At 46.7% G+C, this 67206-nt stretch overlaps 1 protein-coding gene and 2 long non-coding RNA genes across 3 annotated transcripts in view; all 3 read right to left on the bottom strand.

The window, feature by feature from the left end:
- Nucleotides 1-13226: 13226 nt before the first annotated feature.
- LOC132390538 (uncharacterized) lies at nt 13227-22309 on the bottom strand. Its single transcript, XR_009510933.1, has 3 exons — nt 22174-22309; nt 21184-21256; nt 13227-13443 (listed from the first exon to the last, which is right to left on the bottom strand). It is a non-coding gene; the product is annotated as an uncharacterized LOC132390538 (long non-coding RNA).
- Nucleotides 22310-28247: 5938 nt separating this feature from the next.
- Nucleotides 28248-37310, bottom strand: LOC132390540 (C-type lectin domain family 12 member A-like). The gene is made up of 5 exons (XM_059963153.1): nt 37154-37310; nt 32291-32506; nt 30028-30170; nt 29407-29471; nt 28248-28449 (listed from the first exon to the last, which is right to left on the bottom strand). The coding sequence occupies exons 1-5, from the start codon at nt 37308-37310 to the stop codon at nt 28248-28250; spliced, it is 783 nt and encodes a 260-aa protein (XP_059819136.1).
- Nucleotides 37311-67071: 29761 nt separating this feature from the next.
- The window catches only part of LOC132390542 (uncharacterized), a 3169-nt gene continuing 3034 nt past the window's right edge, over nt 67072-67206 (bottom strand). The window contains exon 3 of the long non-coding RNA XR_009510934.1: nt 67072-67206. This exon is cut by the window's right edge and continues 1348 nt beyond it. This is a non-coding gene — a long non-coding RNA (uncharacterized LOC132390542).

Here is a 67206-nt window from a genome sequence, read left to right as displayed (position 1 = left end):
CAAAGCCATTTTTCCCATGGTTGGAATGGTTGCCACAAGAGGACACTGTTTAAGTAGCTGGGGTGCAACTACAGAGGAGATGTCAGAGGTATATTTTAATTCAGAGAGTGGTGAGTGTGTGGAATGGGCTGCCGGCAACGTTGGTGGAGGCAGATACAATAGGGTCTTTTAAGAGACTTTCAGATGGGTACATGGAGCTTAGTGAAGGGCTATAGGTAATGTCTAAAATTACCAAGTAATTTCTAAAAGAGGGACATGTTCGTCACGACTTTGTGGGCCGGAGAGCCTGTATTGTGCTGTAGGTTTTCTATGTTTCTATGAAAACTGCGCAAACTCAGAACATGGGTCCCAGCAAGATACCATCCAGGACTCGCGCTCACTTATGGCAGCCTCCGTTTGTTACCCATATGAACGAATCCCCTGTCACGACAGCTCGCCTCTGCTGCCCCTCATATTCCCTTCTGAGCCACAGAACATTAAACAGAGCCGCCAAGCTGCTGTCAGTAATTACCACACACACGCACAAACACACCAGTATCCGAGGTGTGTGGTTGTGTATGTTCGTAGGGGGCGGTGTGGGGAGCTTGAGGCCGGATTGGGAATATATGGGTGGTAATATATTGGGTCCTACAGGTTGTGGTGTCCACGCAGACATGAGGACACTGCTGTAAATTTGCTCCGGCACCATTGCAGCACACTCTAATGGAATCAGAAAATCTGCGCAACGCTCTCCCTCCTCCATTCTCCCCACTCACCAATATCCAGCATTTATGCTTTCGAGTGTCAAATTGAGTGTGCCTCGCCAAGATGGAATGTGTGTGTTTGACTGGGTAATGTGCGCCGAGAAGACCAAGGAAGGGGCGGAGTGAAGAGGCCAGGAAAGGGTGTTAACTTTGCAGAAACTGAAGCAAGTGGTGTGGAACCACACGACCGGCCTGTGCATACAGAGCTGCTGAGAAGCTCAGATCCTGTTGGTAGATATCCAGTGGAAGGGCGATGTGTGATACTAGGCGTCATCTCTCCCTTATACTGACCAGAATTGCCTGACACACAGAGAGGACCGGGGAGTGAGCGGAGTCGACGTAGATGGGATCGTTTAGCAAACGGAATGTATCTCGGATACGGAGCTGGGCGTAGGGAACGTACAGTATGTGGAGAGCGGGTAGAGAGAGTGTGTCAAATAGAGAGAAGAGAGTCAGCGCAGAAAGAGAGACAGGGAGAGGGAAGTAGAGACATAGAGATTTGGATGTGGCAGAGAGTGTGTGTGTGGGCGTAGAGTGAAGCAGGAAGAGAGAGAGGGAGGGAGGAGAGATAGAGAGAGATATAGATCTATAACCCATGGAATGTCCGTACAGACAGGACCGGGGTCAGACAGAGTGAAGCACCCACAATTCCGTCCCATCAATCATACCCGGAGTTAGACACAGAGTGATGATCACTCCACACCGTCTCATCACAGTAATCTTGCGTCAGACACCGACCCTTTCGTTCTCCGGCTATCTGTAGCTATCTGTTTGTCTGTCTGTCTGTCTGTCCTGTCTGTCTGTCTGTCTGTCTGTCTGTCTCTCTCTCTCTCTCTCTCTCTCTCTCTCTCTCTCTCTCTCTCTCTCTCTCTCTCCCACATACTCTATCCTTAAGGTTAGGGGCGTGGGAGGGTGTTTTACCTCACCTATCCTGCTGTCAACAGTTGGCAGAATTTGCTTTCGGGTACAGAGAGATTCTTGTTGAATGTGTAACAACGCTTGCGACAGTTGGTCTGGCCGAGGACCAGAAGTTAATTCGGGGTTATCCTCGATTCAACGTGTGAATGCATCTCATGGACATTTAGACGATATCGGCACCGGTTTCTGTTCAACTTGTCCCCAAAGGTTTCTTGTCTCGGTCGGAAGTGATCGAGAGAGACGAATATCTGTCAAAAAGAAAAGTAAAGCTTACAAAAGGGGTTCGTAAAGTTGGTAATTTTAGAGATCTCGAAGATTATAAGGCTACTAGGAAGGTGCTTAAGAAGGAAATTAGGAGAGCCGGAGGGGGCCATGTGAAGGTGTTGGCGGCAGGATGAAGGAAGACCCCAAGACATTCTACAAGTGCGTGAAGAGCAAGAGGGTAAGTCGTGTTAGAATTGGACCCATCAGGTGTGACAGTGGGAAAGTGTGTACGGAACCAGAGGAAATAAGAAAGGTACTTAATGTATACTTTGCTTCTTATTCCTATGGAATAGGATCTTGGTGATAGTAGTGATAACTTGCAACAGACTTAAAAGCTTGAGCATGTGGAAAAGTCACTCGGACCGGGTGAGATTTAAACTAGTCTACCATGAGAGGCGAGGAGGAGATTACTGAGCCTCTGGCGATGATATTTGAATCATCAGTGGGGACGGGAGAGTTCCTGGAGGATTGGAAGGTTGCGGATGTTGTTCCTTTATTCAAGGAAGGGAGAAGAGATAGCCCAGGAACTTATAGACTAGTGGGTCTTACACCACAGGTTGGTAAGTTGATGGAGAAGATCCTGAGAGGCAGTGTTTATCAACTTTTTGTGTTGAGTGATATGATTAGGAATAGTCAGAATGGCTTTGTCAAGGGCAAGTTGTGCAGATTTCAGCAAATCAATGTTAAGTTTCCCCATGCATGCTTATTGAGGAAGGAAAGAGGCATGGGATACAAGGCGACATTGCATTTTGGATCCAGAACTGGCTTGCCCACAGAAGACAATGTGTGGGTGTGGACGGTTCATTTTGGGCTTGTAGGTCGGTGACCAGTGGAGTACCTCAGGATCTGTTCTGGGACCCTTACTGTCCGTGTTTTTTTTTTAAATCACCTGGGATTAGGAAGTGGAGCGATGGGCTAGTAAGTGGAATTGATAATGCAGTGGTGGTTGGAGTGTGGAGGTGTGGTGACATCTTGAGGTCCGAGTCCATAGAACGCTCAAAGCAGCTGCGCAGGTTGACGCTGTGGTTGTGAAGGCGTATGGTGTATTTTCCTTCATCAATCGTGGAATTCGATTTAGAGCCGACAGGTAATGTTGCAGCTATATATGACCCTGCCCAGATCCCACTTGGAGTACTGTGTTCAGTTCTCGTGGCCACAATACATAAGTAATTTGGAAGCCATAGAAAGGGTGCAGAGGAGATTTACATGGATGTTCCTTCTATTGGGGAGCTTGCCTTCTGATAATTGGTTGAGGTATTCTCCTTGGAACGACGGAGGATGAGAGGTGACCTGACAGACATGGACAATATGATGAGAGGCTTTATCGTATGGCTAGACAAAGATTTATTTTTTTCCCTAGGGCTGAAGTGGTTGCCACAAGAAGGCACAGTTTAAGTAGCTGTGGTGTAAGTACACGACATGTCAGGGGTATATTTTACTCAGAGAGTGATGAGTCTGTGGAAATGGCTGCCGGTAACGGTGGTGGATGGGGATAGGATAGGGTCATTTGGGAGACTTTCAGATGGGTACATGGAGATGAGTGAAGGCTATAGGTAAGCCAAGTATTTTCTAAAAGAGGGACATGTTCGGCACGACTTTGTGGGCCGGAGAGCCTGTATTGTGCTGTAGGTTTTCTATGTTTCTATGAAAACTGCGCAACTCAGAACATGTGTCTAAGCAACATACCATCCAGGACTCTCATTCTCTCCACAGAGTGTCCGTCTGTTACCCATCACAGGACGCTGAAAGCAGCTGCGCAGGTTGACCCTGTGGTAAGCAGGCGTACGCTGTATTTGCCCTCATCAATCGTGGAATTCAAATTAGAGCCGAGAGGTAATGTTACAGCTACGTAGGACCCTGGTCAGTCCCCCTTGGAGGACTGTGCTCACTTGCCGTCTCCACACTACGGAAAGGATTTGGAAGCCTAGAAAGGGTGCAGAGAGATTTACAGGGATGTTTCCTCGAGTGGGGATCATGCCTTATGATAATACGTTGAGCTTTTCTCCTTGGGGCCAAGGAGAATTAGAAATGAGACAAGCAGGTGGAAAATATGATGAGAGGCATTAATCGTATGGATAGACAAAGCCATTTTTCCCATGGTTGGAATGGTTGCCACAAGAGGACACTGTTTAAGTAGCTGGGGTGCAACTACAGAGGAGATGTCAGAGTATATTTTAATTCAGAGAGTGGTGAGTGTGTGGAATGGGCTGCCGGCAACGTTGGTGGAGGCAGATACAATAGGTCTTTTAAGAGACTTTCAGATGGGTACATGGAGCTTAGTGAAGGGCTATAGGTAATGTCTAAAATTACCAAGTAATTTCTAAAAGAGGGACATGTTCGTCACGACTTGTGGGCCGGAGAGCCTGTATTGTGCTGTAGGTTTTCTATGTTTCTATGAAAACTGCGCAACTCAGAAACATGGGTCCCAGCAAGATACCATCCAGGACTCGCGCTCACTTATGGCAGCCTCCGTTTGTTACCCATATGAAACGAATCCCCTGTCACGACAGCTCGCCTCTGCTGCCCCTCATATTCCCTTCTGAGCCACAGAACATTAAACAGAGCCGCCAAGCTGCTGTCAGTAATTACCACACACACGCACAAACACACCAGTATCCGAGGTGTGTGGTTGTGTATGTTCGTAGGGGGCGGTGTGGGGAGCTTGAGGCCGGATTGGGAATATATGGGTGGTAATATATTGGGTCCCTACAGGTTGTGGTGTCCACGCAGACATGAGGACACTGCTGTAATTTGCTCCGGCACCATTGCAGCACACTCTAATGGAATCAGAAAATCTGCGCAACGCTCTCCCTCCTCCATTCTCCCCACTCACCAATATCCAGCATTTATGCTTTCGAGTGTCAAATGAGTGTGCCTCGCCAAGATGGAATGTGTGTGTTTGACTGGGTAATGTGCGCCGAGAAGACCAAGGAAGGGGCGGAGTGAAGAGGCCAGGGAAAGGGTGTTAACTTTGCAGAAACTGAAGCAAGTGGTGTGGAACCACACGACCGGCCTGTGCATACAGAGCTGCTGGGAAGCTCAGATCCTGTTGGTAGATATCCAGTGGAAGGGCGATGTGTGATACTAGGCGTCATCTCTCCCTTATACTGACCAGAATTGCCTGACACACAGAGAGGGACCGGGGAGTGAGCGGAGTCGACGTAGATGGGGATCGTTTAGCAAACGGAATGTATCTCGGATACGGAGATGGCGTAGGGAACGTACAGTATGTGAGAGCGGGTAGAGAGAGTGTGTCAATAGAGAGAGAAGAGAGTCAGCGCAGAAAGAGAGACAGGGAGAGGGAAGTAGAGACATAGAGATTTGGATGTGGGCAGAGAGTGTGTGTGTGGCGTAGAGTGAAGCAGGAAGAGAGAGAGGGAGGGAGAGAGAGATAGAGAGAGATATAGATCTATAACCCATGGAATGTCCGTACAGACAAGACCGGGGTCAGACAGAGTGAAGCACCCACAATTCCGTCCCATCAATCATACCCGGAGTTAGACACAGAGTGATGATCACTCCACACCGTCTCATCACAGTAATCTTGCGTCAGACACCGACCCTTTCGTTCTCCGGCTATCTGTAGCTATCTGTTTGTCTGTCTGTCTGTCTGTCTGTCTGTCTGTCTGTCTGTCTGTCTGTCTCTCTCTCTCTCTCTCTCTCTCTCTCTCTCTCTCTCTCTCTCTCTCTCTCTCTCTCTCTCTCTCTCTCCCACATACTCTATCTTAAGGTTAGGGGCGTGGGAGGGGTGTTTTACCTCACCTATCCTGCTGGTCAACAGTTGGCAGAATTTGCTTTCGGGTACAGAGAGATTCTTGTTGAATGTGTAACCACGCTTGCGACAGTTGGTCTGGCCGAGGACCAGAAGTTAAATTCGGGTTATCCTCGATTCAACGTGTGAATGCATCTCATGGACATTTAGACGATATCGCACCGGTTTCTGTTCAACTTGTCCCCAAAGGTTCTTGTCTCGTCGAAGTTTCTATCGTCAAGAATAGACGAATATCTTTCAAAACGAAAAGTAAAGCTTAAGAGATCTCGAAGATTATAAGGCTACTAGGAAGGTGCTTATGAAGGAAATTCCCATATTCTCAGAGCGTCGCGCGCGGAAGGTGTTGGCGGCAGGATGAAGGAAGACCCCAAGACATTCTACAAGTGCGTGAAGAGCAAGAGGGTAAGTCGTGTTAGAATGGACCCATCAGGTGTGACAGTGGATATTGTGGATCGGAACCAGAGGAAATAAAGTAAGTGTAACTTATGCAACAGAATCTTAATCACATAGTGATAACATTGTAAATAGTAAAACTTCACAGACTTAAAAGCTATCTCATGATTCCCGTACCTTTATATCTAAACTACTACCATGAGAGACTGAATTACTGAGCCTCTGCGATGATATTGAATCATCAGTGGGACGGAGAGTTCCTGGAGGATTGGAAGGTTCGATGTTTCCTTATTCAAGGCAAGGAGAAAGATAGCCCAGGAACTTAAGACAGTGGGTCTTACACCACAGGTTGGTAAGTTGATTGAGAAGATCCTGAGAGCAGTGTTTATCAACTTTTTGTGTTGAAGTGATTGATTAGGAATAGTCAGAATGGCTTTGTCAAGGGCAAGTTGTGCAGATTCAGCAAATCAATGTTAAGTTTCCCCATGCATGGCTTATGAGGAAGGAAAGAGGCATGGGATACAAGGCGACATTGCATTTTGGATCCAGAACTGGCTTGCCCACAGAAGACAAAGTGTGGGTGTGGACGGTTCATTTTGGGCTTGTAGGTCGGTGACCAGTGGAGTACCTCAGGGATCTGTTCTGGGACCCTTACTGTCCGTGTTTTTTTTTTAAATCACCTGGATTAGGAAGTGGAGCGATGGGCTAGTAAGTGGAATTGATAATGCAGTGGTGGTTGGGAGTGTGGAGGTGTGGTGACATCTTGAGGTCCGAGTCCATAGAACGCTCAAAGCAGCTGCGCAGGTTGACGCTGTGGTTGTGAAGGCGTATGGTGTATTTTCCTTCATCAATCGTGGAATTCGATTTAGAGCCGACAGGTAATGTTGCAGCTATATATGACCCTGCCCAGATCCCACTTGGAGTACTGTGTTCAGTTCTCGTGGCACAATACATAAGTAATTTGGAAGCCATAGAAAGGGTGCAGAGGAGATTTACATGGATGTTCCTTCTATTGGGGAGCTTGCCTTCTGATAATTGGTTGAGGTATTCTCCTTGGAACGACGGAGGATGAGAGGTGACCTGACAGACATGGACAATATGATGAGAGGCTTTAATCGTATGGCTAGACAAAGATTTATTTTTTTCCCTAGGGCTGAAGTGGTTGCCACAAGAAGGTCACAGTTTAAGTAGCTGTGGTGTAAGTACACGGACATGTCAGGGGTATATTTTTACTCAGAGAGTGATGAGTCTGTGGAAATGGCTGCCGGTAACGGTGGTGGATGGGGATAGGATAGGGTCATTTGGAGACTTTCAGATGGGTACATGGAGATGAGTGAGGGCTATAGGTAAGCCAAGTATTTTCTAAAAGAGGGACATGTTCGGCACGACATTGTGGGCCGAAGAGCCTGTATTGTGCTGTAGGTTTTCTATGTTTCTATGAAAACTGCGCAACTCAGAACATGTGTCTAAGGCAACATACCATCCAGACTCCCATTCTCTCCACAGAGCCCCCGTTGTTACCCATCACAGGGCGCTGAAAGCAGCTGCGCAGGTTGACCCTGTGGTTAAGCAGGCGTACGCTGTATTTGCCTTCATCAATCGTGGAATTCAAATTAGAGCCGAGAGGTAATGTTACAGCTACGTAGGACCCTGGTCAGTCCCCCCTTGGAGGACTGTGTCACTTGCCGTCTCCACACTACGGAAAGGATTTGGAAGCCTAGAAGGGTGCAGAGAAGATTTACAGGGATGTTTCCTCGAGTGGGGATCATGCCCTTATGATAATACGTTGAGCTTTTCTCCTTGAGCCAAGGAGAATTAGAAATGAGACAAGCAGGTGGAAAATATGATGAGAGCATTAATCGTATGGATAGACAAAGCCATTTTTCCCCATGGTTGGAATGGTTGCCACAAGAGGACCTGTTTAAGTAGCTGGGGTGCAACTACAGAGAGATGTCAAAGTATATTTTAATTCAGAGAGTGTGAGTGTGTGGAATGGCTGCCGCAACGTTGGTGGAGGCATGTTACAAGGTTAAGACTTTCAGATGGGTACATGGAGCTTAGTGAAGGGCTGATAGGTAATGTCTAAAATTACCAAGAATTCTAAAAGAGGGACATGTTCGTCACGACTTTGTGGGCCGAGAGCCTGTATTGTGCTGTAGGTTTTCTATGTTTCTATGAAAACTACTCAACTCAGAACATGGGTCCCAGCAAGATACCATCCAGGACTCGCGCTCAACTTATGGCAGCCTCCGTTTGTTACCCATTATGAACGAATCCCTGTCACGACAGCTCGCCTCTGCTGCCCTCATATTCCCTTCTGAGCCACAGAACATTAAACAGAGCGCCAAGCTGCTGTCAGTAATTACCACACACACGCACAAACACACCAGTATCCGAGGTGTGTGGTTTTGTATGTTCGTAGGGGCGGTGTGGGGAGCTTGAGGCCGGATTGGGAATATATGGGTGGACTATATTGGTCCTACAGGTTGTGGTGTCCACGCAGACATGAGGACACTGATGTAAATTTGCTCCGGCACCATTTGCAGCACACTCTAATGGAATCAGAAAATCTGCGCAACGCTCTCCCTCCTCCGTTCTCCCCACTCACCAATATCCAGCCTTTATGCTTTCGCGTGTCAAAATTGAGTGTGCTCGCTAAGATGGAATGTGTGTGTTTGACTGGTTAATGTGCGCCGAGAAGACCAAGGAAGGGGCGGAGTGAAGAGGCCAGGGAAAGGGTGTTAACTTTGGCAGAAACTGAAGCAAGTGGGTGTGGAACCACACGACCGGCCTGTGCATACAGAGCTGCTGAGAAGCTCAGATCCTGTTGGTAGATATCCAGTGGAAGGGCGATGTGTGATACTAGGCGTCATCTCTCCCTTATACTCACCAGAATTGAATGTCACACATAGAGGGACGGGGGAGTGAGCGGAGTCGACGTAGATGGGGATCGTTTAGCAAACGGAATGTATCTCGGATAAGGAGATGGGCGTAGGGACCGTACAGTATGTGAGAGGGGGTGGAGAGTGTGTGTCAAATAAAGGCAGTACAGCATAAGAGAAGAGAGTCAGCGCAGATAGAAGAGAGAGGGAGAGGGAAGCAGAGACATAAAGATTTGGGTCTGGACAGTGAGTGTGTGTTGGCGTAGAATGAAGCAGAAGTAGAGATGGAGGAGGAGAGACAGAGAGAGAGAAAGAGAGAGAGACAGAGAGTGTCAGAGAGACAGAGAGAGAGAGAGAGTGAGATAGAGAGAGAGATACAGAACAATAACCCATGCAATGACCGAACCAACATGACCGGGGGTCAGACACAGAGTGAAGCTCCCATGAACCGTCCCATCAATCACACCCGAGTTATACACAGCGAAGATCCCTTCACACCGTCCCTTCACAGTATCCGTGGGGTCAGACACCGACTCTCTAGTTCTCTGATTCTCTCTCTCTCTCTCTCTCTCTCTCTCTCTCTCTCTCTCTCCTCTCTCTCTCTCTCTCCTCTCTCTCTCTCTCTCTCTCTCTCTCTCTCTCTCTCTCTCTCTCTCTCTCTGTCTCTCTCTTTCTCTCTCTCTGTCTCTCTCTCTCTCTCTCTCTCTGTCCTCTCTCTTCTCTCTCTCTCTCTCTCTCTCTCGCTCTCACTCTCTCTCTCACTCTCTCACACACACTCTATCCTAAGGTTAGGGGCGTGGAGGGGTGTTTTACCTCTCCTATCCTCTGGTCAACAGTTGGCAGAATTTGCTTTCGGGTACAGAGAGATTCTTGTTGAATGTTGTAACCACGCTTGAGACAGTTGGTCTGGCCGAGGACCAGAAGTTAATTCGGGGTTATCCTCGATTCAACGTGTGAATGCAACTCATGGACATTTAGACGATATCGGCACCGGTTCCTGTTCCACTTGTTCCCAAAGGTCTTCTAGTCTCGGTCGGAAGTGATCGGAGAGAGACGAATATCTGTCAGAAAGAAAAGAAATACTCACAAAAGGAGTTCATAGAGTTGTTAATGTTAGAGATCTCGAAGATTCTAAAGCTAATAGGAAGGAGCTACGAAGAAATTAGGAGAACCAGAAGGGGCCATGTGAAGGCCTTGGCGTGCAGGATTAAGGATGACCCCTATGTGAAGAGCAAGAGGGGAAGACGGAAAAGAATTGGACCCATTAAGTGTGAGTGGGAAAGTGTGTATGGGACCTGATGAAATAGCAGAGATACTCAATGTATACTTGCTTCAGTATTCACTATGAAAGAGGATCTTGGTGATAGTGGTGATAACTTGCAACAGACTGAAAAGATTGAGCATGTGGAAAAGTCACTGGGACCGGATGAGATGTAACCCAGGCTACCATGAGCGGCGAGGGAGGATATTACTGACCCTCTGGCGATGATCTTTGAATCATCAGTGGGGACGGGAGAGTTCCTAGAGGATTGGAGGGTTGTGGATATTGTTCCTTTATTCAAGAAATGGAGAAGAGTTAGCCCAGTAAATTATAGACCAGTGAGTCCTACACCAAAGGTTGGTAAGTTGATGGAGAAGATCCTGAGAGGCGGTAGTTATGAACTATTTGAGAGGTCTGATATGATTAGGAATAGTCAGAATGGCTTCGTCAAGGGCAATTTGTGCCGTGCGAGACTGATTGATTCTTCTGAGCATGTGACTGAACACGTTGATGAAGGAAGAGCAATAGATGTAAACATATAACCATATAACATATAACAATCACAGCACGGAAACAGGCCATCTCGGTCCTCCTAGTCCGTGCCGAACTCTTAATCTCACTTAGTCCCAGCTACCCGCACTCAGCCCATAAACCCCCACTCCTTTCCTATCAATATACCTATCCAATTTTACCTAAAGGACACCACTGAACTGGCCTCCACTACTTCTACAGGAAGCTCATTCCACACAGAAATGTAGAGCATATGGATTCAGCAAATCATTTGTTAAGGTTCTCCATGGCTTATTGAGGAAGAAAAGAGGCATGGGATACAAGGAGACGTTGCATTTTGGATCCAGAACTGGCTTGCCCACAGAAGAAAAAGTGTGGGTGTGAACGTTTCATTTTGTGCTTGTATGTCGGTGACCAGTGGTGTACATCAGGGATCTGTTCTGGGACCCTTACTGTCCGTGTTTTTTTTAAATCACCTGGATTAGGAAGTGGAGCGATGGGCTAGTAAGTGGAATTGATAATGCAGTGGTGGTTGGGAGTGTGGAGGTGTGGTGACATCTTGGGGTCCGAGTCCATAGAACGCTCAAAGCAGCTGCGCAGATTGACGCTGTGGTTGTGAAGGCGTCCGGTGTATTTTCCTTCATCAATCGTGGAATTCGATTTAGAGCCGAGAGGTAATGTTGCAGCTATATATGACCCTGGCCAGACCCCACTTGGAGTACTCTGCTCACTTCTCGCCGTACTACGGAAAGGATTTGGAAGCCATAGAAAGGGTGCAGAGATTTACAGGGATATTTCCTCGATTGGGGATTATGACTTATGATAATACTTTGCGTTTTTCTCCTTGCAGTCAAGGAGGATTAGAAATGAGCCAAGGTGGTGTAAATATGATGAGAGGCATTAATCGTGTTGATAGTCAAAGGCATTTTTTCCCCATAGCTGGAATGGTTGCCACAAGAGGACACACTTTAAGTAGCTGTGGTGCAACTACAGAGGAGATGTCAGGGGTATATTTTTACTCAGAGAAAGGATCTGCGTTGAAATAGCAGCCGGCAACGTTGTTGAGGCAGATACGATAGGGTCTTTTAAAAGAATTCGAGATAGGTACATGGAGCCTAGTGAAGGGCGACAGGTAAGCCAAGTAATTTCTAAAGCTGGACATGTTCGGCCCGACTTTGCGGGCAGATGAGCCTGGATTGTGCTGTAGGTTTTCTATGTTTCTATGAAAACTGCGCAACTCAGAACATGGGTCCCAGCAACATACCATCGAGGACTCTCGCTCTCTAAATAGATTTTCCGTTTGTTACCCATATTAACGAATCTCCTGATACGACAGATCGCCTCTGCTTTCCCTCACATTCCCTTCTGAGCCACAGAACATTAAAAAGAGCTACCAATCTGCTGTCAGCAACTGCCCCGCACACACAAACACACACACACACACACACACACACACACACACACACACACACACACACACACCTGTATCCGAAGTCTCCAATTAAGTGTGCCTCTCCAAGTTGATATGTGAGCGTGTGTGCTGCGAGAAGACCAAGGAGGGGGAGGGGGAGGGCAGAAGAGGCGATGGAAAGGGTGTTAAGATTGCAGATACTGAAGCAAGTGGTGTGGAACCCAACGACGGCCTGTGCATGCAGAGCTGCTGAGAAGCTCAGATCCTGTTGATAGATATCAAGTGGAAGGGCGAGGTGTGATACAAGGCGTCATCTGTCCCTTATACTCACCACAATTGCCTGTGACACAGGGAGGGAGGAAGGAGGGAGCGGAGTCGACGTAGATGGGAGCGTTTAGCAAATGGAATGGATCTCGAATACGGAGATGGGCGTAGGGAGCGGACAGTATGTGAGAAGGGGTAGGGAGAGTCTGTCAAATAGAGGCGGTACAGCAAAAGAAAGAGTCAGCGCAGAAAGAGAGACAGGGAGAAGGAGGTAGAAACAGAGATTTGTGTCTGGACAGAGAGTGTGTGTGGGCGTAGAGTGAAATAGGAACTGAGAGATGGTGGGAGGGAGAGAGAGGGAGAGGGGGAGCGAGAGAGAGAGAGATACAGAAAAATTACCCATGGAATGCCCGAAACAACACGACCAGGGCCATACACAGAGTGAAACTCACACGACTCCATCCCATCAATCACACCCAGAGTTGGACACAGAGTGATGATCACACCGTCCCATCACAGAATTCCTGCATCAGACACCGACTCTTTCGCTCTCTCTCTCTCTCTCTCTCTCTCTCTCTCTCTCTCTCTCTCTCTCTCTCTCTCTCTCTCTCTCTCTCTCTCTCTCTCTCTCTCTCTCTCTGTCTCTCTCTCTCTCTCTCTCTCTCTCTCTCTCTCTCTCTCTCTCTCTCTCTCTCTCTCTCTCTCTCTCTCTCTCTCTCTCTCTCTCTATTTCTTAAGATTAGGAGCGGGGATGGAGAATTTTACCTCACGATTCCTGCTGGTCAACAGTTGGCAGAAGAATTTGATTTTGTAAATAGAAAGGATTTTGTTGAGGGTGTCAGCATTCTCGAGACAGTTTGTCTGGCAGAGGAACAGAATGGAATTCGCAGTTATCCCGTATTGAATGTTCGAATGCAACTCATAGACATTTAGACGGCATTTGCACCGGTTGCTGTTCATCTGTTGATATTGTTCCCAAAGAGCATTCTGGGTTCGGTCGGAAGAGATCGGAGAGTGACGAATCTCTGTTAAGAAGAAAAGAATAGCTTACTAAAGGTTATTAGAGCTAGGTAATATTAGAGATCTAGAAGATTATAAGGCGAATAGGAAGGAGTTTAACAGGGACATTAGGAGAGCAGAAGTGGCCATGTGAATGCCGTCGCGACCAAGATTAAGGAAAGCCCCAGGGCATTCTACAAGTATGTGAAGAACAGAGGATAAGAGGTGAAAGCATTGGACACATCAGGAGTGGCAGTGGGAAAGTGTGTACAAAACCGGATAAAATAGCAGAGATACTTAAAGAATACTTTTCTTCAGCGGAAAAGGATCTTGGTGATAGTAGTGATAACTTCAGCTGACTGAAGAGATTGAGCATGTAGATATTAACAAAGAGGTTGTGCTGAAGCTTTTGAGAAGTTCCAGTTGGATAAGTCCCCGGGACCGGATGAGATGCACCCCAGCTACAATGGGAGGCGAGGGAGGAGACTGCTGTGCCTCTGACAATGATATTTGAATCATCCGTTGGGACGGGAGAGGATCTGCAGTATTGCGGGGTAGTGTATGTTGTTTCTATATTCAAGGAAGGGAGTAGAGATAGCCCAGGATTTATAGACCAGTGAGTCTTACCTCACTGTTTAGTAAGTTGATGGAGAAACTCCTGAGAGGCAGAATTTATGAACTTTTTGAGAAGTATGATATGATTAGGAACAGTCAAAATTGGTTTGTCAAGGCATGTTGTGCCGTACGAGCCTGATTGAATTTTATGAGGGTATGACAAAACAAGTTGCTGAAGGAAGAGCAGTAGGTGTAGTGCATGTGGATTTCAGCAAGGCATTTGATTAGGTACCCATGCATGGCCTGTTGAGGAGGTCAAGAGGCATGGGATACAAGGGGAGATTCCCATATTGATACAGAACTGGCTTGCCCACAAAAGGCAATGAGTGGGTGTGGACGGGTCATATTCTGCATGGGTTCGTTGACCAGTGCGGTGCCTGAGGGATCTGTTCTGGGACCCTTACTGTTCGTGATCTTTATAAATGACCTGGATAAGGAAGTGGACGAATGGGCTCATAGGTTTGATGATGACACAAAGGTTGGTGGTGTGTGGATAGTGTAGAGGGCTATCACACGTTGCAGCGGGACATTGATTGGATGTAAAACTGGTCTGAGAAGTAGCAGATGGTGTTCAACCCAGACACTTGTGAAGTGGTTCTGTTTGGTAGCTCAATAATCTGTCAGTACTACTGGTAATACTGTTGGCACTGTGCTGGATCAGAGAGACTTTGGGGTCCGAGTCCAGAGGACGCTCAAATGAGCTGCGCAGATTGACTCTGTGGTTAATAAGGCGTATGGTGTATTAACCTTCACCAATCGTGGAATACAAATTAGAGCCAAGAGGTAATGTGGCAGCTATATATGACCCTGACCAGGCCCCACCTGGAGTACTGTTCTCAGTTATGGTCGCCTCACTACGGGAAGGATGTGGAAGCCATAGAAAGGGTGCAGAGAAGATTTACAGGATGTTGCCTGGATTGGGGAGCATGCCTTATGATAATATGTCAAGTGAACTCGGTTTTTTCTCCTTGGAGTGACAGAGGGTGAGAGGTGACATGACAGAGGTGGAAAACATGCTGAGAGGCATTAATCTTGTGGATAGTCATGGACTTTTCTCCCCCAGGGCTGGAATGGCTGCCACAAGAGGACACAGGTTGACGGAGCTGGAAAGTAGGTAAAGATGAGATGTCAGGGGTATGCTTTTTACTCAGAGAGTGCTGAGTGCGTGGAAGTGGCGACTGGCAGCCGTGGTGGAGGCGGATACAACAGGTTATTTTAAAAGACTTTTAGATGGGCACATGGAGCTTATTGAAGGGCTATAGGTAAGCCTAGTAATTTCTGAGGCAGGGACATGTTCGGCTGACACCTGTGGGCCAAACAGCCTGTATTGTGCTGTAAGTATTCTATGATTCTATGAAAACTACGCAACACAGAACATGGGTCCCAGGAACATACCATCCAGGACTCTCGTTCTCTCCACAGAGACCTCCGTTTGTTAACCTAATTACCGATTCTCCTGTCAGGACGGTTCGTCTCTGCTCTCCCGCACATTCCCTTCTGAGCCACAGAACATTAAACAGAGCCACCAAACTGCTGTCAGCAGCTACCACCACACAAACACACACACACACACACACACACACACACACACACACACACACACACACTAAGGGGGGTGGGGGTGGGCAGAGGCCGGAATGGGAATATATTGCTGGTGATATAGCGGACACTAGAGGGAGTGGTATCCAAGCAGAGCTGTGGAAATATTCAGAACCCAGAGGTCAATATCCGTTGGAATGGAGGAGGTGTGACAACTGGCACCAATATTCCCCTTCCTCATCACACATCCCTCTGATCACAGAGAGAGTGTGGTGTTGCGTAGTGAGGTGCAGATATACTGGGGGGCGTAGTGGAGGTATGGGAAGACGGAAATGGGGAGGTGTATAGGGGAGGACGGGGTGACGCATGCGAATAAGTGTATGGGGGAGGGAATTCGGTTCGGAGACATGGAGGTTTTTAAGGGAGGGAAGAGTGAAGGGGACGGGAGGGGTCCCTCTCTTCACATTGTGTATTGCCCAGCCTTGTACCGCAAAATCCATCTCTCCTTCAACACTCCTCACTATTCTTCTTCTCCCAGGGAGTTGTAGGGGTCTGGAATGCAGTGCCTCAGCAGGTAGTGGCCAATACTCTGGATGCTTTCAAGAAAGAGCTAGATCAGGATCTTATGGATAGGGGAATCAAGGGATATGGGGACAAGGCAGGAACCGGGTATTGATAGGAATTGATCAGCCATGATCTCAAAATGGCGGTGCAGGTTCGAAGGGCCTAATGGTCTACTTCTGCACCTATTGTCTATTCACAGTATAGGTCTTTCCCGGCTACAACGAAGTAAGCACCGCTTGTGCTCTAAGTTACCAAGAGCCCATTTGCCAGAAAACATCTCCAAATCCACACATTCCAGATACTTTCTGATCCAAGATACTTTCTGATCCAATGTAAACTTCTCCTTGTTCCAATTTAGAATCTAAAACCATAGGAACGTCCTATGGTTTCCGATAATTATTTGAAACTGATGACTTTCTGATCAGTAGATTACAATGTGTACCCTGGCATAAAACTCTGACACCTGCCTTGTCTCATGCCGCAATTAGCAGATCAGGTATGTCTCAGGTATGTGTTGGGGAAAGTGTGGCGGGGCTGTCAGACGTTACAGCGGGACATTCATATGATGCCAAACTGGGCTGAGAAGTGACAAATGAAGTTCATCCGAGATAAGTGTAAGGTGGTTCATTTTGGTCGGTCAAATATGATGACGGAATAAAGTCTTAATGGTCAGACACTGGCAGTGTGGAGGATGATAGAGATCGTGGGGTCCGAGTCCATAGGAAGCTCAATGCAACTACGCTGGTTGACACTGTGGTTAAGAAGGCAGACGATGTATTGGCCTTCATCAATCCTGGCATTGAATTTAGGAGCAGAGAGGTAATGCTGCAGTCTTATGGGACCCTTGTCAGACCCCACTTGGAGGACTGTGCTCAGTTCTGGTCGCCTCACTATTCGAAAGTATATAGGAGGTTTCCTGGACTGTGGAAATTGTCTTATGAAAGCAGATTGAGGGAACTTGGCCTTTTCTCCCTTGGAGCAAGGGGATGACCAGATGTCACCTGATTGGAGTGTAATAAGATGATGAGAGGCATTGATAGTGTGGATATTCATAGGCTTTTTTCCCAGGGCTGAAATGGTTGTCACCAGAGGACACAGGGTTAAGGTGCTGGGGACTAAGTACCCAGAAGTTGTCAGGGGTAAGTGTTATACGCAGAGAGTGGTGAGTGTGTGGAATGGGCTGCCGGCAACGGTAGTGGAGACGGATACATTTGGCTCTTTTACGAGACTTCTGTACAGGTACATGGAGCTTAGGAAAATAAAATAGCTATTTGTAAGCCCAGTGATTTCTACGGTAGGGACATGCTGAGCGCAACTTTGTGGGCCGAAGGGCCTGCATTGTGCTGTAAATTTTCTATGTTTCTTATATATCCACCCACAGGTGGATGTAGAGTCAGTATGAATAGAACTGAAAAATTATAAGGGTAGAAACACCCTAATACAATTTATCTACAGGCCCGAATATGGTAGTCTAGATGTAGTGTGTAAGTTGAACGAAAAGTTAAAATTGGCATGTCACAAAGGTAATGATACATTTGTCATGGGTGATGTCAACATGCAGGTAGAATGGGAAAATCAGGATGGTACTGGATCCCAAGAAATAAAGTTTGTGGAGTGCCTCCGACATGGGTTCTTAGAGCAGCTTGTACTGGAGCCTACCAGGGTGATTTAGTGTGTTGCAATGAACCGGATTTGATCAGAGGTAAAGGATCCATTAGGAGGTAGAGACCATAATACGATGTGTTTTAACCTACAATTTGAGATTGAGAAGGAAGAATCGGATGTGTCGGCATTACAGATCAACAAAGTGAATTAGGCAGCTATGAGGGAGGCGCTGGCCAAAGTTCAATGGAACAATACCCTAGCAGGGAAAACAGTGGAACGACAATGGCAGGTATTTCTGGGAATAATGCAGAAGGTGCAGGATCGGTTCATTCCAAAGAGGAAGAAAGTTCCTAAGGGGAGTAAGGAGCAGCCGTGGCTGACGAGGGAAGTAAAGGGCAGTATAAAAATTAGAAGAGAAGAGTATAACATAACAATGATGAGCGGGAAGCCGGAGGACTGGGAAGCTTTTAAAGAGCAACAGAACATAACAAAACATACAATGTGCGGAGAAAAAAATGAGGTACGAAGGCAAACTAGCCCAGAATATGAAGGAAGATAGTACAAGCTTCTTTACGTATGTGAAAAGAAAAAAAAAAGTTAAGACCAAAATTGGGCCATTGAAGACAGAAATGGGTGAATTTATTATGGGTAACAAGGAAATGGCAGATGAGTTGAACAGGTACTTTGGATCTGTCTCCATTAGGGAAGACACAAACAATCTCCCAGATATATTAGTGACCAAAGAAACTACGGTAATGGATGAACTGAAGGAAATTTATATTAGGCAAGAAACGGTGTTTGATAGACTGTTGGTTCTGAAGGCTGATAAGACCCCGAGACCTGATAGTCCTCATCCCAGGGTACATAAGGAGCTGGCTCTAGAAATCGTGGACGCATTGTTAATCATTTTCTAATGTTCTATAGATTCAGTATCAGTTCCTGTGGATTGGTGGCTAAAGTTGTCCCACTTTTCAAGAAGGGAGGGGAGAGAAAACAGGGAATTATAGAGAGGTTAGACTGACGTCAGTGGTGGGAAAGATGTTGCAGTCAAGTATAAAAGAGGAAATTACGACACATTTGGATAGCAGTAGAAGGATCAATGCGAGTCAGCATGGATTTGAGAAGGGAAAATCATGCTGGACTAATCTTCTGGAGCTTTTGAGGATGTAACTATGAAAATGGACAAGGGAAAGCCTGTGGATGTAATGTACCTGGACTTTCAGAAAACCTTTGATTAAGTCCCACATATGAGGTAACTTGGCAAAATTAAACACATGGTATTGGGGGCAGAGTACTGACATGGATTGAAAATTGGCTGGCTGACAGGAAACAAGGAGTAGCGATTAATGGCTCCCTTTCGGAATTGCAGGCTGTGACTAGTGGGATACCGCAATGTTCGGTGCTGGGACCGCCGCTGTTTACAATATACATTAATAATTTAGATGAAGGTATTGAAAGTAAAATTAGCAAATTTGCCGACGACACAAAGCTAGGTGGTAGTGTGAAATGTCAGAAGGATGTTATGAGAATGCAGGGTGACTTGGACAGTCTAGGTGAGTGGGCGAATGTATGGCAGATGCAGTTTAATGTGGATAAATGTGAGGATATCCACTTAGGTGGCCAGAACAGGAAGGCTTATTACTATCAAAATGGAGTCAAGTCAGGAAAAGGGGAAGTTCAACGAGATCTAGAAGTTCTTGTACATCAGACAATGAAAACAAGCATACAGGTAGAGCAGGCTGTGAAGAAAGATAATGACATGCTGGCCTTTATAACAAGAAAAATTGTGTATAGGAGTAAAGAGGTCCTTCTGCAGATGTACGGAGCCCTGGTGAGACCCCATCTGGAGTATTGTGTTCAGTTTTGGTCTCCATATTTGAGGAAGGACATTCTTGCTATTGAGGGAGTGTAGCGTAGGTTCACGAGGTTAATTTCCGGAATGGTGGGACTGTCATATGTTAAAAGATTTGTGCGACTTGGCTTGTATACACTGGAATTTAGAATGATGAGAGGGTATCTGATTGAAACGTATAAGATTTTTAAGGGTTGGACAGGCTGGAGGCAGGAATCATGCTCTCGCTGATGGTGTGAGTCCAGAACTACAGGCCACAGTTTAAGAATAGGGGTAGGCCATTTCTAACAGAGATGCGGAAAAACATTTTCACACAGAGAGTGGTGGATTTGTGGAATGCTCTGCCCCAGAAGGCAGTGGAGGAGAAGTTTTCTGATGCTTTCAAGAGAGGTTAGATAGAGCTTACAGATAGCTGGGTGAAGGTATATGGGGACAGGGCATTAAAGGGGTACTGATTGTGCATGATCAGCCATGATATCAGTATATGGCGGTGCTGGCTAGTAGGGCCGAATGGCCTACTCCTGCACCTGCTGTCTATTGTCTATATGTGCAAATACTAAATGAGTCTATACTGTCTTCCATCTCTTCAGTAGACATCCCCAGTTCCTTGGAATAAACACAATGGATTTTGAAGCCCTCCCATCTGCACCGTAGCTTGAGCCACGTGCTAAACTGCATGGTCTTCCTGTGTCTGGACACACTGGGACGGGTGGTGGTCCTGTCCTTTAAGTTAATAGCTAAATCCCTGACCTCACTGTGCAGAAACCTTCCATACATACCGATTTCGTTGGTACATATATGGACCAAGACGTCGAGCTGCTCACTCACCCACTTAAGTATCATAGAATCTTTCTGCAATAGCCGTTGAGCCTCTTTCTATTGCAGTTAAGTCAACTACATTATTTCAAGGTGTTAGGAGTAGGATCAAAGAACATTCCCATTGAAATCCTTTCAATTCACATCTGACCCTGCCAGGTTATCAACCCTCAAAATATTTAATCAATTTCGCTGCCACTGTACGTTCACGTCAGATCAGTTTTAAGTCCCATTCGTAGAAACCATCTATTTTCTCCCTCCACACTCGATTCAGTTTTTAGAGAATGGGGTTTGAAAGGCCTTATGCACATTAAGGATTTGTGCACTGAAAATATATTTAATAGTTTTGATAACCTGTGCAGGAAATATGGATTTCCGCATAAACATTTTTTTCAATACCTGCATATTCTCCACTTTGTCAAGGAAAATTCCCTCTTTTCCTGTTCTACCACCTGCTATGTTGTAAACTCACTCTTAGCTTTAATAATAAAGGGCTGATCTCTGTACTATTCTCTCAGCTGATGTCTTTGGAAGTTCGAGATCTCAACAAAACTACGACCAGCTGCGAGGATGACCTTGGTGTGGATCTGGCTGAGGAATATTGGGCAAAAGCACTGAATGGGGCTCATTCCTCGTCATCATGTGCTAGACTCGGACTCATACAATTTAAAGTTTTGGGGGTGACACTGCGACCTTGCCCGCTTACAGCTGTATTTGTTGAGGCAGTTGAAGTTTTGGATTTAAATGCAAACAAGTGGGATATCATTTCACTTACATCGCTGAATCTTGCTGGTCTGTAAATCTGCCACTCACCAATCTGCTGCTGCTTGGTTAGAGGACGCATTGTTCTGCAATTAGAAAAGATTAAATTCACTCTGTGAGAAAGTTCTATTTGAAATGGGGTCTCTCTTGTCATATTTTGGGAGTCTTAAGGAATTACTAAATAGCTGAGGGCATTTGATTGTACTTCGGAAGTTGCTTTTGTTTTAACACGCATATGGTTTACCTCACAGGGTGGTTGATGAATTGTAATATGAGTGTATTCTGAATCATCTGAGATGTTGTAGATTTGTGTGGGACTTCGTCTTGATGTAGTGTGGGGGTGTGGCTGTGAAATGTCCGTACCTGTATTTGTGAAGGTTTGTATTGTAAATACATTAGCTGTCATTGTATGATCGGGGAGTGCCGGTGAGGGGAGGTTTGTTTAAGGGTAAGATACAAAAGCAAAATGGAGGAAATTGTAATCCATTATTATTCTGTACAGTGTCCTTGCCTCAATAAAAAAAAAAAATTACAAATAAAAAAGAATCATAGAGACGGAATGGTGTGCTGTGAAAAGAGGAAGGAAGGGGATGAGAGTGGGGCCACAGAAAGGGTGTTCAGTTTGCAGCCGTTGGAGCAGAACGTGTCAGGCACCATTTTCTTGCTCACTATCTCTGAATGGAAATCCACTGACCCATGGCCAGGAGTCACAGACGGAGTGAGAATCCTTCTATACAATCCCATCACACCCTCCTGGATACATACACTGAGTAACGCTCCCTCCGCAACGATCCATTACACACCCCCGGGATCATACACAGAGTGCAACTCCCTCCATATTGTTTCAACACACACGCCGGGGACACACACCGAGTTAAGCTCCGTCCACAACGTCCAAACACGCAGTCCCTGGTTCGGATAACCATAGAAGGTCTCTAAATATTATCCCATCACACTCCCGGGGTCAGACATGCACATCCCGCACCGTCGCTGCACAACCTACCGGAGTCAGCTTAAGTGCGGAGCCCTCTCCCTCCTCCGGTCTCCCCGCTCACCAATACCCAGACTTTCGGCTTTCCAGTAGTCTTGAATTGTGTGTGTCTCTCGTAGATGGTGTGTGTGTGTGAGCGGATTGTGTGCTGCCGTTAGAGGAAGGAAGGGGGAGGAGTTTGCAGGCACTGATGCAAGTGGTATGGAATCACATGACCGGCCTGTGCATGCAGAGTTGTGGAGAGGCTCAGATCCTGTTGATTGATATCCTGTGGAACGGGAGGAGGTGTAATACAGAGACAGAGAAAAAAAACTAAGTGTATCAGAGATGGGGTAAGAAGGGGAGAGGCATTAGCGGAAGTTAGAGAAGTCAATGTTCATGCCATCAGTTTGGAAGCCGGTATATACCGGCTGGGTAGCCTCCAAACTGATGGCATGAACATTGCATTGTCTAACTTCCGTTAATGGCCCTCCTCCCCTTCTTACCCCATCCCTGACATATTTAATTGTTGGTGTTTTTCTCTCCGCCCATCATTCTTTGCCTGTTCTCCTTCTTCCTCTGGTGCTCCCCAACCTCTTTCTTTCTCACTAGGCTTCCCGTCCCATGATCCTTTCCCTTCTCCAGCTCTGTATCACTTTCGCCAATCACCTTTCCAGCTCTTAGATATGTTCCACCCCGTCTGGTCTCTTATCATTTCGCATTTCTCCTTCCTCCCCCACCCACTACTTTCAAATCTCTTCCTATCTTCTCTTTCAGTTAGTCCTGACGAAGGATCTCGGCCCGAAACGTTGACAGACCTTCTCCTTATAGACGCTGCCTGGCCTGTTCTGTTCCACCAGCACTTTGTGTGAGTTGTGCAGGGGAGGATGTGGGTCACGAAACGGGGTTACATGTAGGCGAGGGATGGTTGACGGAGACGGAAGTGGTGTAACGCAATTTGTGTGACGGTGACGGGGAATCGTGTAGGAGGAGGCCGACGGAGTCGGGGTGTGGTTTTGGAGAGAGAAGATGTTATGCATACGGGGAAGACTGTATTCGAGTTACAGCGCAGGGCTTGACTCTGTGTTGATATCGTTGAGTGCTCAAATCCTGCTGTGTCCTCCGTGTCACAGTGAGGGTTGTATGTCTGGTTCATAGCTGATGCAAACGCTACTCTCCCACTTGCAATCTGGTCTCACTAATATCTGTCGTGTTAGGCATAGACGCGTTGACCTCCGACCTGAGCGCATCTGCTCTTCAAACAATACTTCCTGCATTGAAACGTACGCAGCTCAGAACATGAGTCCCAGCGGGCTCAACCTTTTGCTTCTTGAATTTTTCAGAAGTCTTAGCAACATCTGTCCCAACAATCACTCATTTATCTGTAATGGTGCTCTTGTTTACATGTCCCTGCAACTCTAGTTTATACTACCACTCTCCCCTTTTAATGGCAAACCTTACAGCTGGGATGTTAGCTCGATTGCAGTCCAGGTGTAAATTCAGAGAGTTGCTCATGGGAGAGGAAATGAAGGAGCTGAGCAAGGTGAGCGAGGTGGGGGCGGTGTGGCGCGTCCTCCAGGCAGGAGTCTGTGCAGCCCCCCAGTGTTCGCTCGGCAGAAGACACACTCTGCTCTGAACAATTGTAGATTACCGTGGCATTCAAAATGCCCAGGGGCCTCAAGCTGCATAAATCTGTGTGTGTGTGTGTGTGTGTGTGTGTGTGTGTGTGTGTGTGTGTGTGTGTGTGTGTGTGTGTGTGTGTGTGTGTGTGTGTGTGTTTGTGTGTGTGTGTGTGTGTGTGTGTGTGTACATAATGCGTGAATGTATTGACTGATATCCTGCATAAGCTTGCTAGCTTGATATTTTATACATATTATCAACGCTCCAACCATAACTCTTCAGCCACATTTTAAACTGAATGCATTTTTTTCTAATTTTGTCCACACCTGCACATCGGCTCCCTTTTTCTACGTATATTGTGGTGACGGTAACGACCGCATACCATCGAGGAATCTCATTATCGCCCACAGTACCGCTTTTCAGTTCCCCTAACAAAGACAATCCCATCGATACCGCTCTTCAGATTTCACCCGCCTCCCTGCTGAGCCACAGAACCCTAGTCACTGCCAGAGACCTGACCGGTGAGACTTTCCCCACTTGATCATTTGCACCTCTCTCCTCCCATCCAGAAGCAACCAAACTGGTCTACCTGTTATTCAGCGGGTTGGCCTCAAGGGGTCTCTGCACTCGTTCTGTTTAACCCGTTCCTGTCCGTCACCCAATTTCCCCTACCTGACACGCCCTCCCTATCACTCCGGCAGCTTCCCGAATGATCCCGAGTTCATCCAGTTCCAGTTCCAACGCTGTTCCGCAGAGTGTTCACAGCAGGATGCGTGTGGGTGTCACGGTATGGGGTCGCTTAGCGTCCGGTCGGGGTTGTGTCCATGTCATGGTGAGGGGTGAGTAGGTGTTAGAGTGACAGCTGTGTGACTCGCTCACTGCCTCTGCTGTCTATGATGTGGTTGTTCTCTGTGTTTCTCAATCAATCGTCAAAGTCCTTGATCTACCCCATCCCCTCATCTACCCACTCGATGAGTTTAAATCTGTTTTTTTTTGCCGCTTTTGCAGAGCAGTGAGCGTAAATCACTGAACAGAATGGACCCTTCGGCCCACAATGTTGTGATATGCCAATTGAGCTAAATCACGTCTGACTGCACAACAACCATCTCCCTGTATTCCCTATAAATTAACGTCCCTGTCAAAAAGGCACATAACCCCCCCCCCCCGCCCCCGAGTTTGTCAATGAATCTCTTGTGACCAATAAAACCTCGCCTCAACATTCTATACTTCCCGCTTCTTCACGACGAATACAACCGAAACCGGGAATGTTGAGCTGACGCTCCTGCTCGCTTTGCAACTGCGTCTCACTATTGTGCACAGTATCATAATTACAGCCGTTGACCCCTGCCCTGAGCTCATCGGTCTTTAGTACAGTACTTCCTGCATTGAAACGTACGCAGCTCAGAACATGAGTCTCAGCAGGCTTAACGCTTTGCTTCTTGACATTGTCGGAGGCCTTAACAACATCTGTCTCAACAACCACACAGCTATCAACAATGGCGTTCTTGTTTACATGTCCCTGCAACTCTATTACATTTCACCACTTTCCCTTTTTAATGGCAAACCTGATCGATGGTTTATTAGTTCCAATAAAATTCAGGTGTAAAGTGAGAGGGTTGCTCATGGGAGACGAAATGAAGGAGCTGCGCAAGATGGAGGAGGCAAGGCGCTGTCTCCAGGCAGGAGTCTGTGCTGCCCCCTAGTGTTTGTTCGGCAGAAGACAATCTCTCTCTGAACAATGTAAGTTACCGTGTATTTGAAGTGCCCAGGAGTTTGAAGATGCATAAATGTGTGTGTGTGTGTGTATGTGTGCGTGAGTGTGTGTGTGCGCGCACACGTGCACATAATACGTGAATGTGTTTTACTGATAGCCTGCATAAGCTTGCTATCTTTCTATTTTATACATAATGTGTGTGCTTTGTGCCATGTGGGACTGTTGGTACTGCAGTTAGCAGACAGGTGGCTGTATTCATGGGCAGTCCTGTGTGATGGAATTACAATGAAATATAAATTGAAATTATTGAAATATAATGAAACCGTTCCGTCTGTGGAGTTCGCACCTTCAGTTGAAGAGAATCTAGTGATACACATGTCTGAAGTTCTCATTCCAACCGTAATGTTAAACTGAAAGTTATTTTTAATTTTGGCCACACCTGCGGAATCGAGTCACTCTTCGCTCCTATATACTGGTGTCTATAACATAGGCAACATGGAAACATAGAAAAATCTGCAGCACAATACAGGCTCTAAGGCCCACAAATCGGTGCCGAACATGTCCCTAACTTAGAACGACCTAGGGTTTACCTATACCCCTCTATTTTTCCAAACCCCATGCAGCCAGCCTGGAGTCTCTCAAAAGTCCCTATCGTATCCACCTCCACTACCGCCGCCGGCAGCCCATTCCACGCCCTCACCACTCTACGTAAAAAAACTTACCCTTACAGCTCCTCTGTACATACTTCCAAGCACCATAAATCAATGCGCTTTTGTGCTAGCCATTTCAGCCCTGGCAAAACGGGTCTGACTGTCCACGCGATAAATGCCTCTCATTATCTTGTACACATCTGTCTGTTCACCGCTCATCCTCCGTCGCTCCAAGGAGAAAAGAACGAGTTAATTCAACCTCATAAGGCATGCTTACTAATTCCAGCAACAACCTTGTATTTTGGCGACTATCTGTGTCTGTTCTAGTGAGATAACCCTCTGCCAGTTGTCTCCGCCTTCGCAGCTCCAGAGAAAAGAAACCGAAATTCTGCCCACTGCCTATTGATAGTGCCCTCTATACCGGGAGCATCCTAGTGAATCCCCCTGTATCTTCCCCAAAGACACTCACTCTTCCTTTAACGGAGCGTCCAGAAATTAATCAGGAATCACCGAAACGTCAAACGTAGTCTCTACGCTTAACTGCTCCGCCCCTTGGTTACCCGGCACTCTTCCCCATTCACAGTGTGTGGTCCCCAATCCTCTAGACTGAATGTCCACTCTCCTTCCAAACCTCCCACAATTCTTATGAAACAGCGCCAACTTAGCAGGTACATCTTTGCCAGAAAACAACCTGGCCGAATCCGCACTTGCCAGATCATCCCTGACGCCAAAAATATTGGCCTTATCTCAATTGATAAACTAAACTGGAGGAGTAGTCAGCATGGCTTTTTAAAGGGCAGGTCGTGCCTTACAAGCCGGATTGGATTTTTTGAGGATGTGATTAAACACATTGATGAAGTATGAGCAGTAGATTTAATGTCTATGGATTTCAGCAAGGCATTTGATAAGGTAACCCGAGCAAGGCTTGCTGAGAAAGTAAGGAGGCGTAGGATCAAAGAGGACATTGCCCACAGAAGGTAAAGCCTGCTTTCAGACGGGTCATATTCTGCATGGTGGTCGGTCACCAGGGGAGTGTCTCGGGGATCTCTTCTGGGACCCTTACTCTTCGTGATTTTTACAAATGACCTGGATGAGGAAGTGGAGCGACGCGTTAACACGTTTGCTGATGACACAAAGGTTGGAGGTGTTGTGGATAGTGTGGGGGGCTGTCACTGGTAACAGCGGGACACTGGTAAGATGCAAAAGTGTGGAAGAAAATTGCAGACGTTCAAACCAGATAAGTGTGAAATGGTTCATTTTTGTTGATCTTATCCATCAACCTACCAACCGGTAGAAAGGCAGATTAGTAGAATGTTCAACAAATTGGCAAATTAAACAGAATATTGGAAAATGCATGGTCGTGCACACTGGTTGTAGAATTGAAAGTGAGGACTATTGTCTAAACGGGGAGAAATTCCAAAACACAGAGAGGCAATGGGGCATCTTCTTCCTCTGCGCAATCACATCTTTCAACGCACGAGAACTAACTCCACAGTTTTTGCGGTATTTATTAATATTTGTAAGTTACATTAATATTTCATCTTTGATCCATACTGATGCTTCAGAACAAGAAATTGCAGGCCGTGTTAGTCTCAGATAAAGGGGTCTTTATTCCCTGAAGCGTAGCTGTAACTTTACAGAGTTGCATAAACTCAAGAGGGGCACAGGCATTGGGAATGCGCACAGAATTTTACCCAGAGCTGGGGTATCGAGACCCAGACGGCACAGGATAGAGGTGAGAGTTGGTGGAAAAGAGATAGAGAGAGAGATCAGAGAGACGCAGGTGTTTGAGGGAACTGAGAGCAGAGTGAGAGAGTATGGTATAGAGGGGGAAAGTAAGAGAAATATAAAGAGGTTGGAAGAAGGAGCAGAGAAAGGTCGAGGAAGTAGGGTGAGGAGATGGGGTAGAGAGAGTTAGAGGGAGTGAGAAAGAGCGGGATGGAGAGGGATGGCGAGAAAAAACGGGATAGTTGGAGACTGGGGTTTTCCATGTGTGGTGGGGACAAAGGAGTTACGAAAAGATGAGAATAGAGAAGCAGGTAGGGCAGAGAATGTAGGGAGGATTTTGAGATGATGGACTGAGTGTGATTGGAGCAGGGATAAGGAAGGGAAAGACAGGGTAATCATTTGATTCTAGTCGGCTCTCCGGGCTGTTGACAGAGAACCTGGATCTTTTCAGGAATATCCGGGCAGCAGGGGGCGGACTTCTCGCAGATGAAATGGTGCTTATCATGAAGGCAATATTCACTCCCTCCACTCGAAGTGCATTCACTGCAGGAGGAACTTCCGGAGGTCACCTTGTACATCAGACCATGGACGGCATTCCTGTCAGTAAATGGTTAAAAAATTTCAACAGAGTCTAAACAGATCCGGCGGAACACGAGACCGTCGCCAAACTAATCCCATTAAATCCGGGCAATCACTACTGCCCTGTGTCGTCCTCAAAATAATTCCAGTGTCCAAATGTCTCCCCACTGCTGTGCGCCAGTCACCAAATTAATCCAACTACACCACCTCCCCCAGAGCCTCCTGCCCGTCGTCCCGCGGTCTCCTCAGTCCTGTGGCAGTCCAAATTCGAATGGAATACACCCACTTTCCCCCGTCAGCTCTATTCCAGTCCCCAAACAAATATTATTCTCCCATCCTCCCATCGGCACAATCTGATCCTGCAACCCTCTGTCGGTCCCCAAATCCATCGCACGGCTCTTCCTCTCCCGACAGTTTATGTTCGTCTCCAAGTTAATCCCATTGCCCCTCACTGCTACCTCAGCCTTGCATCAGTCGGCAATCTGGACCCACTGACCGCCTCTGTGCCCATACTCCCGAATCGGTCTCCAAACTAATCCAGTTTTCCCAATCTCTCCCCCCAGATCAGTGTCAGACCCCAAACTGATCCTGCCGGATAACTCTTTCTCACAGAGCAAGGCCTGTCGGCAAACTAATGCGACTCTGCCTCCTGCTCCCCACAGATCTGTGTCGGACTCCGAACTAATTCCACTGTATCTCCCAATCCCCACAGCCCTGCGTCAGACACCAAAATAATCCCATGGAAATAATCCCCGGGGCCCACAGCAAATCGTCCAAATAATTCGCTGCCCTCTCCTGTGACAGACAGGTATCTTTTCCTAAAATATTCCCCTTGTATCGTTCTCCCCCGACACCAAATCCCACCCGCCACCCTCTTCTCAAAAACCTACTTCAGTCCGTAAACTAATCCCATATTCTCCACTCACGACAGTGTCATTCCCCAACTCCCACACCACAGATCAGTCCAACTCTCACCCGGTTTCGCATTGTCCAATCCAGTAAGGAAGGTTACGGCGAACGAGAGACCGTGAAACAAAACTCTGTAAAATTAAATCCCTTTGATTAATGCCGAGAATCGAACCCTGTTTACGGGAGAGTGTCATGGGATGGTGTGTAGGGAGAATCACTCTGTGCCTGATCGCGGTGTGTGAAGGGACGGTGTGGAGAGAGATTCACTCTGTGTTTCACCCCGGGAGTATGTTACCGGAGGGTATTGTGGGTTTTCACTCAGTGCCTGACCACGCGGGTGTGTGATGATTTCTGTGTTGCTGTGGGATCTTCTCGTGCTGTGAAGGGGCGGTGTGGAGGGAGATTCACTCTGTGTCTGATCCCGGGAGTGTGTGATGGGACGGAGTGAAGAGAGATTCACTCTGTGTCTGATCCCGGGAGTGTGTGATGGGACGGAGTGAAGAGAGATTCACTCTGTGTCTGATCCCGGGAGTGTGTGATGGGACGGTGTGAAGAGAGATTCACTCTGTGTTTCACCCCGGGAGTGTGTTACGGGAGGTTACTGTGGGTTTTCACTCAGTGCCTGACCCCGCGGGTGTGTGATGATTCCTGTGTTACTGTGGGATCTTCTCGTGCTGTGACACATACCGCTTTATCCCTTGAATTGATTTCCAGCAGGCTTGAATCACGGTTTGAACATCCTTGCATTGCTCTTGGGAAAGAAGTTTCAAACGTGGATACGTAATAACACCGGTCTGTATTTGTGACCCAGTCCTTGGAACACGTTTGCTCTGGAACTCAGGAACAAGGAACAGTGAGACACGGTGTGAATCTCTCGTCACACTTTCCCATCACACACACGCGGTGTGTCACACAGAGTGTATTTCTCGCAATGCGGTCTCATCACGCACACCTGTGGTCAAGCACAGAGTGAATCTCCCCTCACACCGTCCAAACGCACATTAACAAGGATCAGGAAAAGTGAAGGTCGCTCCAGACCATCCATCACACACTCACGGGGTCAAGACACAGAGTGAATCTCGTCCCATACTGTCTCATCGTACACGACTGGGGAGAGACACAGAATGAAGTTCCCTCCATAACGTCCCGTCACAGATCCACAGGATCAGACACAGAGTGAAGGTCGCTCCAAACCATCCATCACACACTCACGGGGTCAAGATACAGAGTGAATCTCGTCCCATACTGTCTCATCGTACACGCCTGGGGAGAGACACAGAATGAGGTTCACTCCATAACGTCCCGTCACAGATTCACAGGATCAGACACAGAGTGAAGTTCCCTCTACATCATCCATCACAGTCTCTCCAGTCAGGCACAGATTGAGGCTACCTCTAACAGTCCTCTGATACACACACGGAGTCAAACACTGAATGATCCTCGCTCTACACCATCCTATCACACACTCAGTGTGTCAGAGGAAAAGCGATGCTCCCTCCACATCGTCCTATCAGAGACCCTGAATCAAACATGTAGTGAATCGCACTCCATTGCGCATCGTCACCCAGCCTCTGGGCCGGCTCTAGAATACAGATTCCCCCACACTCTCCATAGACACAGAATGAAAAACTCTCTCTCTCTCTCTCTCTCTCTCTCTCTCTCTCTCTCTCTCTCTCTCCACTACTCCATCACACACACATGGGTTCAGACTGCACGCTGGTCAGTGTCAAATCTCACGCTCTTGCGGACAGACAAAGAGTGAAGGTCCCTCCAAACCGTCACACGTTCATGGAGTGTGGAGTGAGACACAGAGCTAAGCTACTGTGACTGTGTCCAATCGCACACTCCACGGATCAGACACAGTGTAGCTCCTTCAGCAGCGTCCGATTACGGACACCAGACATGGAGTGAAGCTCTTTCTCATTCTCCCATGACACAGGCGCAGGGTTAAAAACAGTTTTCACCGTCCGCACCGTCTCACCACACACTACCGGAAGCAGATACAGAGTGAAATTCCCTCCGCTAACTCCGTGGCCTCATCTCTCATTCCAGCGGTCAGACGTGGAGTGAGGTATCCTGCACACCGTCCTGTCAAACTCTTCCGGAGTCAGATTCTGGGCGTTACTCCCTCCACACTGTCTCATCACACACCACCGGGGTCAGAGAACACTATTTAGATCCCTCCACAAACTCCAAACACACACAGCCTTGGTCAGACACAGTGTGAATCTCTCTCTCCACGGCCATAACACACTCTCCAGCAGTCGGACATAAAAAGAAACTCCCTCAGCACACAGGACAAACGTCAGAGCAAGAGCTTCTCAACACCCCACGCAGCAAAGTGTCAGACACAGAGGGAAGCTGCCTCCACACGGCCCCATTACGCACTCCCGATTCTAACAAAGTGTGAATCTCCCTCCTTACATTCTATTAAACTTCCTGGCGAGTCACAGAGTGCGGCTCTCTCTGAACCGTCCCATCACACCCCAATGTGCTCACACACAAAGCGAAATTCCGCCCACACACTCACGGGGTCAGACTCCCTCCACAATATCCAATCACACAGTCTGACGTCACGTAGAATGAACGCCCCTCTGCACTGTCCCATCACACAATCCCGCTATCAGACACGGAGTGAAGCTGGATCCATACTGTCCCATAAGACATTCCCGGACATAGGTTGACGCTGAAATGTGACGTCTCACGACGCCGTGGCCAGATACAGAATGAATCCACCTCCACAACGTCTCATCACACTTTCCTGGATTCAGTGATAGAGTGAAAGTTCGTCCATGCAGCCCCATCACACACTCACCGGGGCAAACACAGAGCAAATCACCCTCCAAACCATCCCTTAACACACTCCTGATATCAAACAGAGAGTGAAGCTTCCTCTCTCCATACTTGCCCTGCGATGAGGAGCGGGTGAAAGAGGGGGATGATGCCTCACCTCTGCTGCTAGTCCAAAAATTACAGATTCGGGCCTTGCTTTCGATGACAGATCTGTACTTCGTTTCCATCTCAGTGAACTGGTGACGGATATCGCTGTGCTTTCTTTTAAAAACGGACAGATTTGAGTTGAGCGCAGAAAGCTTGGTTTGAAGGGTTGAGTTTAACTCATTGTAGTTTCGGTGACAGGTTTCCTTAGAGTGACGAATCTGTGATACTGAGAGAGAAGGTGAAGGACGTTTAGCGTTTGCAGTGACTCGTGAGTTAGCGTCACGCTACCGAACGGGTCACAGAGAGTGTTGTGTCAGTGTCACGGTGAAGTGTGTCACAGTGAAGCATGTGCTTGTGGCACAGCGAGAGGCGTCGGCGTAACCATGAGGGGCGTGTCTGTGTCTCTCTGAGGGGTATTTCAGTGCCCAGCTGCAGGATTTGTTGTTGTTACCATTGAGGTCTGCGTCTGTATCGTGCGGGGCATTTCCGAGTTACTGTGAGGGACGTGTCGTTGTAACCGTCATTGGAGTTTCTGTGCCCCGGCGAGAGATGTGTCTGGTCACAATGAAGTGTATCACGATGTGGAAAACAGGAAAATGTCAGGGTGAGGGGCCTTGTGGTATCACCGAGTGTGGAGTATCTGTGTAATGGTGTGCCGTTCTCGCAGAGAGGGGTATGTCTGTGTCACGGTGAGAGACATGTCATGGCCACGGTTGGTGTGAGAGTGTCACGCTGAGGGAAATGTCGGTGTTATGGAGAGGACTATTTCTGTGGCATTATGAATTTAGGAGTCTGTTTCACGTTAAGTAGTTTGCCTGTGTAAGGGTGAGGTGTGGGAACTTGCCTGAATGAGCGGTGCGTTTGTGTTCTGCTGAGAGGTGATTCTGTCTTGTTACAGTGAGTCTCTGTTACGGTGCGATGCGGAGCGGATCACGTTGAGGAGTGTGAAGGTGTCGCGATACACGGTACCTCAGTGTCACGGTGATGAGCGTGAATAAACAATTGGATATTCCAATAATTAAATATTACCAATATTACCATTACCAATATGGTTTCGGTTTCTTTTTTTTTGTTTTGAATAAATTTATTTAATCTAACCCTGTTGTATCTGACTTTTTTTTCCATCCCACTGTTATGGACCAAGCCTTTTTGATATGGAAAATGAAGGGTCTAACACAGGGGTGTTTGACTTGAGGGCCACAAAGGGTTCTAAAATTTGACAGGGGGGCCGGACCAGGAGCAGATGGACGGAGTGTTTTGGTAATACACCTCATAAGAGAAAAGAAAATATCATGGGATATGTAGAAAACATGTGCTTTAATATCAATTGAAACTTAACAAATGCATTTAAACAAAATATCTGTCTTTGAAGTCCCATGGTATTTAGCTATTTATTGAAATGACTTTTAGAACACTGAAAATTAAATGAATAAAATACAGCTTTTTTTAATAGTAACAGTTATTATTTTAAAGCACTGAACATTCTGTTATCCTTCAAGATATTATCATCATCACTCTCCTCCTGACTGTCTTTATTTCAAAAACGGTAGGAGATGCAGGTCTACTTGTCCAGCTTCTTCTTATTCAATTGTCCCCTGTGCCAAAACTCAACAACTACCCGCACAATGACAGAACAGTGAGAGCGCGCCAGTATGCGGAGCTCTGCGCTCGCAATTCCCCGCAGGCTATCTCCCTTAGCCGGAACGCTGGCTAATTGTGAGCCGGTTCGGATGTGCCAGGAAATGGGTCGCCACAAGGTCACAAAGTAAAGCGCAAATGTGGAGTAATACGCTGCACCTCAACAAAGGTCAATGTATATAGAGTGCGTCATCTATTGGGAAAACGTCAGAATTGCGGGGAAAAACGTTAACACGGTTTATTAACAAGGTAATTTCATCAAGTTAAGCGGGCCGGATTAAAAAGCTTAACGGGCTGCATATGGCCCGCGGGCCGTAGTTTGCCCATGACTGGTCTAACATGTTTTTTTGTGACTTATTCCTGGATAACTGTTTCATGTTTTTTGAAACGTTGTCTAATAAATATAATTTTCCCCAGATCCTATTTTTTTGTATAAACAAAATTAAAATTTTTTTGGATTATATGTTACAGACTTTTCGAACTCATACCCAGCTGACATCACGGGAAAAAATGGTTAAAAACCCTTATCAGAAAAGTTTAATAATAATCATTTATGATATGAACATGAAAATACAGCCAGATATATGAGATAAAATTAAGAACAAAAGTGAAAAAGAACATCTGCTTTCCTTACATACAGAGAAATTGGAGAAAATTTTACATTTCGTTAACTCGTCATTGATGTGTCCTAAAGACGACATGATACAATTTAAGGTGGTGCATCTGACCCATATGTCAAAGCACAAACCTGCTCGGTTTTACTCCCATGTTAATCCTATTTGTGATAGGTGCCATTCCGAATGTTCTGGTCTTGCCCTTTTCTTTCGGAGAAATATTGGAAAGATATTTTTGGTGTTATTTCAATAGTTATGAGTATGAATTTACATCCTCATGGTGGATAATAGCTATTTATCCCATTAAACTCATCGGATGATTGCAATTGTTACATTAATGGCTAGAAGATCCATTCTATTGAACTGGAAAGAGATGAATCGTCCACCTACATTCCAATCGTTTTCCCAAACTATATCTTGTTTAAATTTAGAGAAAATCAGAAGTGTTACCTTTGACTGACCATTCGATTAACTTTGAAGAACGCTGGAGGCCATTGATTCAACACTTTCATATGAGCTAAATCCACCTTTCCCGAACGTGTTTTCATTACCCTTAAATATCTGGACAGAGGAGCGGAGTTATTGACACTACTCTTTATATCCGTTAAAATATAACAGCCCGGTTTTTTGTTCGCAAGTTAGTTTTTTTATTATTTTTTTTCTTTTCAAATGCAGAATGAGTTTGGGAGGGTTGGCACATTTGTGTTATCAATAGTTTATACTTGTACATACTGCTCTATTCACGATGTATTCCCAATCCCTCTCTGTATTTCTACTGTTACTATGTTTTGTTTGAAAATCAATACATATATTTAAAAAAAGAAAGAAAGAAATGCTGTGAGGATATATCGAAGTTAGTGAGGTGTACATTGCGGTCAGAGTGACGGTCATGTGTGTGTCACGGCGATGGTCGTGTTCTTGTCGCGTTTAGGAGTATATCTGTGTCTCGTTGAAGGTCGTGACCGTGCTATGGTATTATTGTTGATGTTATGGTGAATGACGTGTCGGTGTCAGGGCGAGTCTTGATTGTGTTACGGTAAAGGCCGTGTTTTCATCCCGGTTAGCGGTGTGTACGTGTAATAGAGCATAGAATACAGAATAGTGCAGTAGAGTCCCGTCAGCTTACAATGTTTTGTCCACCCTTATACCCTGCCACCCATAAAACCCACCACGTTAAATTCCCCATATACCTGTCTAGTAGTCTCTTAAATTTCACTAGTGCATCTGCCTCCGCCAGTGACTCAGGCCATGCATTCCATGCACCAAGTACTCTCTGAGTAATGAATCTTCCTCTAATATCCACTTTGATCTTCCCACCCCTTATCTTAAAGCCTTGTCCTCTTGTACTGAGCAGTGATGACCTGGTATATGATCTTGTATACCTCTATCTTGTCTCCTCTCATCCTCCTTCTCTCCAAAGAGTAAAGTCCAAGCCCACTTAATCTCTGATCATAATGCACACTCTCTAAACTTGGCAGCATCCTGGCAAATCTCCTCCGTACCATTTCCAATGCTTCCACATCCCTCCTATAGTGAGGCAACCAGAACTGAACACATTACTCCAAGTGTGGCCTAACTAGAATTTTAAATAACTGCATAATTACATCGAAACTCTATCCCTCGACTTATGAAAGCTAACACCCCATAAGCTTGATTAACTGCCCCACCAACCTTTGCGGCAACTTTAAGGGATCTGTGGACATGTATCCCCAAATCCCTCTGCTCCTCCACACTACCAAGTATCCTGCCATTTAATTTGTGCATCCAAAGTGTACCACCTCACACTTCTCCGGTTTGAACACCATCTGCTACTTCTCAGCTCACATCAGCATCTTATCAATGTATTTCTGCAATATTCGGCAATCTTCTACACGATCCACAACAACACCAACCTTTGGGTCGTCTGCAAAACTTGCCACATCACCCTTCTACCCCTACATCCAGGTGGATAACAACAAACAAAAAAAAAGGAGAGGTGCCAGAACCGAACTAGTCACAACACTCCATTCCGAATGTATCCCTTCTGCATGAAAGCAAATTCTAAATCCCCTTGGCCAAACTTCCCTGGAACCCATGCCTCTGACTTTCTGAATAACACTACCGTGTGGAACCTGTCAAATGTCTTACAAAAATCCACGTAGATCACATCCGCTGCACAACCCTCATCTATATCCCTGGTCGCCTCCTGAAAGAAATCTAACAGGCTTGTTAGACACGAACTGCCCTTCCCAAAGTCATGTTAACTGTCCCTGATCAGACCATGATTTTATAAATACCCACTGATCCTATCTATAGGAATCTTTTCCAACAACGTTTCCACCACAGACGTAAGGCTCGCTGGTCTATAGTTTCACGGGCTATCCCTACTACCTTTTTTGAACAAGGGGATAACATTCCCCTCCGTCCAATTCCCCGATGCCATTCCCGTGGAAGGACAAAGAGACATAACGATTCCAGCCAGAGGCTCAGCAATCTCTTCTCCTCGTGTAGAAGCTTAGGGAATATTCTGTCCAACTGTATTTTAATAATTCCAACACGTCCTCTCCCTTAATATCAACATGCTCCAAAACTTCAACCTGACTCATATTGTCCTCACTGTCATCAAGTTCCGTTCGACTCACCATAGATCGACAGCCCGGCCACTACCGCGACGAGGCTGAACATAACGAGGCAAAGTAGGAAGATCTTAAGGCAGGTTATTTTTCCGATGTTCTGTTTCGTCTCCTGTTCCTGCGCAGCTGTAGAGAGCCCATTCATTGTCTGTGTGAATTCAGCCATTTTCCCCACTGTGACTCCATTTCAACCCCATCCGCGCTCGCTCCTTCCACCACGATCAGCCCCTCCCTCTTTCAATCTCATCTACTTCCAGCCGTCATCTCCGAAAATCCAAATTCCTTGGCCAAAGGATGGCAGGTTCCCGATGGATTCCAGAGATCAGTCAGATCTCCCCTGAACCTCCTCCGCTCCAGAGGAAGCGACTAAGGTGTCCGACCCCTCGTTGTAATAAATGCCATCGAATCTCGGCAGAGTCCTGTTAAAACTCCCCGGAGGCTCCCCAACGCCCAGACATCCTTCCGGTAATGGGGTGACCAGTTTCGGTACAAGAAGGCAGCGGGAAAGTACCTAAGTTCTTCCAGCGGGAAGACATTTTGCGATCTCGGGGGAAGAGGGAGGCCAGACTGCGCAGGCGTGTGACGTCCGCCAGCTGAGCGCAAACAGTTTAAAAAGCAGGCAGCAATACCGGGCGGACGGCGGTGTGAGAGGCAGCAGAGTGAAAGGGCTTTGGTTCAACGGGCTTCGGCGTTAACGGGACAAGGTGAGGCGATTGTTGATTACAGAAGGAGGTAGTATGTGTGTGAGGCTAGTTTTCTGTGGTCGGTGTCAGATATGTGAGGTAGGAAACAGGTAGGAAAAGGGAAGAGGTCCTGAAAGAAGACTACAGGGAGATGGGAACGAAATTGACAAGCAGGACCTCAAAGTTAGAAATCTCGTGATGACTGCCTGTGCCACACGACAGTGAGAATAGGGACAGAATTAGGTGGACGATAAATGCGTGGCTTAGGGATTGGAACAGGGGGAAGGAATTCAGATTTCAGGATCATTGGGACCTATTTTGGTGCGGGTGTGATCTGTACAAAAAGGACGGGTTGGATTTGAATCTCAGAGTGAAAAATTTCCTGGCGGGCAGGCTTGATAGAGCTTTTGGCGAGGGTTTAAACTAGTTTGGCAGAGTGGTGAAAATCAGATGGTAAAGGCATGATGCTAAGAGTTCTGAGCTGATAAGGAAGGACAGGCAGGGGAAAGAATGTCATTTGTACACTTGATTGTCTATTTCAATGCTAAGAGTATTAGGAACAAGGGGGATGAATCTACAGCATGGATTAGCACGTGGAACTACAATGTTTTGTCCGTTACTGAAACTTGGTTGGAGGAATGGCAGGATTGGATAATGCAGGTCCCCTGGTTCAGGTGTTTTAAAAGGAATAGGATGGGGGGTATAAAATGGGGAGTGGAATTGCTGGTCAGGGATAGTATCACGGCTATAGAAAGTGAGGACGCTGCAGAGGGAGCGTCCACGGAGCCAGACTGGATGGAAGTCAGAAATAGGAAGGGATCAATCACAGTGCTGGGAGCAGTCAGTAGGCCCCCAAATAGCCCCCGAGACACCGAGAAGCAGATAAGCAGGACGATTTTAGAATAGTGCAGGAACTACAGGGTAGTAGTTATGGGTGATTTCAACTTCCCTCATATTGACTGGCAACTCCTGAGTGCAAGGGGGTTGGATGGGGCTGAATTTGTCAGGTGTGTTCAAGAAGGATTCCTGACACAGTATGTGGATCGGCCGACGAGCGGAGAGGCTATACTGAATCCAGTTCTGGGTAATGAACCTGGTCAGGTGACAGACCTCTTGGTGGCGGAGCATTTTGGTGAGAATGACCACAACTCCCTTAGCTTCAGCATAGCTAAATACAGGGATAAAATCAAGCAAAATTCTGAAGTGCTTAACTGGGGAAGGGCTAACTTTGAAAAGATGAGTCAGGAACTAGCCAGCTAAAACTGAAAACAGATGGTCAAAGGGGAAAACACAGAAGTAATGTTGGAGAAGCTTCGGGACCACTTGAGCTGTGTTCAGGATAGTTTTGTCCCACTGAAGCAAGGAAAAAATGGTAGGATAAGGGAGCCGTGGCTGATGTAATATGTGAGGCAACTCGTTAAGAGGAAAAAGGAAGCATATGTTAGATATAAGAAGCAGAAAGTAGGACGGGCTTATGAGAAATATAGGGTTGCCAGAAAGGAGCAAAGAAGGGTATTAGGAGAGCTCGAAGGGGGCATGAGAAGGCCTTGGCCTGTAGGATTAAGGAGAAATCCAAGGCGTCCTATGCGTATGTGAAGAATAGGGGTATGACCAGAACGAAGGTGGGACGGCTAAATGATAAAAAGGTCAACGTGTGTCTGGAAGCGGAGGAGGTGGTTGGAGAGGTCATAAATGAATACTTTGCTTTAGTATTCCCTAGTGAAAAGGATCTTAATCAGGATGAGGTCGAAGTATAGCGGGCCTGTGTTCTCGACCATGTGGAAATTCAGGAAAAAGAACTGCTGGATCTTAAAAACATTAAGATTGATAAATCCCCAAGGCCGGGTATGATACACACCAGGTTGTTGTGGGAATTGAGAGAAGAGATCGCAGGAGCATTAGCCATGATCTTTGAATGCTCTTTGGCTCCAGTGGAAGAGCCGGAGGACCGGAGAATGGCAAATGCAGTTCCCTTGCTTAACAAAGGTAATAGGGAGAAACCTGGGAACTATAGACTGGTGCGTCTACGTCGGTGATATGCAAACTACTGGAAAGTATTCTTAAGGATAGGATCTACGACCATTTGGAGAAGTACAGTCTACTCATGGACAGTCAAAATGGCTTTGTGAAATGAATATCGTCCCTCACGATCCTAACTGAGGTTCTTGAAGAGGTAACAAAAGAAATTGATGAGGGTAGGGCAGTGGATGTGGTCCACATGGACTTTAGCAAAGCATTTGACAAGGTCTGTCATGAGAGACTCATCCAGAAAGTCATGAGGCATGGGTTAAGTGGAACCTTGCCTCTTTTGTATAAAAAAAAGCTTAAAGGAAAAAAGAACAGAATGCAGTTGTGGAAGGAAAGTATTCTGCTAAGAGGTTGGTGACTTGTGGAGTGCCGCAGGGATCTGTCCTGCGACCCCTGCTGTTTGTGATTTTTATAAATGACCTGGATGTGGAGTTTGAAGGATGGCTGAGTAAGTTTGAGGATGACACGAAGATTGGACGAGTAGTGGATGGAGCTGTAGGATGTAGAAGATTACAAGAGGATATAGACAGGTTGCAGAGTTGGGCAGAAAATTGGCAAATGGAGTTGAATCTGGATAAGTGTCAGGTGACGAATTTTGGAAGGACAAACCAGAAGACAGAGCACAAGATTAATGATCAGTTACTTACGAGTGTGGATGAAGAAGGGGACCTTGGGGTTCAAATCCATACATCCCTCAAGGTCGCTACACAGGTTTAAAGGGTAGATAAGAAGGCCTATGGAATGCTAGGCTTCATTAACAGGGGGAATTGCCTTCAAGAGTAATGTTGCAACTCTACAAATCTCTGGTGACACCGCACTTAGAGCTAAGTTGTGCTAAGTTCTGTTCACCTCATTATAGGAAGGATGTGGAAGCTATGGAAAGGGTGCAGAGGAGATTTGCCAAGATGCTGCCTGGATTGGAGGACAAGTCATATGAAGTGAGGTTAACAGAGCTGAGACTTTTCTTTTTGGAGCGTAGAAGAATGAGAGGGGACTTGATAGAGGTCGACAAGATGATGAGAGGCATAGATAGGGTGGATAGTCAGTGCCTGTCTCCCAGGGCACCAATAGCAAACATCAGAGGGCATATGCACAAAATTAAAGGAAGGATGTTTAGGGGAGACATCAGGGATAATTTGTTTACACGGATGGTTGTAAGAGACAGGAATGACTTGCTAGGGATAATGGTGGAGTTTAAAACATTAGGTGTATTTAAGAGCCTTTTGGACAGTCACATAAATGAAAGAAAAATGGAGGGCTATGGGGAAGTGGGGTTTTAGTACTTTTTTTAAGGGTTATATGGGTCGGCACAACATGGTGGGCTGAAGTACCCCATACTGTGCTGTTGGGTTCTATGGTTTTATGGTTCTAACTGTATACAAAACGATTGATTCGGCCTATCTTGTGATTTTTGTAAAGTTGCAACTTAACTCCCTGACAATTGTACTTAATGCACCGAGGAATAAAGGCAAGAATGCCATAGGACTTCTGAACCATCCCGTCAAACTGTCTAGCCAGACCACCTCAAGCCGTATCAACAGCAGACATACTAACTCAGCCATCTACAATTTCATCCAAGATCATTTATACACATTTAAGGGCCGATTGGTAATTTTACAGCGACAGTGTATAGGACCCTGGTTACACGCCACAGGAAGGATGTGAAATGAAGAGACAGGGAGCAGAGGAGAGTTACAAGGATTTGCCTGAATTGTAGAGCGTGCCTTATGAGAATAGGTTGAGTGAACTCGGACTTTACTCTTTGGAGCGACAGAGGATGAGAGGTGACCTGATAGAGATGTATAATGTTATGAGAGGCATTCATTGTATGGATAGACAGTGGCTTGTTCCCCAGTGCTGAAATGGCCAGCACGAGAGTGCATGGTGTATTGCGCGCTTGGAAGTAGGTACACAGGAGATTTCAGGGGAAAGTTTTTTTTTTACGCAGATAGTGGTGGGTGCGTGGAATGGGCTGCCGGCGGCGGTGGTGGAGGTGGAAACGAGAGGGTCTTTTAAGAGACTACTGAATGGCTGCATGGAACATAGAGGAATAGAGGGCTATCGGTAAAGCCTAGGTTGTTCTAAGGTAGGGACATGTTCGGTCAGTTTTGTGGGTTGAAGCTCCTGTATTGTGATGCATCTAGATCGTTTATAAACATCACAGATGGGGTTTAATTGGGGAGTCGAGTGACAACGTGTTGTTACCCAGACGGTGGTCAATTTGTCGAGGCAGATGGAATAGAAACTTGGACTTGGAATTGACACGTGACACCTCCGAATTGACGTCATCGTTGTGAACTCTGACCTGTTTGTGCAGAGGTTGACAACCCGACTGGTCCCAGGGAAATGGGAAGATCTTCGTCCTCATCGATGCGGGGCTCCACTTTCCGAAAGTTCAGCTCTGAGTAGATGGAGTTCAGACCGTCTTGGAGAGGGAGAGAGAGCGAGTCGGGAAACAGATCAGGAAGAGTATGAGAGCGCTAGAGAACGGAGGAGGGTGTCGAGGGGAGAATGACGAGAGAGGCAAGTGTAAGAGAGAGAGGGAGAGGCATGAGGCAGCGAAAGAACGTGTGTGAGAGAGGGGGAGATTGAGGAGAGACACAGGGAGGCAGAAAAGAAGAGAAATGAACACGGGGGAGAGCGAGAGGGGCGATGGACAGGAAGATGCGAGAGAAAGAATGGGGAGTAAGCACGGGGTGAAAGAGGCGGAGACAGGGGGAGTGTCGAGAAGAGTGAGAGGATAGGGAGAGGAGTGAGCGAGAGCGAAATAGAGGGGGTAGTAAAGGGAGAGAGAGGGGAGGAGAAAAGTGGATGAGGAAGAGAGAAGAGGAGAACTTGAGAGAGAGACAGCACACCGAGGTGAAAGAGCATCGGGGAAAAGAAGAGAGGAGTGGATAGAGAGGAGGAGAGTGCGCGAGGGGAGATGAGTGGAAGATTTAGAGACAGAGAGAGGTAAGATGACCGGGAGGGGCGGGCGAGGATGGATAAGAAGGAGAGAAGAAAGAGAGAGAGAGCGAGGGTGGAGAGTGAGAGTGGTAGAGACGGTGACTGTGATAGAGGGACGAGAGGGAGAGGGGGCAAAGAAATAGGGCGAAGAAAACTTGACAGTGGGAGACAGTAGGGAAAACTGGGCAGGAGTGGAGTTGAGAGAGGAAGAACGCCAAGGGTGTGAGAAGGTCAGGGATGGGAGAGAAGGAGAAAGAGGGAAGAGAGAGTGCGGTTAAGAAAAAGGGAGAGAGCGATTAAGGATTTAAACCGCGCTTGCCCCTCACCACACGGACACGGCTCTCAATCATCTGCACAACCCCATCCCACAGCGCACGCTGAGCAGCGCCCCTTGTTCCAGATGGTACATCCCATGCTACCTCTCCTCACCGAACTTCTCATAGCACACTCTCCTCAAACCATTCAACGCCGCTCCCTCTATTCTGCCCCTCCTAGGGCGCCGACTTCTCACGGCACCCTCCCCACTGTCACACTAATTTCTCACCGCCCATCGGCTCTCCCAAGCGTTCCCTCCATCTTATGCTCAAACAGGCAATCGTTAGATACTTTTACCCTGAGATCTCTCCTCAGGACTGGACATATCATCTGAACAGGGTCAAACCATCAAAGATGAAACTGGCCTCGATCTGTCCGGACTCGGTGCGCCGAGAGGTTATTGAAATTAATTTCCACGTATGATACATCAGATTCAGCTGGGGACAGAACAGCGAGGGTCAGACACAGAATGAAGCTCCCTCTATACCATCCCATCACTTACTCCCGGGGTCAGGCTCTAAGTGAAGCCCCTTCCACAGCGTCCCATCCAACACTCCGGGGGTCAGACATAGAGTGAATCTCCCTCACACCGTCCCATCACACACTCCCGGAGTCATGCACAGAGTGAATCTCCCTCCACACCGTCCCATCACACACTCCCGGGGTCAGACACAGAGTGAATCTCCCTCCACACCGTCCCATCACACACTCCCGGGGTCAGACACAGAGTGAATTTCATCACACCGTCCCATCACACACTCCCGGGGTCAGACACTGAGAGAATCTCCCACCACACCATCCCTTCGCACACTCCCGCAGTCAGACACAGAGTGAATCTCCCTCCACACCGTCCCATCACACACACCAGGGGTCAGACACAGAGTGAATCTCCCTCCACCCCATCCCATCACACACACCAGGGGTCAGACACAGAGTGAATCTCCCTCCACCCCGTCCCATCACACACTCCAGGGGTCAGACACAGAGTGAATCTCCCTCCACACCGTCCCATCACACACTCCCGGGGTCAGATACACTGTGAATCTCTCTGCGTACCGTCCCATCGCACGCTCCCTGGGTCAGACACAGAGTGAAACTCCCTCCACCCGTTCGATCACGTACTCTGGGGATAAGCTGCAGAATCGAGCTGTCGTCTATCTCTCTGCCCCACTCACCTCGGGAAAGTGACGGTGAGACCGTTTTTCCCCTCTTCATATCTATGTAACTACCGTTCCCGTCCATCCTGCCGAGGGTTCTCTGCGTCTCTGAGCTCAGATAGGGGAAGCAACCTTTCTCAGAGGAAGCCTGTGTTGACAAGTGAGTTAGACCGTGACCAGCCAACATGGGATGAAGAGCTGATGAATAGAGGAACCGAGAGGAGAGGAAGGAAGTGCGGGGAGCAGAGAGATTGAGGGTGTTGCAGAGGGTGGTCGTGAGAAATGAGGGTGTGTGAGGAAAGAGTAATGAGAAGGGAGGATTCGGGGTCTGGAAGAGATAGAGAGGCGGATGACAATGGACAGACTACAACTGCTCTTTGACTTCTGTGGGAAAACCAGTTCTGGATCCAAAAAACAATGTCCCCTTGAATCCAATACCTCCTTACTTTCTGAATAAAACGTGCATGGGGTATCTCTTCAAGTGCCTTGCTGAAATCCACATACACTATATCTACTGCTCTTCCATCATCAGTCTGTTTAGTCACATCCTCCTAAAACTTACATCGGCTCGTAAGGCCATACCTGCCATGATGACTATTGATAATCATATTATAGCTCTGCAAATGTTCATAAATCCTGACTCTCAGGATCTTTTCCATCAACCTACCAACCACAGAGGTAAGAGTCACTGGTCTATCATTTCCTGGGCTATCTCCTCCGTCCCCATTCATGGTATACACATAATCGCCTGAGCCTCAGCAATCACCAACACCACCCCTCGGGTCGTACAGTACCCTGGTCGTCCTTTCGCGGTGACTAACGCAACCTGATGCTTTCCAAAAGCTCCAGAACATCCTCTTTATTAATGTCTGCATGCTCAAGCTTTTCAGGCCGCTGCAAGTCTCTGACAATCGCCAGAATAGTTTAGCCGAGTGAATACTGATGCAAGGTATTCATTATGTACCTCTGTTATCTTCTCCGGTTCCATGCACACTTTGCCACCCTCACACTTGATTCATCGTAGTCTTTCACATCTTATCCACTCGCTCGTCACATACTTATAGAATACGCTGCGGATTGCATTAATCCTGTCCTCCAAGACCTTATTATGTCCTCTACTGGCTCTCCTAATTTCTTTCTTAAGCTTCATCCTGCTAGTTTTATAATCTTCTAGACCTCTGTCATCAAGTAGTGTTTTGAACCTTTCATCATGCCTCCTTTCCTTCTTGACTATATTTCCAACAGCCTTTGTACACCAACGTCCCTACCAGCCTTTCCCTTACTCATTGGAAGGTAACTATGCCGAACTCCACGCAAATATCCAGAGAACATTTGTCACATTTCTGAGAACATCTGATCCCAATTTTTGATAGCCTCATATTTTCCTTATTCAATTCAACGTTTTGCTAACTTATCTGTTGCCAGCCGTCTCCAATGCTATGGTCAATGACGCAGAATACTATTACACTATCTCCGTTGGAGAAATGATGTTGTAGCCATTGCAGATACTTGGATGGCTCAGGGAGAGAAATGGTTGCTTCAGGTGTCGGGCTTTAGAGGTTTCAGAAAGGACAGGGAAGCAGGCAAAAGAGTTGGGGGCTGGCACTGTTGATCAGAGACACAGTAAGGGCTGTAGAAAAGGTGGACGCCACAGAGCGATTTTCTGCGGAGTTCCTGTAGGTGGAAAGTAGGAACAGGAAAGCATCTATAACTTTACTGGGTGTTTTGATAGGCCACCCAATAGTAAAAGGGATATCGAGGAGCAGATAGGGAAACAGATCCTGGAAAGATAAAATAATTACAGAGTTGTCGAGACGGGAATTTTTAACTTACCAATATGAATTGGCATCTCCCTGGAGCAAGAGGTAAAGATGGGCTGGAGTTTGTTAGGATGATCAGGAAAGTTCCTTGACATAACATGTAGAGAAGCCTACCAGAGGAGAGGCTGTACTTGATTTGTTATTGGGAAATGAACCTGGTCAGGTGTCAGATCTCTTAATGGGAGAACAATTTGGAGATAGTGATCGTAATACTATCTCCTTTAAAATAGCATTGGAGACAGATGGGAACAGACATGTAAGAAAAGCGTTTACAGGGAGTAAGGTGAATTATGAGGCTATCAGGCAGGAGATTGGGAGCTTAAACTGGAAATAGATGGTCTCAGGGAAAGGTACGGACCAATGTGGCAAGATTTCAAGGGATATTTATGGGGAGTTCTGCATTGGTACGTTCCAATGAGCCAGGGAATTTATGGTAAGCTACAGGAACAGTGGTGTACAAAGGCCGTGATATATAAAGTCAAGAATGAAATAAAAGCTTACAAAAAGTCCAGGGAGCTAGGTAATGTTAAAGATCTAGAAGATTATAAGGCTAATAGGAAGGAGCTTAGGAAAGAAATTAGGAGAGCCTGAAGGTGCCTTGAGAGGGCGTTGGTTGGTTTTTGTTAAGTTTTTTTTTAATGGTTAAATGAGCCCGCATTTTCCACTTCATCTGGCAGCTCATTCTACACTGCCACCACTCTCTGTGTGGAGAAGCCCTCCCACAATGTTCCCTTTAAACCTTCCACTCTTCACCCTTGAACCATGTCCCCTGTTTTGTTTTTTCCTCTCCCCAAGCATCAGCTGAAAAAAAAACCTGCTTGCATTCACTTATCAACGAGTAGCGGCTTTTGAGAGCACACATTCTCCCGGGGTCGGGCACAGAGTGAAGCTCTCTCCGTACCATCCCATCACACACTCCGGGGGTCAAACAAACAGCAAGGCTTCCTCCACACCGTCCCAACACACATTCCCGTAGTCAGACACTGAATGACGCTCAGTTAGCAACGGGACATCTCACCACCCTTGTGGAGCTCCTTCCACACTGCTTCATCACATTCTCTCCGGTATAGACACAGAGTGAAACATCTTCTTCCTCGTCCGTGTCACACACTTGCGCTTCAAACATTCTGTGCAGTTCCCTTCCACCCATTCATTTCGAGAGGACTGGAATGTACAAAGTTTTTAAGACCTAATAAGGAACTGTGAGGCCACATTTGCAGCATTGCGAGCAGGTTTTGATCCCTCATCGAACAAAGTATGTGCTCCTTTTGGAAAGGGTTCAAATCAGATTCACGAACAAGATTCCAGGATTGGACTGATTCTCATATGATACAGTTAGATGGCTCTGGGGACTGTACCGGCTGGAATTCCGGATAATGTGGGGTGACTTTATTCAAAGCTCTCGGTTGGTGAAATGCCATGACCGAGTGGATGTGGAGAGAATGTTTCCTGTTGCAGGGTAGTCTCGGACCTGAAGAGACAAATTTAGAAGAGCGGGAAATATTTTTAGAACAGAGATGAGGAGCATTTTCCTTCGACATAGAGTGGTGAGACTGCGGAATTTAAAGGCGGAGTTTGAAAGATTCTACATTATTCAAGGCAGGAAGAGATAGCGGGAAAAGGCGGTAGACTGGATCTGAGAGGAGAATGGATCAGCCATGATGAAATGGTCAGCCATGGCGAGCAGTCCCGATGTCCTAATTCTTATCCAATGTTGTATGGCCTTAATCGAAGTTCCTGGGTTCCCGGGTGTCAGCAACCGGATGTCCTAATTCTATGTCCTGTTAGAACCATAGAATCATAGAACATTACAGCAAAGAAACAGGCATTTCGTACCTTCTTGGCGATGCCGTAACATTTTTCTGCCTAGTCCCACTGACCTGCATCTGGACCGCATCCCTCCATACATCCTAATACAAGTAACTGGCCAAGATTTTTCTTAAATATTAAAAGTGAGCATTTACCCCTTCTTCTGGCACCTCATAATCCTATGTCGTATGGTCTAAATACCGTAAAAGTGGCTTCAGAGGTTGACAGGTTCGTAAAAATAGCTTTTGGGACATTGGCCTTCAACAATCAAAGTACTCAGTATAAGAGTTGGAATGTTATGCTGAGGTTGTATAAGGCATTGATGAGACCGAATTTGGAGTATTGTGTACAGCTATGGTCACCAACTTACAGGAAAGATATTAATAAGGCTGAAAGAGTTCAGAGAAGGTTTACCAGAATGTTGCTGGGGCTTGAGAAACTGAGTTAACGAGAAAGGTTGTATTGGTCATGGCTTTAGTCCCCGATGAAATAGAGGAGATTTGTGAGAGGTATATAAAATTATGATATGTTGAGAGAGAGTGAATACCAGCAGGCTTTTTACACTGAGACTAGAGGAAGAAAAAAATTAGAGGACATGGGTTAAGGGTGAAGGGGGGAATGTTTAAAGGGAACTGTGGGGGCTTCTTCATACAGAGAGTGATGGAGGTGTGGAAAGAGCTGCCAGATGAAGTGGCAAATGCGTGCTCACTTTCAATACTTAAGAGAAAGACTTGGCCAGGTACATGGATGCTAGGAGTATGGAGGGATATGTTCCAGGTGCTGGTCAGTGGGACGAGGCAGAAAAATATTTCGGCACCGCCAGGAAGGGCCAAAAGTCCTGTTTCCCTGTTGTAATGTTCTATCATTCTGTGGTTCTAACAGTCTGTGATTTCATACAGATTTGTTTCTCCTAATCCAGCGGACAGTTGTCTGGTCTATAATGCAGACCTCTGAACATGGTCATACATTCCTTATTCTTCATTCCAACCCATAGAGCCTAACTTGGACGAGTTCTCTTGTCTGTTCTGACTGTGCTCTGCGGGAACATTTTCTCAGCCCTGTAATCTCACCCCTCCTCCTTCAACTCCTTCCGCCTTCTCACGCCTAAAAATAAGGAACCCAGTCATATTCTGCAGTTCCAATTTCTCCTCTTGCAACCAATTTCCAGTAATGGCTGGAACACTGAATCGCATTCTCCTGCTCCTCAAGATCCACAACTCACCCGCGATCTCTCATGCACAGTACTGGCAAACAATCCCACTGGGATTTCAGTTGCTCGCCAGTTTATCTACAAACCGTCTTCCATCTCTTTTGTACAGATCCCACCATCCTTTGAAAAAAAAACACAATGATGCCAAATTCTGAAGCCCTCCCAAATACACCAACACTTGTACCTCTTGTTGAAGTGCATGGTCTTCCTGGGTCTGGCCTCACTGGGACGGATAGTTGTCCTGTCCATTCATTTGATTGGTAAATCACTGATCTCACTTTGTAAAACCTTCACTTTATTCATGCCGATGTCATTGGTACCGATACGGCCGCTCACTCATCCACTTAAAATCATACAGAAGGAATGGGTTGCTGAGAGAAGCGGAAGGATGGGGACATTACTGGAGGCCACTGAAAGGGTGTTCCAATTTGCAGCCTTTGGAGCAGAACATGTGAGTCACCATTTTCTTGCTCCCTATTTCTATTTGGAGTCTGCTTAAATGCCGAAATCCACTGACTCATGACTAGGAGTTAGGGACAGAGCGAGACTCCCTCCATACAGTCCAATCACACTGAAAACATACACTGAGTCACGCTCCCTGTGCAAAGTTCCATCACACACTCCCGGGGTCAGACATGTGTAGTAACTCCCGCACCATCGCAGCACACTCTACTGGAGTCAGAGAAACGACTCAACGCTCTCCCTCCTCCATTCTCCCTACTCACCAATACCCAGCATTTCGGCGTTCGTGTCTCGAATTGCGTCTGATTCTCGGAGATGGTTGTGTGTGTGACCAGTTGGTGTGCTGCGGGAAGAGAAAGGAAGGGGAGAAGAGCCGAGGTCAGGGAAAGGTTGAATAGGTTAGGACTTCATTCCCTGGAGTGTAGAAGAATGAGTGGAGATTTGACAGAGGTGTACAAAATTATGATGGGTACAGATAGACTGAATGCGAGCAGGCTTTATCCACTGAGGCCAGGGGAGAAAAAAAAAGACATAGGTAAGTTTGAAAAGGGGAAACTTGGAAGGTACATGGATGAGAGGGGTATGGAGAGATATGTTCTTGGAGCAGGTCAGTGGGACTAGGGAGAAAAAAAATGGCACAGAGAAAAAGGGCCAAGAGGCCTGTTTCTGTGCTGTAATGTTCTATTGTTTTATTTTTCCTATCTCCTTTGTGCGTCTGTTCCTCGGTACCCCAATCTTGTACACTGAAGTCGCTGTCTTCGTTATTTTCCCAATACTCAGAATATGTATTCCCGCCCCCCCCCTCCCCGTTTACACTTGCAGATCATTCCTCATAACAATAAAGTAGGTTTTTCTCCAATTTAGAAACTAAACCCGAGGTCAGACCTATCCTTTTCCATAATTAACTTGTACAGAAATATAGAAACATAGAAAACATACAGCAAAACACAGGCCCTCTGGCCCACACAGCTGTGCCTAACAAGTCTCTATCTTAGATCTACCAAGGCCTTACACGCAGTCCTCTATTTCTCTGAGTTCCATGTAGACATCCAGGAGACTCTTAAAAGGCTCTATCGTTTCCGCCTCCCTCACTGCTGCCACCAGCCTAGTCCACGCACTCACCACTCTCAGACATCTCCTCTGAACCTACTTCCAGGAACCTTAGTGCCCTCTCGTGCTAGCCATTTCAGCCCTGGGGGAAAAAAAAAAAAACGACAAGAAAAAAAAACTCTGACTGTCCACACAATCAATGCTGATCATTATCTTATACACCTCTATCTGGTCACCTCTCATCCTCCAAGATCATTCAACCTGTTCTCGTAGGGCATGCTCCCAATCCAGGCAATATCCTTGTAAATACTCTCTGAACTTTTTCGATTGCTTTCACCTCCTTCCGATAGTGAGGATACCAGAACTGAGCAGAGTACTCCAAGTGGTGTCTGACCTGTGTCCTATATAGCTGCAACATTACCTCTCGGCCCTTAAATTCAATCTCACGATCAATGAAGGCCAGTGCACCATATGCCTTCTTAACCACAGAGTCAAACTGCTTTGACTGTCCACTGGACTCGGACCCCACGATCCCTCTGATCTCCCACACTGCCTAGAGTCTAACTATTAAAACTGTATACTGCCATTATATTTGATGTAACAAAATGAACACTTCACACTACTCTGGGTTGAACTCCGTCTGCCACTTCTCGGCCCAGTTATGGATCCTATCAAAGTCCCGAAGTTACCTCTGACAGCCCTCCACACTATCCACAACAACTCCAACCTTTGTATCATCAGCAAACTTACTAACTCTACCCTTCACTTTGTCGTCCAGGTCGTTTACGAAAATCAAAATGAGTAGATGTCCTAGAACAGATCACTGAGGCGCACCACTGGTCAATGGCCTCCATGCAGAATCTGACACTTCTACCATCAGTCTTTGCCTTCTGTGCGCAAGCCAGTTCTGGAACCACATAGCCATGTCCCGCTGGATCCCATACCTCCTTACTTACTCAATCAGCCTTGCATGGGGTAAAGACACCTCTTCTCCTTCAATTACTTTCATAGTAGCTCTATTAAAACAGAACAAATCCGGGTTATTTATCTAAAGGTCCTGCAACAAAGTATCACCATTAGCTTAATATATCATACTTCCAGGTGTTGACCCCTGCCTTGAGCTCATCTACCTTTCCGACAATACTTCCTGCAATGAACTGTCCGCAGCTCAGAACATGTGTCCCAGTAGGCTCAATCTTTTGTTTCCCGACTTGGCCTGAAGTTTTAATTACTTCTCCACTATGTGTCAAGCTGTTCTGTTTTTCATCCCCTTTCAACTCAAGATTCAACCCAGCCACTTCCCCTTTTGTTGCTATTGTGATTTCCCTGGAGTAACTCCGTCTCGATTGGCTTTACTGGCCGTCTTCATTCGTGGAATTGAATTTTAGGGCCGAGATGTAATGTTGCAGCTATATTGGACCCTGGTACGAACCCGCTTGGAGTACTGAGGTCAGTTCTGGTCGCCTCACTAAAGGAAGGATGTAGAAGCTATAGAAAGGGTGCAGAGGAGATTTACAAGGATGTTGCCTGGATTGGGGAGCATGTCTGATGAGAATAAGTTGAGCGAACTCGTCCTTTTTTCCTTGCAGCGACGGATGATGAGAGGTGACCTAATTGATGTGAATCAGCTGATGAAAATTATTGATCGTGTGAAGAGTCAGAGGCTTTTTCCCAGGTCTGAAGTGTTTGCCACAACCTACCACAGGTTTAAAGTGCTGGGGAGTTGGTACAGAGGAGATGTCAGGGGTAAGTCTTTTACCCAGTGACTGGTGAGTGTGTGGAATGGGCTGCTGGTAACGGTGGTGCAGTCGGAAAAGATAGGGTCTTTTAAGAGACGTTTGGAAAAGTATATGGAGCTTATAAATATAGAGGGCTGTGAGTAAGCCTAGTAATTTCTGAGGTAGGGTCATGTTCGGTAAAAAAATTAAACGTGGGTCGAAGGGTCATTATTGCGCTTTAATCTTCTATGTTTCTGTGTATTCATGGATATTCATGTATAGGTGAATGATGATTTATCTTGGATTGCGTACAAACCGTCTCTTATGCACAGGTCGCAACTTCCTTGGAAGAGGACCCAAAGATCCAGCTGTGTGTGTTCCTCAGTCCTACGCCAACGACTTAGTCACGTGTTAATATGTATTATCTCAATGTTGCTGGCCACACCAGCACGAGCGGAACTGCGCCAGCTCACCCTCTCTCTTCAGATTGGTGAGGACCCGATCCAATGGGTAGCACCCTGGCAGCCTAGAGGCAACATAACTCCCAGGAATCTCTCCCTCGCCCACCGATCGACGTTTCTGTTCCCCAAACATAGACTCTTTACCATTGCCAGAGTACTGACCTGTGAGACGTATCTCTGCTTGGACGTTTGCACCCCTCTCCGACACCCAGATGTTTACAAAGTGGTATACCTGCCATTGAGGGGATTGGCCACAGGAGGCACTCTGCTCTGTACCTGACTTTGAAACCCTTTTCATCCTCCTGACCGGCACCCAGTTTCCTCTGATCTACACATTTGGTCAAACTACCTCCCACATGCCCCACCTTCCCACCCCCGAGGTTATCCAGTTCCACTTACAGATCCTTGACACGGTTTGTAAGAAGCTGCATCTGGATGCTCTTCTCGCAGATGAAGTCGTCGGAGACACTGCAGATCTCCCTGCCGTCCCGCGTCCAGCAACAGGAGCATTCAACTCTCATTCCAAGCATGTCTTCTGCTCTGACTGTGCAATTATGAAGAAGGAAACAATCAATATACTGAAACCAAACCCATCAACTGTTTACCCCTGCCTTCTCTTTATTTTCCCTTGCTGATCTACCGGCTTCGTTGATTTGCTGTTCGGCAAATCAATGACATTGCGAGGAGCTGCTTTTGAAAACACACAATCTTCCCACTCCCAATATCTGACTGGAAGATTTCCCAGCCTCAAAATTACATTAATCTGTGTCGCCATTAGAGAGACAGAGAGGGAGGCTTCATTCATACCATGCCATTACACACTCCTTAGGTCAGACAGAAAGTCAAGCTCCATCCACACCGTCCAATCACACATTCCTGGGATCAGATACAGAGTGAAGCTCCCTCCATACCTTCCCATCACACATTCCTGTGGTCAGAAACCGAGAAACGCTCAATTAGCAACTAGACATCATACGATCCATGGCCAGGCACATGACGAAGCCCCCTCCACACTGCACCATCACATTCTTCCTGCGGAAAGAAGGCTATTTCTGAGGCTAGGGGACAGAAAAAACAGAGGTCATTGGTTACGGCGAAAGGGTGGGGGGGGGGGGTTAAAGGGAACATTTTTGCACTCAGAGAGTTGTGGTACTGTGCAATGAGCTGCCAGATGAACAGGTAAATGAGGGGTCACTTTTAACATTTAAGAAAAATCCTTGGACAGGTGAGGATGTATGGAGGGATATTGGACACGTGCTGGTCAGTGGGGCGTGGCAGAAGAAATGTTCGGCACAGCCAAGAACGGCCAAAAGGCCTGTTTATGTGCTGTAATGTTCTATGGTTCTATGGTACATACTCAGAGTGAAACTTCTTCTTCCTCGTCTCGTCACACACTCGCAGTTCAAACATTATGTGCAGTTCCCCTCCACCCATTCATTTCGAGAGGACTGGAATGTACAAAGTTTTTAAGACCTAATAAGGAACTGTGAGGCCACATTTGCAGCATTGTCAGCAGGTCTTGATCCCTTATCGAAAAAAGTATGTGCTCCTATTGGAAAGGGTTCAAATCAGATTCACGAACATGATTCCTGGTTTGACTTGCTTGTTAAGTGGAAGGTGGGTGAATGTTTCTGGGGTCTGAACTTGCTGGAATTCAGAAGCATGCGGGGTTACCTTATTGAAAACTCTCGGATGGTGAAATGCCATGACAGAGTGAATGTGGAGAGAATGCTTCCTGTTGTAGGGTAGGCTAGGACCAGAAGACACAGCTTTAGAAAAGCGGGATATCTTTTCGAACGGAGATGAGTCGAAATTTCCTCGGCCATAGTGGTGAGTCTGTGGACTTCAATGGCGCAGGCTGTCGTGCAGGCCCAAACATTCAGAATTTTAAGTCAGAGTTTGAAAAATTCCTCATTATCCAATGCACGAAGTGACAGCGGGAGAAAGCGGGAGACTGGTGCTGAGAGGGGAATAGATCAGCCATGATGAAATGGCAAGCAGTCTCGATGATGAGAAAAAAAAAGGGATAGATGGGGAAAGGGCTTTGTCGGTGTGTAGTAGCGGGAATGGGGTTCCGGTAAAAATGGAGAATGTAGCAGCAATAAGGGATAGAGGAGGTGAGGAGGGAATTTGAGACGATCAGAGAGTGAGTGCAGGAGAGAGAAGCTAGAAAATGATTCATGTCGGTTCCAGGGTATGTTAAAAGAGACCCTGGATCTCTGCAGGAATATCCCAGAACAAAGTAAACTTCTCGCAGACGAACCGTTCAGCCCGATTGCAAGGCAAACCCCACACTCACGATTCGCACTCACTACAGGCGTACTTTCCAGAGCTCATCTTGTAGAGGAAACCAGAGGCCACATTGCTGTCTAAGAGCGTCAAACATGTTCAATAGAGACAAAACAGCTCCAGCAGAAACCCGGGACCATCGTCAAACTAATGCCATTAAACCGCCCTCTCCTCATAGTCTTGTGTTTGCCCCCAAACTAATCACACCAATCCCCTCTTTCCCCACTGACCCACTGTCTCCCCACAGCCCTGTGCCAGTCGGCAAAAACAATCCCACTGACCCACTATCTCCCCAATACCCAGAGATAGTCTCCAATCTGATCCCACAGATCCACTGTTTCCCCAGAACCACGTGTCAGTTCTCAAACCATTCCCACTGACCCACTGTCTCCCCATAGCTCCGTGTCAGTCGCCAACAATAATCTCACTACATCACGCTCCCCCCTCACACTCTGGTCCATCGCCAAACAAATCCCACTGACCCACTCTCTCCACAGTATTCTCAGTCGCCGCACGAATGGGCAAGGCTCACGTTCTCCCCTGAGATTGTTTCAGTCCCCAGACAAATCCCACTGGCCCGCCATCTCCCCACAGACCTATAACTGTCCCGAAATATATTCCACTGCCCACTCTCTTACAGTCCCCAAGTTAATCGCATTGACCTACCCTCTCCCCACAGCTTCCTGTCAGTCTCCAAACTAATCGCAGTTCACCGCACTTTCCTCACAACCCTGTGTCAGTCCCCAAAATAATATCAGTGTGCTGATCCCTCCCCACTGTCCCCGTCCAGACCTCAAAGAATTCCCACTGTCCTGTTCGTCCCCGACAGACACATGACGTCCCAACATTTTCCAATTGTACCACCCGCTCCCAACAACCTTGTACAGTCTTCAAACAAATTCCAGTGCCCCTCCCTCTTCCCAAAACCTACTTCAGTAATATGTGTGTTTTGTGCCGCGTGGGATTGTTGGAATTTTGTTTCTTTATGCTGAGGAACGCTGACGGGTTTGACTGTATTCATGTTTACTGATGAATGGTTGAATGACAATTAAACTCGGATGGATTGAAACGGTCTCTTATGCACAGGTCTCACCTTCTTTAGACAAGAACCCAGTGATCCAACTATCTGAAACACTCATTCCCCCCCCCCCCCAACACCTTAGCCACGTGTTAATCTCTATTACCCTCCTATCTCTGGCGACACCAGCCCCTGCAGAACGTTGCCCGCTTACCCTCCCACTTGAGATTGCTGAGGACCGGATCGAAGAGGTTGCGGCCTTGACACGCGGGAGGTAAAATACTATGTGGAAATCTCTATTCTGCACACAAAACCACTGTTGTGCTCCCCAAACTAGGAATCGCCGATAACCACAGCTTGTTTCATCTCGCCTTCCCTTCTGAACCACAGAGACCAACTCGAAGCCAGTGACCGGAACTGTGAGACTTTCCTCTTCACGGTCATTTCCACCCGTCTCACCCACCCAGACGTTTACAAAGTGGTATATCTGTTATTAAGCCAGTTGGACACAGGGGTTCTCTACAGTGTCCGCTCAACCTCCTGACTGTCACCGAGTTTCCTTTGAACTGCACATTGGGTCTAACTTCCTATCAATATGTCCTCCCGACCACCCCCTCACCTTCCCGAATGACGCTGAGTTCATCCAGTATCAGTTCCAACTCCATACATCCGAGTGTTAGAGCCTGCATCCGGATGCAATTATCAGAGGCGCAGTTGTGAGAGAGACTGGAGGTCTCCCTGCGGTTTCAGATCCTGCAAGAAGAGCATTTAACTCTCCTACCAAGCATGCTTACTGTTCTAACTGTGCAATCTTAAAGAAGGAAACAATGAATTAAATGAAAACAAACCTCTCAACAGTTTGCCCCGACAGTGACATGCAAAATTTGGCAGCCCTGGTCAAAATTTTTGTTACCGTGAATAGCTAAGTGAGTAAAACAGGACCCGAATTCCAAAAGGCAGAATGTTAAAGGTGACATATTTCGTTAATATTTTAGTAAGATTACTTTTTTTTTAATTTCCATCTTTTACAGTTTCAAAATAATAAAAAAGGAAAAGGGCCCGAAGCAAAAGTTTAGGCACCCTGAACGGTCAGTACTTAGTAAAGCCCACTTTGGCAAGTGTCACATCTTGTAAACGCTTTCTGTATCCAGCTAAGTGTCTTTCAGTTCTTGTTTGGTGGAATTTTCACACATTCGTCCTTGCAAAGGACTTCTGGTTCTGCCAGATTCTTTGCTCGTCTTGCATGCACTGCTCTTTTGAGGTCGATCCACAGATTGTCGATAATGTTTAGGTCGGGGGACAGAGAGGGCCCTGGCAAAACATTCAGCTTGCGCCTCTTGAAGTAGTCCGTTGTGGAGTTTGAGTTTAGGATCTCTTTCAGATGATTACCCTGTTGTAGAAGCCGTCCTCTTTTCATCTTCAGCATTTTTACAGACGGTGTGATGTTTGCTTCCAGAATTTGCTGTAATTTAATTGAATGCATTCTTCCGTCTACCAGTGAAATGTGTCCCTTTGCCACTGGCTGCAAAACAAGCCCAAAGCGTGATCGATCCACCCCCGTGTTTAAAAGTTGGAGAGGTGTTCTGTTCAGGAAATTCTGCACTTTCCTTTCTCCAAACATACCTTTGACGGGCACAGGATAGAGGGATGTGAATTCGCAACGGAAGAGATACGGAGCGAAGGCTGAACATTTGGAATAAGGGTGGATCAGCCTTGATCAAATGGTGGGCCGACACGATCGAGCAAATAGCTTAATTCTACCACTCTGCCGTATGATCGTATTTGAAGTTCCTGGGATAGTGGGTATCGGCGTCTCAGAGGGTCTACAATGGGCACGACAAATTCATGTGACTCGAAGAACAGGTCATGTTCCTGTCAGAACTGCCTCAGGCACGCAGGTTTCAGCACTCCCATTCCTCCGAGAGTAGTTCGCTGTCACTTTCCCTTTAAGATTCAGACTGCCAATTATTGTCCGCCAGTGTTCCTTCATGGAATGTCTGTCGGTGAAGGCCTCGCGCCGAGCACTCAGTGCTCAACCGTACGGGATCCATTTCTTGTCCCGCTGCTTGTGACTTTATCTTTGGATTTCATCACTGTGGTCTTGTTTAATTCCGGTCTGAGCCGGAGTGTATTCTAGACTCTACTCGACCCTTGCCTTCTCCACCATCCATACCTCTCTCGGTACAGAAGAGATTGCAAGGTTAGGTGTATTACGGGATGTAGTCTCTCATTGAAGACTCGCGAATTTCTCCGGATGTACTGTGGAGAGCGTTCTGACTTGTCCCATCGCCGCCTGGTGTGGAGGCTGCAACGCAGAGGGTCGCCAGAGGCTGCAGAAGGCTCTAGGCTCAGCCAACTCCATCACGGGCACAAACCTCCCCTCCATCGAGGACATGTTCAAGAAGGAATGCCTCGGGAAGACCACAACAATCAGCGAGGACCCTGTCCAGCCGGGAAATGCCCTGTGCTCATCGGTACCAGCGGGGAGGGGGTGCAGGCGCCTGTAAACTCAACAGCTTACAAGCAGCTGCTGCCTCTTCGCCATCAGTTTAAGAACACTCCCAACACATTTAAACGCTCCGTCGGTATTCACCTTTGAACTAGTTTTTATTATTTTTCGCTATTTACATTAATTTTGCATCTTCGAACGTGCTGAGGTCACGTTGAAGTTGTACAAAGTGTCGGTGAGTCCGCCCTTGGAGTGCGGTGTTCAGTTCCGGTCGCCCTGCTGAAGGAAAGATTCCACTGATCTGGAAAGAGTGTAGAGGGAGATTTACGAGGATGTTGTCGGGTCTCGAGGGTCTGAGTTATGGAGAGACGGCAAGAAGGAGGGGACTTTGTACCTTGAAGCGTGAGGTTTTAAGCCAGGAGAGGCACAGAAAGGGTGAATGTACACAGTTTTTTTTTTCCCTGGGTTGGGGAATTGAGAGCCAGAGTGCACAGAATTGAGGTGAGAGTATGTGGAGAGATCGGAGAGAGGAAAGGCAGAGAATCGGGTCCGAGTGGAAGAGGAGGGGTGGAAAGGGAATGAGTTGGTGAGAAGGGGAGAAAGAGAAGAGGAGTAGAAAGGGGGACTCAATGGGGGTTCAGGGGAGTTCGGGGTCCGGGAATTTAGAAGAGTTGACTAGATGGGGAGAGGAAGAGCAATGGAGGAGTATGCGATTGCGAGTAGAGGAGGATAATGGGGTACGAAGGAGGGGCGGAGATAGTGGGAGAGTAAGAAAAGACGGGGGGTGAGAGTGGTGTAGATTAAATGGGGAAAAGTGGCGTGAAGTCATTTGATTGAAGTCGACGCGACAGGCTGCTGACAGAGACCTCCGATCTCTTCAGTAATATCCGCGTATAAATGTGCCGACTGCTCACAGATGAATCTGTATTTACGTTAGCAATTGTAGATCCAGTACGCGTCGCACATACTGCAGCTGGACCGGCCCTCGGACATTGAGTCGGAGGAGAGCGGAGGGACGACGTAGATGGGGAGCGTTTAGCGGGTGGAGTGAATCATGGAGACGGGGCGGGGCGTATGGGTACGTACGGGATGATGGAGATGTCGAAGTGTTGAGGATGTGGGTCAAGGAGACGGAATTGCTTGTAAGCGTGGACGGAAACGGGAGCGGTGCATTGCAGTCTGTGTGACGGTCACTGGGAATAGTGTATGAGTAGGGTGACAGATTCGGGGAGTGGTTTTGGAGAGGGAGGGTGTTATGCATACGGGGAGGACTGTATTCGAGTTACAGTGCAGGGCGTGACTCTGTGTTGGTATCGTTGAGTGGTGAGATCCTGCCTCGGTGTAGAGCCTGTCTGTGTCTGTGTCACGATGAGGGGCGTGTTCATGTCAGATGTGGGTTGTGCCAGTGACACCGACACATTTTCAGAGCCTCATTGAGAAAACTTCTCCGTGTCACACGGAGGGTTGGGTGTCTCGTTCATAGCTTATGCAAACGGTACTGTCCCTCCTGCAATCTAGACTCACTAATATCTGCCGTGTCCGGCTCAGAGGCGTTGACCCTTGACCTGAGCGCATCGGCCCTTCGAACAATACTTCCTGCATTGATGCGCACGCAGCTCAGAACATGAGTCCCAGCAGGCTCAACCTTTTGCTTCTTGACTTTTTCAGAAGTATTAGCAACATCTGTCCCAACAACCACTCAACTAACTGTAATGGCGTTCTTGTTTACATGTCCCTGCAACTCTAGTTTATATCACCAGTCTCCCATTTTAATGGAAAAATTCAGCCCTAGAATATTAGTTCCAATCCAGTTCAGGTGTACTTATGGGAGAGGAAATGAAGGGCCGGAGCAAGGTGGAGGAGGTGTGGCGCGGCCTCTGGGCAGCAGTCTGTGCTGCCCCCAGATGTCCCCTCAGCAGAATACAAAGTCATTTGTGAACATTGTAGATTACCGTGGCCTTCAAAGTGCCCAGGGGACCTCAAGCTGCAGAGATGTGTGTGTGTGTGTGTGTGTGTGTGTGTGTAATGCGAGAATGTGTTCACTGATATCCTAAATATGCTTGCTATCTTCATATTTTATACATATTATGTGGGCTTCAACGTTCACATTTTAGCCACGTTTTAAACTGAATGTTCAGAACCGGCTCGTTTCCTACCTAAATACTGGCGACGATAAAGACCGAACACGATCGAGGAATAACCATTTAACCATATAACAATTACAGACCATCTCGGTCCTTCTCGTCCATGCCGACGCTTACACTCACCTAATCCCACTGGCCCGCACTCAGCCCATAACCCTCCATTCCTTTCCTGTCCATATACCTATCCAATTTTACTTTAAATGACAATACCGGAACTGTCTCTACCACTTCTACAGGAAGCTGATTCCACACAGCTACCACACTCTGAGTCAGGAAATTCCCCCTCGTGTTACAATTAAAATTTTGCCCCCTTACTCTCAAATCATGTCCTCTAGTTTGAATCTCAAATACTCTCAAAGGAAATAGCCTATCCAGGTCAACTCGATCTATCCCCCTCATTATATTAAATAGCTCTATCAAGTCCGCCCTCAACCTTCTACGCTCCAAAGAATAACGATCTGACTTGATCAGCCTTTCCCTGTAATTTACATGCTGAAACCCGGGTAGCATTCCAGTAAATCTGCACTGTACTCTCTGTATTTTGTTGCTATCTTTCCTATAATTCGGCCAGACCAATGCATTATACAATTTTAACATTACATCCCATCTCCTATACTCAATGCTTTGAATTATAAAGGCCAGCATACAAAAAGCTTTCTTCGCCACCCTATCCACATGAGATTCCACCTTCAGGGAAGTAGGCACCAATATTCCTAGATCACTCTATTCTACTGCAATCTTCAATGCCCTACCATTTATGATGCATGTCCTATTTGGATTATTGCTACCAAAATGTAGCACCGCACATTTATCAGCATTAAACTCCATCTGCCATCGTTCAGCCCACTCTTCTAACTGTCCTAAATCTCTCTGCAAACTTTGAAAACCTACCTCATGATCAACAACGCCACCTACCTCAAGTAGGTGCCTTAGGTAGGTACCCACATCTGCATACTTGCTAATCCAATTTACCAACCCATGATCCAGATCATTAATGTATATGACAAACAGCATTGAACCCATTAGAGATCCCTGAGGCACACCATTAGACACCGGCCTCCAACCTGACATACAGTTCTCCAACACTACTCTCTGGCATCTCCCATCTAGCCACTGTTGAATCCATTTTACTACAAACGTACTTTAATGTTAATACCTAACGATTAAAACTTCCTGACTAACCTTCTGTGCGGAACCTTGGCAAAGGCCTTACTGAAGTCCATATAGACAAAATCCACTGCTTTACCCTCGTCAACTGTACTCGTAACTTCTTCAAAAAAATTCAATAAGATTTGTCAATCATGACCTTCCACGCACAAATCCATGCTGACTATTCCTAATCAGACCTTGTTTATCCAGATCATTATATATCCCATCTCTCAGAATACTTTCCATTAATTTACCCACCACTGACGTGAAACTTACAGGCCTATAACTGCTAGGTTTACTCTTAGAACCCCTTTTAAACATTGGATCCACATGAACAATACGCCAATCCTCCGGCACCATCCCCGTTTCTAATGACATTTGAAATATTTCTGTCAGAGCCCCTGCTATTTATACACCAAGTTCCCTCAAGGTCCTAGGGAATATTCTGTCAGGAGCCGGAGATTTATCCACTTTTATATTCCTTAAAAATATCAGTACTTCCTCCTCTTTAATTGTCATAGTATCCATAACTTCCTTACTTGATTCCCTTACCGTACACAATTCAATATCCTTCTCCTTAGTTAATACCGAAGAAAAAAAAAATCAAAATCTCCCCCATCTCTTTCGGTTCCACATATAGCTGTCCAATCTGATTCTTTAAGGGACCAGTTTTATCCCTCACTATCCTTTTGGTGTTAATATACCTGTAGAATCCCTTTGGATTTATTTTCCCCTTACTTGCCAATGCAATCTCGTATCTTCTTTTTGCTTTTATAATGTCTTTCTTAAGATTCTACTTACATTCTTTATATTCCTCGAGCACCTCATTTACTCCATGCTGCTTATATATATTATAGATCTCCCTCTTTTTCGAACCAAGCTTCCACTATCCCTATAAAACAATGGCACTCTCAAATATTTAATATTTCCTTTCAAAGTAATAGGAACATAAAGATTCTGTTCTCTCAAATGTTCACTTTTAAATTACCTCCATTTCTCTATTACATCCTTCCCATAAAACAAAATGTCCCAATCCACTCCTTCCGCCTCCTTTCGCATCTCCTCAAAGTTAGCCTTCTTCGATCAAAAATCTCTACCCCGGGTCCAGTCCTATCCTTCTCCATAATTATACTGAAACTAATGCTATTGTGATCGCTGGACCCGAAGTTCTCTCCAACACATACCTCCGTCACCTGACCTGTCTCATTTCTGAACAGAGATACAACACTACCACTTCGCTAGTTGGTACCTCTATGTATTGCACACATTTTACAAACTGCTATTCATCCAGCGCTTTTACAGAATGAGTTTCCCAGTCTATGTGTGGAAAATTTCCCACAATCACAACCTTGTGCTTTCTGCAAATATCTGTTATCTCCTTACAAATTTGCTCCTCCAATTCTTGATCCCCATTAGGTGGTCTATAAGTGTTACTACTCCTTTCCCATACATCAATTCCAAAAAAATCGTCTCCCTAGATGTGCCTTCTAATCTTTCCTATCAAAGCACCGCTGTAATATTTTCTCGGGCAAGCAATGCAACATCTCCTACTCTTCACCCTCCGATTCTACCACACCTGAAGCAACAAAATCCAGGAATAATTAGTTGCCAATCACACCCCTCCTGCATTCATGTTTCACTAATAGCTACAACATCATATTTCCAGGTATCAAACCATGCTGTAATCTCGTTCACTTCCAAAATACCTCTTTTCTGCTCCCCTAATAAAGACAACCCTAGCGACATAGCTCGCCAGATTTCACAACGTATTCCCTTCTGAGCCACAGAGCCATAGTCAGTGCCAGAGACCGGACCGGTGAGACTTTCCACTGATTGGTCATTTGCACCTCTCTCCTCCCATCCAGAAGTATCGAAAGTGGTCTACCTGTTATTCTGCGGATTCGGCACCAGGGGGCTCTGCATTGACTCAGGCTGTTTAACCTCTTTCCCCTTCCTGCCTGTCTCCCAGTTACCTGTACCCGTCACCGTAGTTGTAAATACCTCTCTATATGTCTTCTCTATCACTCCCTTAGCTTCCCGAATGATCCTGAGTTCATCCAGTTCCAGTTCCAATGCTTTACGCAGAGTGTCAGCGAGATTTGTGTGGGTGTCACGGTATGGGTCCTTTAGCGTCCGGTCGGTGTTGTGTCCAAGTCATGGTGATGTGTGTGTAGGTGTCACAGTGAGAGCTGTGTGGCTCGCTCACTGCCTATGTTGTTTGTGAAGTGGCTGTTCTCTGTGTTTCGCAACCTATCGTCAAAGTCCCTGATCTAACCCACCTCCTTATCTGTCCACTCGTTGAGTTTAAATTTCTCTTTTACCCCTCCTGCAGAGCAGTGAACGTAAATCACTCAACAGAACAGACCATTCGGCCAACAATGTTGCGATATACCACTTGAATTGAATCACTTCTGACTGCACAACAATCAACTCCCTGCATATTAACGTCCCTGTTAAAGCGGCACGTGAACTCCTCTCTCCGTGCTTGTCAATGAATCTCACGTGACTTGTAAAGCCACCCCTCAATTTTGAATACCTCCCGCTTCATCACGACTGATACAACGGAAACCGGGAATGTTGAGCTGACGCTCCTGCCCGCCCTGCAACGGCGTCTCACTAATGTCTACAGTATCATAATGCCAGCGGATGACCCCTTCCCTAGCCCGACGGTCTTTCGTACAATACATCTCGCATTGAAACGGAGGCAGCTCAGAACATGAGTCCCAGCAGGCTCAACCTTTTGCTTCCTCACTTTGTCTGTGGTCTCAACAACATCTGCTCCAACAACCATTCCAACATCTGTTTTGACATTCTGTTATTCATACCCTTGCATCGCTGGTTCTATTCCCACTCCTCATCTTTTATGACAGAATTTCCCGCTGGAATATCGGTTCCAGTCCAGTCCAGGTGTAAACGGTGAGATTTGCTCTTGGCAGTGTAAAGGAAGGGGCTGTGTAGCATGGCCTCCAGGCAGGTGTATGTGCCGCCCCCTAGTGTTCGCTCGGCAGAAGACAACCTCTGGCGGTGTCGAATCCAGATTCCGGTTGCATTCTGTGGACCCCGCGACTCAAGCTGCGTTGTGGCGTATTTTAAGCCTTATGCATATAGGGTATATTGTACCTTCCTGAGAAGAGGACCAATGATGCAGACATCAGAAGCCCTCACTCATCCCAGGACACTTTAGCCACGTGTTAAGCAGTGTTATCTTCCTATTTCTGCCCACACCAGCGCGTATCAAACTTCGACTGCTCACCCTGCCACTCAAGATTGCTGAGGACCCGCTCAGAGTGGTAGTGTCCCTGACACTCGGGAGGCGAAATACCATCCACGAATCCCTCTGTCGCACACAGTACCCCTTTTCTAATTCCCTAACAAATAATCCCCCATCCCACAGCTCGCCTCATCTCGCCCTCCCCTTCCCTTCTGAACTCCAGAGACAAAATCAGTGCCAGAGTCCTGACCTGAGATACATCCCTCTACTTGGTAATTTGACCCGTCCCCCACCCAAAGGTATACAAAGCGGTAGACCTGCTATTGAAGGGTTGGGCTACAGGGGGCACTCTAACCTGTGGCTGTCTGTTAAACCGCTTTCATCCTTCTGACTGTCACCCAGTTTCCTGTGAACTGCACATTGGGTCTACCATCCTCACAGTATAATCACCTCATCACACCTCAGCATCCAAGCAAGAATGCCAATAATGTCAATAAGGAACTGTGAGGCTACATTTGGAGAATTGTGAGCACGTTGATATCCCTTATCGAACAAAGCATGTGGTGATATTTAAAAAGTTTCAAAGGAGGATCCCGAAATAAATTGCCTGTCGTATGAAGAACGTTTGATGGTTGTGAGCCTCTCCTCGCGGGAATTCAGAATAATGAATAATGAACGGTTCATATTGAAATATTTCAGATTGCGAAAGATTATGACAGAGTTGGTGTGAAGAGAATGGATCTAGGATCAGCAGAAACAACTTGAGAATATAGAGATAACTTTTAAAAAGGGGATAAAAAGGAACTTCCTTCACCAGATTGTGCTGAATCTGCGGAATTCTACGCCGCAGGCAGGCGTGGACTACCAGCCATTCTGTATATTTAAGAGATAGTTTGAAAAATAATTCATTATTGAAGGAACGAAGGCGGGAGTTTGGAACCAAGAGGACTATGGATCAGCTATGAAACGACCAGCAGACTCGATATCCTAATTATCCTCCTCAGTCGTATGGGTTTAATTGAAGTTCCTACGTTACTGTGTGTCAACAACTCAGAGGGTCTATTGTGGCCCAACACGTTCGCGCAAGCGCACAGAAGGTGTCATTTTTCCGCACGTCCATTTCCCAGAGTATAGTTAACTGTCACATTTCTTCTAAAGATTCAGAGACATAATCGTGCAATGCCACAATTCCTTATGGACAGTCTATAGTTAAAGCACTGTAGCAGAGCAGTCAGTGCTCAATCGTAAGAGTCCCGTCTCCAGTCCGACTGCTTGAGATTTTGGCTTTGGTTGGCTTGGCGCCGTATTGTTTACTTCGTTTCTGAGTCTTATTTCCAGACCTGACTCTGCATTTGGGTCTCGTTACAGAAGGGATAAAAGCTTTAGGAGTTTGAGGGGATGTGCTCTCTCAGTGAAGATGAGGAAAATTCTATGGATGTTCGGTGGGGAACTTTCTGACCAGCCGCATCGCCGCCGGGTGCGGATGCTGCAACTCACAGAATAGTAACGGGCTACAGAGGTTTCCAGCCTCAGCCGCCACTCTGACGGTCACACCCCTCCCTACCATCGAGGGCATTGTCAAGAGGCGATGCCTCGAGAAGGCGGCATCCTTCAATGAGTACTCTCCCCACCCGGGAGCAGCTCTCCTACCATCAGGGAGGAGTCGCAGGAGCCTGAACACCCACACACAACGATTCAGGAACATCTTCTCACCTTGCGCCATCACGTCTCTGAACGCACAAGCACACACTCGACATTTTTTGCGGTGTTTATTAATGTTCGTAATTTACATTAGCTCTACATATTTTTGCCGTACTGATGAAGCTAAAGAACAAATTGATGCCGTATACATTTCAAGGCAAAAATCAAATAGCGGTTCTGGTGAAAAATGTTCGATACGACAGGACACTGGGCACGCTGGCCTTCACCGGTCCGGACACTGAACACGGGAGTCGGGAGATCTCGCTGCAGTGGTACAAAGCGTCGGTGAGGCTTTATGCTTCAGGAAAAATGCCACTGAACTGGAAAAATGTACATCGCAGGAAATTGAGGGTTATGCAGAGAGGGAGGGAGTTTGGGACATTACTCCCTGGATCAGTTTTGTAACCTTACAGAGTTCCATAAACCCAAGAGAGGCACAGAC

This window comes from Hypanus sabinus, unplaced genomic scaffold (genome assembly GCF_030144855.1).
Source record: "Hypanus sabinus isolate sHypSab1 unplaced genomic scaffold, sHypSab1.hap1 scaffold_946, whole genome shotgun sequence".
NCBI classification, from domain to species: domain Eukaryota; kingdom Metazoa; phylum Chordata; class Chondrichthyes; order Myliobatiformes; family Dasyatidae; genus Hypanus; species Hypanus sabinus.
The sequence above is the reverse complement of the archived record's forward strand: the minus strand, read 5'-3'. Positions and strand labels throughout refer to the sequence as shown.

Excerpts from the sequence above, each read along its gene's own strand:
- LOC132390540 (XM_059963153.1), bottom strand. The coding sequence starts at position 37,310 with ATGGCTGAATTCACACAGACAATGAATGGGCTCTCTACAGCTGCGCAG. Across the intron at positions 32,507-37,153 it reads GGCCGGGCTGTCGATCTATG|TATCACAGATTCGTCACTCT; the intron begins GTGAGTCGAACG and ends CTTCTCTCTCAG. Across the intron at positions 28,450-29,406 it reads ATTGGACAATGCGAAACCGG|GAATGCCGTCCATGGTCTGA; the intron begins GTGAGAGTTGGA and ends ATTTACTGACAG.